This window comes from Centroberyx gerrardi, chromosome 17 (genome assembly GCF_048128805.1).
Source record: "Centroberyx gerrardi isolate f3 chromosome 17, fCenGer3.hap1.cur.20231027, whole genome shotgun sequence".
NCBI classification, from domain to species: Eukaryota; Metazoa; Chordata; class Actinopteri; order Beryciformes; family Berycidae; genus Centroberyx; species Centroberyx gerrardi.
The window spans coordinates 18,032,899-18,093,846 of record NC_136013.1 but is presented as its reverse complement, the minus strand read 5'-3'; the positions used below and the strand labels follow the sequence as shown (position 1 = coordinate 18,093,846).

The following is a 60,948-nucleotide window of genomic DNA, read 5'->3' as shown; positions in this document are numbered from 1 at the left end:
TGTGAGAGAGGGGGCTATGGTGACATAAAGAGAGCAGTGTGGCAGGAGACACACAGAGGGTCCTGTGTGCTGAGCTTGTTGCTGGGGACCGAGGGCCTGAGGGGAAGATGAAGCTAAGTCCTATGGTCGCATACGGAAAAAAAAAATACATTTCACATATACTCATATACTTCATAATATGCTTAGAGATATGTTTCCAAATAAAAAATGTACTTGTCCATGTAGATGATATTTGTTGAAAATATATAGCAATTTGGAATGTACTTGCACATGGGAAGAAAATGTATTTCCAACAAATGTCATCTACATGTACAAACGTATTTTATGGCCATTTTTTAAAAAACATATCTCTAAACATATTCTGAATTATGTGAAATGATTTTTTTTCAGCATGGAGAACCATGTGATGTGCAAACTTGAGTCCCAACCCAAGCTAGGAAGTCGTTGGATGGGCACACCGGAGGGCTTTTAGGGGGCATTCTGCGGGTTTGAAGGGTCCGTGGGTCTGGCGTTGAGGTACTCCAGAACGAAGACCTGCAGGATCTTGTTGAGGTTCTGAATGGTGGAGCGATCCAGGTTCTGCTCGTTGTCGTCGAACGTGTGCCACACGGACGGGAAGGGGGTGGGGATGAGGTGGAGGATACGCACACCTGACGGGGAGGCAGAGGGAGAGGATGATGCAACACTACACGCAGCATGGTCAGGTAATTATGTTTGCAGTAGTTGTGTTAGTTTGTTTATTTACCTCTGTTAAGGAATGGCACGTGGTCGTCCTGCACGTGGCCAACAGGTAGATTGGGCCAGAAATACTCAATTTCGTTAGGATGATCCACAAGCTGCTCCATGGCGTGCAGACGACGCTCTGAGGGAATAAGAAGGAGGAAAAAGAGCAAAAAAGGCGCTCAATCAATAAGCCATGAAAGTGCATGAGTCACAGTCTATTAGCAGCTGATGAAAAATGTTGGCAAGAAAAATTATCGACTCTCAAATCTCTGCAGTGCAATCATAACAGCATAAACTGTGTTTTCTCTATTACTTCTCCCTTCTGCAAAGAAGTATGAGATACAATGTGACGAATGTGATTTTGTTAATTTGATCACCAGCACACATGAATGGCACATGGGCCTCCAGTGATAACGAACGCCTATAGTGTGATGAATGTCTCAGAAATGTGCGGTTGATGTATTGATGTTCATGGCATACTTTAATCCAGGTAAGCAGACTCACATAGTACCCACAATGGTAGTAAAACAAACTTTTAGCCAGTCAAGCCACAAAAATGAGCAAAGGAAGTGTGTGCGATCATTCACCAATGTTCTGTAGCCTGGAGAGCCAGCGGGACGTGCTGGGGAACTGGTTGCCGAAGCGAGGCCCAGGGGCCCCGATCAGGTCCAACAGCACAAACAGATCCTGGAGGAGAGAGAGAGAGAGAGAGAGAGAGAGAGGAAGGAAGGATGGGAGGAGACGTGCAGGAGAAAGCGAGTGAGAGAGAGATCTCAATGTGGTCTCATGAGAAAGTAGCTGTGTACATCCTGGAGATAACGCCCTGACAAGAAGCCCACTCCCATGGAGCTTTGAGGTGTGAGGATGACATCATGCGTTCCATGGTGCAAACACGCTGACTGGATTACTCCATGTGCACGCTATCTCTGCGAGACACTGACACCAAACACGCCTGTCTGCCAGTACATGCATGCACGTACATACATACACACACACACACACACACACTAGGTTCTTCAAGACACTCCCTGTGCTTTATCTCTCTCTGTCCTGATAGGAATGTCTCTGTTTCTTGAAAAACCCCTTGCACTATCTCTCCATAGCTAGGATACAGAAAAATATACCTCCATTTTACGTGACATTGTGTTATTGTAGACTGTATAATGAATGATATCGACCCACTCAAGCCTCCCAAATGATGAAATAGGTGGGTTCGCGATTTGAGACGTCCAAACATAAGACATATGGGGTGCAATGCAAAATTCCCAGGATTCAAGAACTGCACCTCCCCTCTCTAAGGTAAAGGTGTGTGCATGGGCTCTGTGTGTGGGTGGGGATGTATAAAGGAGATATAGATATAGGGATAGATAAAGGGATCATCCTAATGTAGGGTGGTTGGGACAGAGAAGTCTGAGTGGGACTGTGACGTACGATGCCGTGCAGCTGGTTGGTGTCTGTGGCCCCGGCCGGGTGCGGGGTCCTCTCCATCTTCTGGGCCAGGTGGCGAGAGCCGTACAGGGAGTCTGTAGAGGTCCACTGGAAAAGAGCCTCCTCGCCATCAAAGAAGAGCAACTGCAGGGTCAGGTCGGGACTGGAGCTCTGGGGGGGGGGGGGGGGGAGTCAGATGGAAAGACAGACATGACACATCCTGTATACATTCAAACACAGCACACGTTTGCATTCTTGGTGTTTGGCTGCCCTCTAGTGCCCTCTAGTGGTTTTTGCATTACATTGACATGAAACTGTTCTGTTTTTTTTGTTGGCTGAATTTCTGTGACATATTCTACGTCCGTTCATTCTCTTGCTTTCATTCTCTTGCCAGGCAAAATGCTGCTTAAAAGGCAAGGTACTTCCTCCTATGCAATTTGTCAGGTATTGACTATGCGTCCTCCTCTATTGCAGCTAATGTATTTGTATTCTGTGTGTTTCCCAGTCCCGGAGTGACCTTTGTGATAGACCGCTGAGTCTGATAAACATGTCCTGTGGCTGATCTCTCCCTGTCACAGGCCCTGTCACTGTCCACCCAGCCGCATCACACAGGGGCCTGAGCTCAGCAGTGGAACAGGGAAAGGGCAGAGGAGCAAGCTTCATGAATGCTAAGTGCGCTCCTTCATGCAATCAGCATCATTTGTGTAAGCAAAAATGACACATTATGTGGTGTAAAAATTTGTGTAAATTTCCTATGAAACAAAACCAGTAATTGCAGCTTTTGTGCTCAAAACGTTGTCTGTCCATTAACGTTGTGTTGAAGCAAGTGTGTGAGCTCTTTCCTTTTTACTATGAGATTTCCTTTGCCCAGCACCTACAAAGTGATGTACGTATTTTTCTTCTAATTAACAAAACCAATAACCCCTTATTAACTAATGCAATTAGACACTATGTTTTGTTAGTATGTGACTTAAAACTACAATATGCAACTTTTCGCCCTGGAAGTAGGAAGTTTATTGTTAGTCCCGCCCTCCTCCCCCTCACTTGGTCAAGTTCCCGCCCCAACATTGTCACTCATCTTGATGACGGCTTCTAGCCTGAGGCTTAATCAGCCAGCATATTGCAGAAGTAGACGACAAACGCAGGCAATCTGCACTTCAAAAAAAATGCTGATGTTCACCCATGATTTTGAATGGGTCTTATCTGCTGCAGGTTTGACTTCGCTGTTCTTTTGTTTCTTACTGCTTTGCACCATTGTTGTTGTTGCTATGACTTCCTTGGACTATAGCGGCTAGCCTCACCTCAGCAGCCACAACCCAGCTGACCACTGGCCACACCCATACAACACGCTACCACAGCAAATGGTATATACCCAAAAATGCCCTGAACATCATGAAAAAGACAATTTGAGGCAAACGGGGGGATTTAGGCATGAACACACAGGGTCACAGACAGACACAGACTGATAATGTGTAATATATCCTATTTATTTATGTTATTTTAAATGTTGCATGTAGCTTTAAACCCTTTACCTTCTGAGTTTTCAGCTCGTCATCCAGGGCCCGTGCCAGCTCCAACATCATGGCACAGGGAACAGCGGAGTCGGTGGCGCCTTGGAACTCCCTCCCGTGCCACTGAGGCGGGTAGTACTTGGAGTCGTAGTGGCAGGCCAGGACCAGGCGACGCTTGGCTGAGGGGTCGAGGGTGGCCACCAGGTTGGTGAAGGTCATGGGGCCGTAGGGCGTGTGTGACTCAAACCTGTCCTCCGTCACTTCCCAGCCTGCGCCCAGGGAGCCCAGGGTGGTTTTGATATGCTGCGGGCAAGATGAACACACACACACACACACACACAAGCAGCATACATGCACGCATCCACATAGGCAGTAGTAGAAATTAGTAGAAATTACACACACAAAGGGACAACACACACAAAGGGACAACTTAAATGTATCAAAGGGTGAATATTTAGCCTGCCAGATGTCTAGAGAGGTAAACTAGTTTCAGCAACTCTATTCGCTTATATACTATATACTGCATATACATGTATATATATATGTATATATATATATATATATATATATATATATATATATATATATATATACATATATTCACGTAAGACCCAAGACCAAAATAATAATATTGCACATATATCACCATTTCAACGAGCCTTCTACTGGTTTTCTGATGAATCTCTGTGCCTAAGTTTATGCATTTATTCATTAGTCACATGCAATATCTAGGAAACTACTAGTCCGATTTTGATTAAACGGGTGAGTGGTTTGCCTTTAAGATTAACCATGCACAAAATTATGCTGATTGGCCTAAGGGGCAAAATGTGGCTCTGTAGCAATTAACTAGGCTTCTTATGAAGACCTGTTAGTTCCTCCCACTTAAGACTTGTCTCCAACATAAAGGTCATTTGAATTGCTGTCAGAACTTGTTATGGATCGTGGGGTGCTGCATCATTCATGGGGGACATAATGTTTACTTTAGGCGTGTTTCTTGACTTGAAAGACATGGACTAGCCTTGATATGAATGGTGTTGTCCTACAGCACTAACCTCCTGTACAGCCTGGCTGCCTGCAGAGCCTGGGTACCTGGTGACCAGCAGCGGCCTCAGGTCCCTCTGCCACATCTGATCCAGGTCAGTGTGTGTCAGCGCACTGCGGATCTCGCCCGGGTTCAGTGTGACAGCTCTGTGTTGGAGCTGGACAGGACCAAAAGAAACAGACAAGATAAAACAATACAAGAGGGATGAGAGACAGCATTAGGTTCAATTGATAGTCAAGTGTGTATCTTGTATAATCGGTTGTAGGAGATGGACACATTTGATTGAAGTTGAGCCGTTGCAAGCATTTCATTATTAGTCTAATTATAGGATTAGGGTTGAGAGGGATAATTCATTCAACTTTCAAACTATGACAACAAACACCCACACTGTGATCTACATCATTGCACTGTTTCAAACAGTGAATGGAACATGGAATATTGGAGTAAAACACTGTTTACTACTCTTTTTAATCAGCGTCTACCATGGTACAATTACAGACCAGCAACTTTCCAAATAGAGAAGCGGAACTCTTTGTATGATGCATTCAAATTGAGCAACAATGTGGACGAGGCACAGCAGATGATGGGTATGAACCACTGGCTTTGTGGTGAGAAACTGAATGTTTCACAACAGTCATTTCATTCCCTCATATTACTGGAAACCGTAGACCAACCTACAACTAGAACAAAATCGCTTTGTTTTAGGTTTGATATGGACTTCTTGAGAGAAATTCACCACAACTAGGATTATTTGCAATTAACTACTGTATTGTCACCAATGCCTTACCGTCTAAAAAAGCCATACAGTATACTAACCTATTGACATAGTAACACAGTGATAACAATTGGAATCAAGATCCATGGTGCCGCAATAATGCTGTGTCATAAATTTCCACAGAAAACTAATCTTTACATGGAAGATAAAGAGGAACACACAAAGTGACGCAACATGAACTAGTTTCATCTGGTTTTTCACTGTAAAGAAATCAAACGTTGTGCATGAGATGAGCTGAGAACAGTTTGATGAGCCTGATCTTAAACAGAGCCTCCAGTTGAAGTGCACTCCGAGTCTCCGACACCTCTTCAGAGAGAGACATTCATTCGACACAAGAGGCAATCCAACAGGCCGGTGTGAATAGGCAGTGATTGAATGGCTTCAGATAAACCAGAAGGCTGCTTTGGTAAGGCAGTGATCTAGTGAATAGGGCGTTGGCAGGCAGCTCAGAAATGTGAAGGGTGCTTGTGATCATGCTCCCTCCCTCTGTTTGAGACTGATTCCCACAGACATGATAGTATTGAGCGAGGCGGAGTTGGGTCGCCCCGCTGTAAGCAACACAATACCAATTTTGACTCAGGTTCTCAAGCTTACGTCATTTTCAAGCTGTAACGATCAGTTTGATGATCAAGGGGGCAAAAAAACATATTGATCCTCTTCATTCGGTCTCAAAGTTCACCTGCAGTCGAACACAGAGAGGCTCAGTTGTCCTGGTAACAACCTGAGCGGAGAGCGAGGGCAGAGAAAGAGCTAATGGTGAATGTCAGAGCACAAGCAACAAAGCCTGTGTATACCTGTTGTATCCGGCTCTCTTCTCTCCACAGACCGCTGCTGTGGGTCTGTATGTAATCACACTCTCGCTCTTAATTGGCCGTGTGGTGGAAATGGGAAATACATCTGGGTTATTAAATCCATGTCTGGGATCTGTGGGGCTTCAGACTGAGCGGTCAGCATTGGAATGAACAGTGGGCATTTTCTTCTTCCTCTTATTATGTTTCCCCACTATTGCTTAGGTTATAGATAGGAGCAAATTTCTTAACTCTGTTCAATTCACGACTGCATTCTCTTACAAAACAACCAGTTGACAGTATGCGCTGCACTCATATGTCCACCAGCCCTGTAATTACATGGCGGGATACAGTACACAAGGTATAATTATGTGGTGCAACTGAGTCAAGATTGTCCTCCTGGGAGATGGGGCTCACTGAGCTGAGAGAGGGTTAAATGGGGGTCCACTTAAGATCTATAAATATCAAGATCTGCAATTGGAGGATCAATGGTGATGACTGTGCTGCCATAGCAACTAGGCGAACAGGAGTGGGGATGAAGAACGTGGATAAGGGACATGGATGGCCAAGCACACCTAGAATTACACAACAGTGCAGAGAAACAGCGCAGAGGATTGTGGGAATAAAATTAACAGTAAAGGGAATTGGGAGCTCATAGTGTTCCATTCAGTCTGATGCGTAATAGTGAATATTCTCCAAAAATAAAATATTAAAATAAAAAATACCGTTCAGTATAATTACTTTTTCCTAGAAATCAAACATTTCTGTCATCTTAACAGCAAAGAATGAAACTACTCACGATGAAAATTGTAAAAAAAAAAAAAAAAAAAAAAAAAAAAGAAGAAGAAGAAGAAGAAAACAAACTGCAAACTGAACTGATAACAATCAAATGTCTCGCAAAAGTATAATAGCATGGGAATAAAAATACTAAATCGGTGATAAGTTTACAACGGCTTCAATCGTGGTAACGGCTTTATGAAAGTGTCTAAAAAAAAAAGAAAAGATGACAGCTTGGCAACTAACACAGTGTGACACAATGTGAACGGATCCTCCTCATTTACCTTTTCCTGTGTCCAGGGAACTCCGTTGGCACAGTGGATAAACGCCACCCAGATGCCCACGGTGTAAAAGAAACGCATTATGAAGGGACCGTGGCGACGCTCAGCCATCGCTGTAGTTGTTGCTCTCCACATTCCTCTCCCTCTCTCTCCCTCTCTTTCTCCTCTGTGAAGGCTTTACGGATCATGTGAAAAGCAGGAGGGAGGACCCGGGGCTCTCTGATCCACAGCGCGTCACTGCTGGGTGCGCTGCTTCCAGTCCCAAGGGCCCTTGGGTGTCTGTGGGATAATGACACAGTGGCCTCGTAGTCCTTTGTTGTTTGCACATTTTCACCGAAAAATCAATGACCTACACACACCCTGCATTTGACAACACAGACCCTAAACTCCGGAGTAGTGGACCCATTAGGTCTGCTAAGTATTTGGCAACTTTCAAACAGAAGCTTCATATCAACCCTAAAGCAAATTCACTATAACATTCCTATTATAATTCATTCATGTGTTTCTGTGACACTCAATAACGCGTTAATAGTGACTTTACCATAATTTAGGGTAGGCTTTCTATAAGGCTATTTTGTGATATCACTATAGTAATCATTATAATATTTGTAGCTATTATATCATACTAGTTCTTTTGCACACGAGAAATAATGAGATAAGATTAAACTACAAGAAAACCATGTAATGTCATATGTAATTTAATAACCCAGGGTTAATTGGCAAATTTTAGGTAACGCAGCCTTGACGACAACACAAATGTGTTATTTACCCAATACAGATATAGCCTACTGTATTGTATGGTGAGGAGATTTCTCTCATTTTGAACAAATAGATCTATAACAGCGAACAGCGAGTCATTGCACAACCAAAGCGAAATAACTATAGTAGGCTATTCCTATAATGTTCCAATAGTGACCTATAGAGTATCTGCGATACTCAATGGTGAGTTTATAGTGATCGTATCGTACTTAGTGGTATTTTTTTAAATTATTTTTTAAATTTTAAATCTCCTCGGTTGTTGCCATAATATTCCTACAATATTCCTATAGGGACTTAAAAAAGTGTGTCCGTGGTACTCCGTCGTGAGTTTATAGTGACCTAATATGTACTCTATGATATTTTTTTAATGTCCAATGGTATCACTATAATTCCTACAGGGACTTACAGTTTTGCTGTGGTATTTTTTTGGTATCCTTTTAAAAACTGTTCTAGGAGCAGCTCTTTTTCGTAACGGTGAAACCTTCAGCAGCACTTGAACGTCACTTACGCACACCGAACCACGTGATCTGATTCCGCATGCCCAACCCGGAAGTGTGCACCGTGCTACAGCATGTCAACATATTACAGCTACACAGTTACATTATAACGTAGTCGTGTGATCTGTTTTTTGCAATATTTTTGTACCTGCATGTGTTTTCTTTGAGCTTGCTAGCAGCGATGGCAGAAGAGGCTTCCTGCTTGAAGGCACGGCTCCTGGAGAAAGAGAAGGAGATTGTTGCTCTGAAGAATAAATTGTCCCAACTGGAAAAGGTACGAAGTTCTTACTGTGTGCTAGACTGTAGGTTGATAACTACAGCTAAATTAAATCACTGGCGCAAATATGTATTAAAGAAAAGCACTGAAATTAGCTTTATAACCTCTTTGCCTCGTTTTTCATATAGCAGCAGGCTAACGTTAGGGTTTTAGTCCATGCAGGCTGTAGTATCTTTCAACAGCCAACATAGCAAACCTTAGTTATTCTGTCAAGGAACAAAACAGCAAATTTGACAGCAGTAGTCTAAGCTCAAAATCAAGGTAACCTGCTAGCTTGCTGGCTAGCTAGCTAGATACTTTATTGTCCTCCCAAGAGAAGATTTTTATTTGTTTTCACACCCTGCATGTGGAAACATTCAAGAGCAGCTTTACAGGAATGGAAAACAATAAAGAACAGCCACACCAGACATTAACAAAAATGTTAAAGAGGCTGGCGTGCTCTGTGTGTGTACTGTGACAGACAATGAAAGTGGAAAAGACAGCCAGTGAGTGGCAGTGAGTGTTTTGGGTTATTTTTCATTTTACCTACCAGACATAAACAGTTCATAGCACACAACAGACATATTGACGCTAAAGATACACAAAGACAGTTTGCAAAAGGACAACAAGATATTATTCCAGACAGTTTGTTGTGGGTTTCGATGGCAGTAAACAAAAAGCTCCTGCTGAAACTTGGTTCTAATATTCTCCGTAATATTTCCTCCCTCGCATGATATCAGAGCCAAACGTCAGTGTTGGAGCTACACGACAAGGTGACGGCCCTCGCCCCTCTGAAAGGCAAAACGGCCCTCAGCAACGAGGACATCATGCGCTACAGCAGACAGCTCCTTCTGCCAGAGCTGGGTGTGCAAGGTAAGGGTGAGAGTCGGGTCAGTCTGATGTCCTTGTTGCATTCTGTCTTGATCAAGTGAAATGTATGGATGGGCGAATAGAGTGAATCTTGATTGTCGGCAGGTCAGCTGAACCTTTCCAAGATGTCGGTGCTGGTTGTGGGCTGTGGAGGACTGGGCTGCCCCCTGGCACAGTATCTGGCTGCAGCAGGAATTGGTAAGTAATCTGGTAGATTAGATTAGTGCCTAACCTGAATCAGATCAGTAATAGGTTCAGAAACCATCTCCTATTGTCCTCATGATGTAATGAGTAATTAGGCAGTTTCCGAAATGAACGTTTTGGCTCACTTGCCAGTGGCTAGTAAACTAGATAGGTTTACCTGCCAAGAATACTTTTTACCAACCACAATAATTAATATACATTTTTCATACAAATATATCACCCTACACATTTTCAATGCTGTTTGTGTAGAATTAGATACTGTGTGAAACATTCAATAAAAAGACTTGAGCAGATTCAGAGTTTTAATTTAAAACGTGCTCACTCTCTTCTACAATGGATCTTTTTTTTGTCTTCCTCTTAATTTTTTGTCTTTTTGGTGGCCTCAGACCTGCTTTGTGTCACCACATGGGAATAAAGTTACGTTTCAACTAACGTTAGGCTAGTTAACCATCCAGTGGGGAAACGGGAGGAAAGGTTTATAGAAGTTTAGACGCTACCACTTTGTGTAGAGCAGCGTAACAGGGAGCCACTCAACAGCCTGTTTGATACAGAGCCATTGTTTTGCTTTGATTTGATTGGCTCACAGTCAGAGAGAGTGTGCAGTGGTCAGCAGGGACAAAGTGTGAGAACAGCCAAAAACTAAAGACTGTATAACTGAGGCATTCAAATTGTATCGTCTCTGCCAGTGTGGTGGATGAGCCTTTTTCATTCAGAGACAAATTTTACCAGCACTTAGAGGGTGTTGAATTCGACCCTGTGTATAGGGTTAGGCTTCAACATTTACTGTAAACTTTGACTCTTTGATCTTTGTGTTTCCGCAGGGCGGCTGGGGCTGCTGGACTATGACGAGGTGGAGCTCAGTAACCTGCACAGACAGGTGCTGCATGGAGAGGAGAGCCAGGGCCAGGCCAAGGCCCTTTCTGCTGCCAGTGCAGTCAGGAGGTACTGACCTGGGACCTGCACACACCGCATGTAACATTATCCTACATCACATTACACCATGTGTCTTGTCATGGGCTGATGGCCCAAAGCACCTTTACACCAATATCATGTAGTGGAACAAAGATGTTCTTTATACCGAGGTGCTTTTGGGATATCTATTCCTGCTCAGTTGTACTAAAACAGGAGATACCATTTTGAAATAGAAGACATACTATTTTGATATTACTTCTGAATGTTCAGTGAGCATGATAATTGGTGCATTTTTACGCTTTTTGTGACCCTTTGGTTGCTGTGTAATGTAAGCTGGCGCTTTCCTGTCTCACCACAGGTTATATTTGGTTGTGTATTTCACCCCAGTCTGCAAATATTGTGTAAACATGTTATTTTAGAGACGGCTGTTTTTGGTGCCTTTCTCGCTCACAGTAGGCCCACTGTGGTTAGCACACACATTGTATAGCCATAGCCACATGAGGGCGTCATTTCTCTGACTAGCAATGACCTACACAGTATAACTTGTGTCTTGATGCTGTGTCAGGCAAACAGTACCGTCCTCTTCCTTGTTTTCCTGAATGGAAACATTAGTGACAATTCAACTGCACGCTTAATACTAGGGTTTGACTGATATGGGTTTTTGAAGACTGATACCAATACAGATATGTTCGTATTAAAGCTGCTTATAGGTGATATTTTGTGCCAATATTTCATATCTATAAATTTGTCCACTTTCATACTAAAACATTACAAGGATTCAGTATTTCCCAATTTATTTATTTTTAATTCTTTTTTTTAAAGCATTTGTTTATTGGGGTTTTTGATGAAAATTTAATCAAGGATACAATGTAAAAGTTAACATACAATGTAGACAATTCCCAATTTATTCTTATTAGGATGGAAAGCTTCTGAAACGACATGCAGACCATCATGTGACACTAAAACTCCATTGAAACCCAGACTAATGAAATGAATGGTAGGGTTAATTTATACATTAATTACATTTAATAAAAGGCCAGTATCAGCCCGATATATCTGCAAATCCATATATCGGTCTAACCCTACTTAACATAGCCTTGAATTCTTAATTAACTCAAAGAGAATTTGGCCTTTAGACAGAAAGAACGTGACTGCTCATAGTTGTATGTATGAACTGTGTTTTTGAAGGTGACTTTGTGTCCTCAGGTTGAACTCGACAGTAGAGTGTATTCCCTACCACCTCCAGCTCTCCTCAGAGAACGCCCTGCAACTCATCCAACAGTATCCTGCTGCAAAGCCTTTAGCCTACATCTGTTGCTGACCTGCCACTGGCTAACTCTCTCATGCTTTCACCTATCGTACTTGAGCTTACGCTTACATTTTACATGAAGAACATTTTGGAAATTAACCAGAGAAATGTATGCTTTAACTTAGAAATGACCTATTATATTGATGACCTCTGTCTATGCTGACTCCTTGACCTCATGGACCTCATATATGACATTGTGGCTGATTGCTCGGACAACGTTCCCACCCGTTACCTGGTGAATGACACCTGTGTGCTCAGTGGCAAGCCCCTCGTGTCAGCGAGCGCTCTGAGAATGGAGGGACAGGTACGGAAGAAAGGCCTTTTTCTAGCTACTGCGCTGCATTTGTAATGTCATTTCTCCAGCATTAAAGCCCTCTCGCTTTGTGTGTGTGTGTGTGTGTGTGTGTGCAGCTGACAGTATATAACTACAGCGGAGGCCCCTGCTACAGATGTCTTTACCCAGTACCCCCGCCCCCGGAGACAGTGACCAACTGTTCTGACGGAGGGGTGTTAGGAGTGGGTGAGGCGTCTACTCCTTGTCCCTTTTACTTTCCCCAAAGCTATTAACTCTGTAAGAGCACGGTCTGTTTAAATGATAGTTGTTAGTCAAATTTTCCACTTCTCGTTTAGTTCCAGGGATAATGGGCTGCTTCCAAGCGTTGGAGGTCCTGAAGATTGCCTCTGGACAAGGCTGTATCCTTTGGTTTTCCATTCCTGACTCCCACATCACACACACTCCCCTGGCCATTATGTCGCGCTGTATCAGAGTTTTCTGCTTAGTCATCCAGATGAATGAATGAAGGACCTGCTTGAATGAACTGTGCCGAAGGAGATTTCATTGTAGCAAGGGAAGGAAGGGGTGTTTTCTGCCTGATCTGATAAAACAAAGCAAAAAAACCTTTTGCTTTGACTGAGCAATATTTTCGTCTCCAATCTCTGGAGTCTGTGCTGTCTATTCATCAGTCTTACTTATGAGACTGCTCTGTCAAAAAGCAGTCGTGTTTACAAAATCCTTATTGTGCTGATATTGAGACGCACATCAGACAATAGACCTGCCCCGTCCTGTCTCGTATTGTGCGAACCTGGCTAACACCTGGCCCCCTGTGCGTCAGCCAGGGAAGTGTCGCACTGTTTTCCGACCAAACCGAACGTCTGAATGTTGCCATGGGCTGTACACACGGCCGGGAGACGCGCCAGCCGATGCTCTGAATCATGATGCTTCTCATAAAAGAGCCTTTTCCTTGACGGGGGCCGCGCCAGCTTCCTGCGGCCAGCAGCTGGTGATGTTTGACGCTCAAGATGCCAGGTTCAGGTCCATCAGGCTGCGGCCCAAGCAGGCTAGCTGCGCGGCGTGTGGAGAAAACCCCACGATAACCCAGCTGGGGGACTATGAGGCTCTCTGTGGGTCTGCAGCCACGGATAAGGTCAGTTTCAAGGGAAGAGACACCTTATATTACAGAGTTTTTATATGATAACGCAATACGATATTATTGTTGACTTATTTCGAGGCTGAAAGGCCGCTTATCCGTGACCCCCCAAAAACCTCTATACGATCTTATGTCATGCACCTTTGCACAGCGATATTTGACTGAAATGTTCCTCATATCTAACTGGATTTGGCTATTTAAACTGACAATTGGAAAGTACATATAATTACCCCCTAATCGTAGGAAAATTCTATTATTGCCTCCAACCTTATGTTCTGTGTGTTCCAGTGCCGCAGACTCAACCTCCTCTCCAGAGATCAGAGGATCACAGTGCAGGTAGTGTATATCATCCAGAACGATTGGCCATAGCGTGACTCCCTGTATTTACTGATGTTTATTGTATGATTACTCACAATTTTCTCCGCGTTCATACGCATTCATAAACTCTGATTGCATCTCAGTGCTGACCCAGCCCTAAATGGGAAATGACTTAAAATGTGCCTGTAGATTTTCTATGGGAAAGAATAACATGTTCTATTTGGCACCGAAAGCAATGGCGGTGGATTGGTTTTGTTTATATTTCTGCAGAATTGGAGCTTTCAAACCCGCTGAGTCATTAAGTAGAGAGATGGGGATCATGATTGATTGGGCTGTAATGGAGATTGTGCAAGGGGCTCCGGTTAGAAACAGTTTTGTTTCCTGCGATTTAAGGAAAAGCAGTCTAAATTTTCAGATTACCCCACCCATGCAACTCCAAGAAACACTCATTTCAACATTTGCTGAAACATTTGCCATGAGTCATTTTGGTTTCCCCTGCTTGACTTAAGAGATACACATCACATTTTTTGTCCAGCAGATAAAGCCATACATCTCTCCAGCTATAAAGTTGATGTGTCTGTGCATTAAAGACTGTCCCATTGTAATTCCAGGATTATAAATCCATACTGGTCAATGCAATTTCCCATCTCTTGTTGGACGTGCGCCCTCTTGTGGAGGTGGATATATGCCACTTACCCTCCTCTGTCAGTATCCTTGTGATTGTGGAAACACACACTCAATCTTACATTATCATGATCTCATTAATAATTGTATTACTTTTAGTTCCTGTATGTCCTTTTTTAAGATATCCTCCAGTCCTCTGTGGTTCCTTTCCTTATATTGTTGCTAGACATTCCTCTCTCAAGTCTAGAGGAGAGGAAGAGTGAACATATCCGATTACTCCAGGAGAGAATCTGCCAATTGAAACAGCAGATGGCAGGTGACTGCCGGCTTCCAGGTAACATGTCAAAACACCTCTCCATGTAGGTCAGCACATGTAGGGGGAAACAAATAGGCATATAGAACCACTGGTGCATATTCACAGGCCACAGTGTAGCCTCATACTGCTAAGCTATTGGCTTATTTTGGACAGCCAATGACGGGATGTAATGGGGTTGCTAGGTGACCCTTTTCCAAAACAAGTATGGTCAACCTGAGCAGCTGGCCCGCTTTAAAGAAATGATTATTCAAGACTTTATTTTTGCGGTGTTCTGTATATTGACTCTGTTGAGGTTTCTTTATCAATGAGCTTTATTTAGCTTTCAGTAGTTTGAGCTTAGTCTTAGCTAAGAGTCTTGGCTTTCTATCATATAGTCAGTTCTTATATAGTCAACTCTGTTCCGGCTGTATAATTATAAAATTATACATATTGCTACTCTGTTTATAACATTCCAACTCATGTGTGCAGCTTTTTTTTTCTCCTCTTGAATGTTTGAAACAGTCAGAACCCAGTGCAATACTCTCTACATCTGTATACGTTTCTGTTTATTCTTTTCATTACTGACTTCCATAGCTTCCAGCAATCCATGTGCATACTGTGTAGAAAAGATAACTATTCCTAAACTTATATTTCACATTTTTTATATACTATTTCTACTTCTAAAAGAGCCCTTTTTCCTAAATTATTACTTAAATTATTACTTTTATGTGTTAAATTTTACATACTTTATGCTCGGGCCGTTAACATGAAAGTATGTTACATCTGTGAAAAGGAATTTAAGAATGACTGCATTGCAGTTTGGTAATTTTCATCTCAACACATTTGGTCTTCCATACACGTTTGTATGGAATGAGACACCTGTATGAGATCCGGTGCCGTCTTCAAACTCATCTCTCTCAGCATTTTCCTCCAATGTCTTCCCTTTTCCCTCCAGTCTATGTGATCTGTAAGCTGGGTAACGACTCTCAGAAGGCGGTGCGGGCTCTGGAGAAGATGAGCGGATCAGAAGTGGACGATATCGCTGTGAAAGACATCTGCGGAGGCCTCATGGCCTGGGCCCAGAACATAGACCCCTCCTTTCCACAGTATTAATGCACTCAGATGTTTCTTCTTTGTTTTATTGTTAATAAATTCAGTTCTGTCTTACATCATTCTTTTTGTGATCCTTATCTGTGCTTGATTTTTCCTTTCTAGTATGAATACTGAACATTGTGCTCCCAGGTGCGTTGTTAACTGACTATTCCAGTTTGGTGTAGGTGTCATTTTGGAGTAATTTCCGGCTGCAAAAACCCACATGCTGTACATAACACAACACTTTTTCAGCTAAGAGTTACTAAAAGTGTTGAATAGTTTACTGTATATCAATTCATAAAGAAGAAACGGCTGGCAACACTTAACATAGATAAGCATCCTTGCAAAATCAAATCCTTGTCTCCATTTTTTCTGTTATAAATTTTTGTTATTAGGCCAAATCTTTATAAGCTGAATAAGTTGCAGAGTAGCTGCTAAAGGGACATTTTTTTTCTCATATAATAAATTCAACCTGGGGTCCTCAAACTTTTCCATATCAAGGATCCTTCAGCAGAGACACTGTGGGCCACAGACCCCCATTTGATGAAGGTTTTGTCTGAGGGACCTCAGTCTGAGAGGGTTTAGTCTTCTGTTTCTACTGTAGGTGGAGAAGTAAGAGTGGAGACTGAAAGCTCTTACTAGAAAAGTTTTTTTTTTTTAACTTTCATTTCTAGTGCTAACTTCTCAGTGAATTAAGAAACAGTGAAATCAATCTATTCCTCATTTTGCTGGGGACCCCCTGGAACCCCTACAAGGACCCCTGGGGGGCTGCTGGACCTCAGTTTGGGAACCCCTGGCTTACAAACCAATCGAGGCCGTGTGGAAGAAAGCTTTTTTGGCATGCGTAAGTTCAAATAACGGAAAAGAAAGGGACATGCGCATTGGCTCGAGCTCCATCGGAGGCGCCATTGCTTCACAGGGAGTGTAGTTCAAATATTCCTGCCCACACATGGAAACTCGGTTATGCGGAGATAATAAAAAAACTCCAAGCCCCAGGGACGGTCGCTGCTCTTTTTCTCGCCAAGCAGGGGGAGTAGTCACAGCTGGAGGGATAATAAGATGCGCATGAATTTACTATCTGGAATAAAAGATAAGAGAAAATGTCATTAAGCGGACGGCTCGGTGCATAACTCTCAGCGCGCGTGTAGGTAAAGCTAATCTCGGTGTTTGTTACAGCTAAGCTACAGCGTCGCGCTCTTGTGTGCGACTTCCACAAAGTGGTGAATAATAAACTTCAGGCTCCGCTTTCTTCAGTTGATGGAGTTACAAACTTTCTGCAGTCCACTCACAATGGAAAGAAAAGCGCCGTTTGCCGAGTGTGAAGGTAAAGTACAATTTCAGAGATATTAAAGCGGCGTTTTGGGGGGGCAGAGCGGGCTTTTACGTGGAGGGATATTTCAACTGCAAAGAAAAAAAAGTCTTGTGTGAATGTGCAAATTCAGGGCTTGTATAACTTGTTTTGCTGGCATTCGGGGACTCGGGTTGTGTTCTGCCAGCGAGCCAATCGAAAGTGGGAGGGGTCCAGATGTTCAGAAGCCTTGGTTCCAGATGTTGCTGGAGTTTGAATTCTTGTAAACACAGAAAACATATACTGTATAAACTTTTAAATCTCTTCATGTTTTTTTTTAGAGGGGGTTGCACACAAGCATACCGGTCTTTGGGTCTATTTATGTTGTTAAGTTCATCTTAACACTGCAAAAGTCGATTGCAAAGTTAAAACAAATGTCAGCAATCATTTCAATCAGAGGTTTAATGTGTTCTTAATGTTTATATAAACGTATCGACTCATTCATAGTCTCTAAGCTGTAAAAACAGTAGAATGTGATAGGCCTGTAATTTGCATCAATTCCTTTCTGCTGTGTTCAGATAGGTGGATACTTTTTTTTGTGCTTTTATCGCTACAAAAATAGCACTCAGTGTGTGTGTGTGTGTGTGTGTGTGTGTGTGTGTGTGTGCTTGGTGACAGGCTTCCTGTGGTCAGAGTGGATTACTGACTTCAGTAAGGAGAAGGAACACCACTCCAGGATATGAAGTTTGCAGCGGTGACTTACTGCAGAAGTCTGGGATTCGTTCAGAGACCTTTTCTCCACTCACTCTGTCCATCTGGTGAAGCCGCCGGTGTGTGAGCTCAGGTGGGCCGGCCAGGCTTTTGCCTGAGCGTTCAGTCATACCTTCAGCAGTATGAGAAAAGAAAAGTCACGTTGATCAAAGAACATACAGGGACTGGTGATACTTTGCACGACCGCCTTGCGCTTCACGCATCTTGGAATGAGGACCAAAGAGTTCCCCCGCCAAGAGTCTACCCACGGAGATCCAGCGGTGCTTTTCCCCACCAGGCATCACTGAACCCTCCTGTATTTCAGCATTTCACGTTACGCTTTGTCCCCGCCATTGGAAGAAACCCAATGTCTGCCTCCTCTCCCCCGTCCTTACCTCGAGCCTACCTCCACTCTCTCCATCCGCACCACCCGTCCTCGCTGCCCACCCCCTCCCCGTCGCCCAGCCCGCCCGGGCCGCTCTACACCCGGCTGTCCAACGGCAGCCACAGCGCCCCCAGCCCCACCAACTCCCGCGGCTCGTTCCATGGGGTGTCCTTCCTGCTGCAGATCGGCCTGACCAGGGAGACGGTGAACCTGGAGGCCAGTGACCTGTCGCTGTCCGCCGTCAAGGACTTGGTGTGCTCCATAGTCGACCAGAAGGTAAGGAGTTCAGCAGAAACAGGCACAAAAGCTGCATTCAAGCTCCCCTTCATACTATTCACACTCTGCTCTCACTTACAGCATTGCAGTTGGTAGGAATTAGGTCAAATATGGAACATCTCCCCACCAAATACTTTTCTATTTACTAGGGCTGGGCGATATATTGTATAATATTGATATCGTGATATGAGACTAGATATCGTCTGGGATTTTGGTTTTGTAATATTGTCAAAAAACTTCAATGTTATCTTAAAGGCTGCGGTTCAGTAAAGTGACATCATTTTCTGAACTTATTAGCCTGTTCTGGCTGAGTAAAATGAATAATGATTGGCTGTACCTGCTCATCATATCCACATTACTTATTACTGATTACACACTCTTGTGTGTAAATATCTTAAGAAAGCATGAATACTCATCCCCAAAATATCATCACATTATCAATATCGAGGTATTCAGTCTAAAATATTGTGATATCAATATCGCCCAGTCCTAGTAGGTACTCTGCTTCAGTTGGCCTAAAGTGACAAAAACTGAACGGTTCTCCAAAACACATGTACACCCACTATAATTAGCTTGTTTTCAACATTAGGCAGTGGTAGTGAAGGCAGCAGAGTGGCTGAAAGGATGCTCCAACATGTGTTTTGCCATCTTCATGTGCCATATTCTTCTGTTTAGGTTCAAAGCAGACATCTGGGTCTCGTGCCCCGAAATGAGTCAAACACCACAGAAGCATGCACACAACTGCACCGACGCTACTCCGGTTACAGTACACAAGTCTGGTAGCGCTAGTTATTTGCATTGTGGTATACTGTTGCTGGACGCACATAATGCAAGTGCACACATACACGCTCGCATGCATACACACACATGCACAGAGCTGCTCGGTGGTTTTGCTCTGCCCGTAGTCATCCCTGATGTAATCTTCGACCTTGCTTATTTTCCATGACAATGGCAGTCTGTTGTAATGACACTGGAGCACGGCCCGAGCATAAGAAGAGGCTTTGAACTCAAGTATAGGCTGCATCAATCAACAGCGTCTGCCATCTAGCATTTGGTGGAGAGAGGCAATCTGAAGTGCAAACCGATGGAGCCAGCTTCAATTTGCTTGTTCTTGTCTGTTTGTGCTGAAAATGGTAGGGAAGTCTTCTTGACCATGTTTCATGTCTGCCAGTTTGTATGTGTGTGTGTGTGTGTGTGTGTGTGTATGCCTGTAACGTGTTGGCCTAAACTAAGGGTGAGGTTGACACATTTTAGCTGTGAATTTTGCGTGTGATAAACATCATAACACTCCATATAAAAAGCATTGTAATACAAGCTACAACAACACATATATTAAGCATTTCATATGAAGTGCTTTGTCTGTCACAGCAGTATAAACCTGTACAACACACATGTTGTTACTGCATTATTTTATGCTGCAGCTCTTACACAAACTGCTTTCAGTGACATATTGTATCACAAAATTTGCACAACACAATAATACAATAAGAAACACTTGTATTAAGTATTGGAAGTTGATTAGATCTATTAGGATTTAGCTTCTGAAATATACAGTATTCATAAGCATATGTCAATCCTGTAAAACTCTTACTCTGTCATCTTGTGATCGTCCTCTCTTTGTGCACATGGATATCTAGTTCACGGTCGTGTGGGATTAATGGTTTGTGAGGCCTCTGAATTAATCACTCATCGTTGCTTTTTTCACCTTTTGTCAATAATGATGATTACTCCGTTTGTGTCTGTAATTATCAGCGATTGAACGAAAAGGAGGGTGATTAAACAAAGCACTTTTCATCATCCACTAGGATCTGAGATTTAGGTAGGTCGGAGCTATATTTGGCTTTGAGGTGGTCATGTTTTTAATCGAGATGAGGAAGAATGAACGATGGACAGATGATGGACAAACCTGTGTTGAACGGCCGGTGAGAGACCGTGAAGGGGCCATCCTAAGTGTGTCCTTTGGTTCCATGTTGTCCAAGTTGACATTCCAGAGGAGCAGGGTAATGTTGTTCTTTACGAGGTCTGCTGATTCTCACTAGCTAGTTATGAACAGTTCTGGTCCGCAGAGCAGAAAATCTCATCACTGCTCATATTTACATGGATCCTGTGTAACATGTTGGCATGGTTGCAAGAATCTGTGACAGGAAAAGGGCGGGAAATATGACGCTTTGAAAAAAATACCTAAAGAAAATCAGTGCGGTGCGTTCATGGTGTGTTGGGGCTGGTAATCTGCCAAGATGAGATCACGATAACCCATTTGTTTTTATATTATTATCTGTATATCACTTCATAAGACTGACAGGTATGTATACAGTGCATTCTCATAAAGATACAATGTAATCTAATAGCAAACAATGTAATTTATTGTCAACAGTCATGGGAACTTTTTCAAAGGCTGGAACATGAACAATAAACATCTGTATATACTGTACATCCTATTCATCATAATCATCATGACAGATTCACACAATGCATATCCAACCCCTGTATCGACATTATAGTGCATTTCTTCTTTTATTTCATCACTGCCAATTTCAGGCTATGTGGTGCGCTGCCTGAACTGTCTTATGAAATCCAGCCATATGGCTTTGATATCAATGGAAAATATGACTGTGGGCCTTCTGCACAATCCAGTCCATCCCTGCCTCAGTTCTTATTCTCAAATATGCATGACAACGGTAAGCTTTTTACAAAGTCTGCTCATCCTGGCCAACTTTTCCAGCTGAGGATCTCTGACCCTCGCTTGGCCGTTGACAGTCGTTCTAGGATCTCTCCAGTCAGCAGAACCCCAGGCTTCTGTGTCAGCAGAGACAAGACAGGAAAAAGCTTTATATGTGGTAATATCTGCATGGAGATGGAGTCTGGATGGAACTGTATTCCCCTCTCCGTGCTGTTTCCCCCGCTGAGGGATAGTCTGCTTCACTAAGTGACTCACCACTCACTCAGCCATGCAACAAACACGGATGCTTATCTGACTTTAGCCTGTCCACTCGGTGTACTGTTTTCTGCTGTCAGCTGGTGTGAACTTTCAGTGTGGGATTTAGTTGTGTGTGTATGCGTATACTGTATGTATATCTATAATATGTACATGTGTACATGTATGTATGTTTTTTCAAGAACAGATACAACCATGATGTCTTATTACCAGCCTATTGTGTTGTATTACATTGGCTGAGCTATCCATCCATCCATCTTCATGCTGCTTATCCAGGTCAGGATCGCTGTGCCAGCAGCAGGGCAAGCAGAGCAGCCCAGACGTCCTTTTTCCCAACAACTTTCCGCCAGCTCTTCCTGGGGAATTCCAAGGCGCTCTTAGGCATGCTGGGAGATGTAGTCCCTCCAGTGAGTCCTGGGTCTGCCCTGGAGTTTCATAGAACATCTACATAGCTAAACCACCTCAACTGAGCTCCTCACTCTATTGCGGAGAGTGAGCCCAGCCACTCTGCAGAGAAACCTCATTTCGTCTGCCTGTATCTGCAGTCTCATTCTTTCAGTCCCTACCCAAAGCTTGTGACCATACTGATAGGTGAGGGTCAGAAAGAAGACTGAAGAAGATTGGTTAGCTTGATTGGTTCAACCTTTTTCAACGGTTTTTGGTAGGCAGCAAAATCATGACAAACTAGATCATGTCCAATTTTCAATGAGCCTTTCTATTTAAGATGCTTGTTAGTCCCAGATAAATTATTATACAAGCCTTGGAAACAAGCCTTTATGCTATAGCAGATGTACTCTGGCCGCGGTTGGACAGCTGTGAAATTTCCAGATGCTTGCATGCGGTCTCTTATACTGTGTATAATTTCTCATGGCTTCAAGGTTGACATTTCATCTCTTGGCTGAACCCCTTAGTTTTGAATCAGTCTTATTGTTTGACGTGGGGTCATGCAGCCTGTTATAATAGCTGTGTATTGTATAGATTTTGTACGGCTCATTCCTCTTCCTGCTAACGACTCAACCACATGACTTGGCTGGCATCCACAGCATAGAATCACTTTCTGTCCTGTGTACTGATCTGAAGTTGGTTTTGATAGTAGTGGTTTGGACCACTTTCACAAACTTTAGTGGTTAAGGTCAAACATAGGCCAGGGCAACCTGATCCCAGATCAGATCCTGATAGCTTCAATCTCAGTCTCTCAGAGCAGCCATTGTGGTTACTGCTCTAGCAGTCTAGTGAATGCTTTAAAATGTGACCATTTTAGAGTGTCACCACTTGGCACAAGGGTATCAAGCCTTGGCCAGGCTCCTTGGAGACTATGAGAAAGGATGAGGGGAGCCAGCCAGTAGGAGGCGGAGACCCACCCAGTAGGGTACCAACCAGCCCAGATCTAACCCAGCGATGGCCCACTGATGGCCCCTTCCGTGGCTGCCTGCCACTGGTGTAACTCCAACCCGGGAAGGCCCAGTGTCTCTGGCCGGGCCCTGGCTGCTCTGTCTGGTTTTCGGGCCTGATGAATGGCGCGAGATAAACAGCCATAGCTTCCACTTGTTGAGCGTTTCCTGTTTGGTGTCGCCCAAGTCCTCTCGTGCAGCCAGCGAGGGAGCAGTGGCAGGACAAAAGTTCACGACTCCCTGAGAATGACTCCCAGCTAGCCAGCCGGTCGGCCCGCACGGCCAGCCAGCTAGAGAACATTCCTCCTCACCCAGGCATTTTTGGAGGATGATGTGATGTTGCTTGGGATGGGTGGGGATAGACTGCTATGAAATTGAAATATTTGACACTAAACACTTGTTTTGGTAATACTGAACAGCTGCCAAACTGTGAAGGATGCTGTAATGGCAATGGCATGATTGACATAGTTTAATTTTCAATCTTTATGGCACAACTCAGCATGTGTTTAATATCCTATAAAGGTGCAGTTGAATTGCTGGTGGAGATGCTTTGTGGTGAAGATTGGAAACTATTGTGATGTTAAAATGTGTTTGATGTAAAATGGAGGGTTTACAGTGTAGCTTGGCCTCCGAGTTAAAAGTCCTTTCTCGCTGTCAAGAGGGGATGATAAAGCTCACTAGGAGGAAGGAAATTTTAAGTCCTTTTGGCATAGGCAATGGAAAAAAACATAAAACTTTTGCCTCAAAAGTTGGTTTTATGAATACTTTCATTTTAGCCCCTTGTCCCTAGGATATTATTGCATTTTCACTACAGCTGGAAATGCTGGAGTGAGAAAGGCGGCTGCCTCAGCCACAGGTTTCCCTACTGGTTTTGTTAGTGCAGTAACTCCCAGTCTCTAGTTGAGGGCTGTACAGCTGCCTCTGTAATTAGCCAGACAAAGGCCTTTTTGAGACAGAAACACTCCACAGGCTAAGTTGGACAACATGAAACAGCAGAGTATTATGAAAACAGAAGGATTTGGATTGTTCTAAACCTCTGAGTAATATCAAGAGCATGATGCAACGTAACGCTTGGCATAGAAAACAGGATAGACTCAACATTCCTTTATCAAGATAAATTAGATTGATTTGCAACAGCGGTTAGGGATTATTCAGGTTTTGCATTTTTATGCTTTCATGACAGTGTTATGAAATATGTTTGTCTGCCTTTGGGTGCTACGTAACAAAGCTTAGTGCTTCAAAATTTTGACCAGATGATTTAGCGTCGCTGTCTCAATATAGTAATATGGGATTAATATATGATATTCATCTCACCGGCCCCCTCACCTAAACCCAACATGCTGAGTTCTCTCATAGACATAGACCTGGTCTGAGAAAAAGGTAATGTACTAAGGAAAGGAAAAGAAAGAACAAGAAAGAGATGGAAGGAGAAGAAAATGAGAAGAGAAAAATTGCAAGAAAGAAGCGCGCAAATGGAAAATGGAGAGTACAGTTCCCATCGAGCAAAACTAACTGAAACACACAGGAAATAAATCACCACCATCTCCCTCCCTCCCCTACCTCCCTCCCTTGGACAGCATAAGCCCACATCTGCATGTTCCTATGGAGCTGGCAGCCATATTTCACCCCAGAGGACGTCCCGGCAGCACAGGGCCCTATGTGTGATATACATGGGGCCAGACATTTCCTGGAAAGCACATTCAGCTCCTTCTCAGGAAAAAAAGCAGGTCACCCGTGAGTCAAAACAGTCAGTGTTGGTTGTAGTTATGAACAGACACTACTGTTATGGTCGTGGGCTACATTTTCCAACTTATATGGTTTTCGGTGTTCATTTGCAGGCATCCTGTTGTATTGCAAAGCCATGAAGCTGACTAAATGAATATTACAACTGGGATTGTTGAAAAACCAAAAGCTTTCCATGTACATCTCAAAAGCCTACTTGCACAAGGAATCTATCAATTTGCCCAGTCTTGGAGTAATTTGTGGAAAGGGAGAGAGAGAGAAAGAGAAAAAAAAAATCTCTGAAGTTAAGTGAGCTAAGTAATTTCTACCATCTGCAGTCCACATTTCTGAAGCCTCATTCTCCTTTAAATGTGGAGTGGCAAGGCAGAACACAAGGCCCGGCCACAAGAGTCGGAGAATGACAGAGTGGAGAAGAGTGGTCCTCTCCAGGGAAAGGGGGGCAGAGGAGGCCGGGACAGCCCTGCTGGCAGGCCATGCATCGGCGGGGCACGGCGTGGGTTGTGGCTGATGCCCTGCCGTTCGGTCGCTGCCAAAACCATCTATGGAATGCCACTTCTGCCGCCGAGTGTGGCTTCGCTTTGTATTTGCTGCATCTCTAGGTTTTCCAAATGCCCTTCACCATCCTTTGGCTCTGGCCAGTGGCTGGAGATAATCTAGCATCACTCCAATCTCTTGTTATTGCTGGCTGAATGGGTTTTGATTGTGATTATATTGAAGAGGTAGGCAGCAGTAACGTTGAACCACTTAATACTCGGGGATCCTGATGACTTGTCTGTGTCCCGGTAAAGCCAGTCACGTGTAGCGATTTAGGAGTCATCCCTGAGTGATTTCAGTAACTTCCATTCATAAATTTGTAACCGTGGCATAACGTGTTCTTCTGAAAGAGGACGTCTCATTTCCTTTATTAATTTACTCATTAACAGCTTGACTTGCTCCTCTCCCGTGGCAGGAGTTCCACCTCGACTGCACACACTGACCACCTCAGCACACTTAAAGGACTTCAACCATGACAAATGCTGAAGGGGGGCTGTTTAAACTTGGCCCAGTGACAAGGACCCTGTCCTCTTCAAGATATTAACCCTTGTTTACTTAACTTATGGTTAATCACTTATGTCTCTTTACAGTTTGAACTGAATAACATAAAGACCATACAAACAAGATTAGAATGAACAGATGTTATAAGCCCGAATAACAATAGCAGATCTGTTAGCATGCTAAAAAATGGTTTGATTTCCCCCCATTATGCTAATAGCAACAGGCTTCCACAATGAAGACCATATGGAGCCTACTGTAGCTTTCTTCAAATGTCAGCCACACAGTCATAGCTGTGGAGCATTATTGATCCCTGCGGTAGGAGCAGGTTGCAAAATGTCTCATTCAGTGGTGTTTTCACAGCACTGTTTGCTTTTCCTGTCTTTCGGCTTGGTGAGTGATCTGTCAAACTGATAGCAAGGTGGCAGAGGAAGTGCAAGAACGTGTTGATATGAGTGGAGAAGAAACCCAGTGCTAATTGTGGAGGGGAAAGGTCTTGTGAAATGCTTGTATACTGCTGTATGATGAGCAACATTTGGCCAAATGTAAAGCACCACAGTCTAAATGAAAAGAGACATAGCTGTATCACAACTCCACTCTTGTTTGATTGTGTTTGGCCATTTTCAATCACAAGGGAAGCAGCCAGCCAGTCAGCATGACTCTTTTTGTCACCGCGTCTGTTTCTTCAGCCATACATGCTGTTAAGTTAGTTCCCCTCAGAGCCTCTCCCTGTTTCCACATTCTCTCTGCCCCTGCTCTCCAATCTGCTGCGGTCGGCGGAGCAGCACAGCCTGTTCAGTCTGTGTGCCTGCGTTCAAATGGCTTTTCTGTCCACTGCACTTGCTATTATTCCTGTCTGTGTGTTTAAATGGTCAGAGAAATTGCCTTTTGGTGACTCTGTGTTGAGAAATGCGACGGCTTGTCAGAGTGTTGGAAGTTGGCTGGATTGATAGTATTGCAGCTTGAATTGTATTTCAGACTAGTTTACTTTAGTTTACTTTAGTTTAGTGAAATAGTGCAGATGAGGCAAGCAAACCTGAACTGGGCCTAAGTCCTCACCTCATCTCATCTCACCTTTAACAAACATCTTATGTGTGAATGTGTTTGTGTGAAACTGCTGATTCAGCAACAGAACTGCTGAACCAATAAACCATTATCATTGATCATAAAGAAGGAAAAAAAAAAAAACAAGCAACTGATCCCTGCCCCCTTTTTAAAATGTATGTAACTCAGAACCCATTGCAATCCTTAATGTTTCTATTGAGCAACAGCAGCACGTTGCTGTGCCAAACCATTACCTTGCACCTTATGACCCCCTGCTTTACTAGAACAGAGAAAGTGCAGTCACCATCCATCTCCCCCTCGCATAAATCCCCCCCGGTTTCACCTGTTTATTTGCCCCGGGTGGAGGTGTACCTGGCAGCCGTCCCCTGGTACTCCAGGCCAGCGAGGGGAGATGGAGTGTGTACTGCAATATATCTTTGAGGCGGAGGCGCTGGCGGAGGATCGCAGCGGGGCGATAACTCATCGGCAGTGTGCGGGGGCCTGGCCAAGCATGTCTTAGATCACACTGCTCTCTTCCTGAGAGGCCTTAGATCCTGTGACTCAGCCTTCCTCTTCTCCTCCTGCCTGGCCTCTGGACACAGTTATGCATGCAACACACACACACACACACACACAGAGAGGAGACAGTAGTTTGTCATGTGTGTAAAGAATGGAGCCATTAGGCAGAAAGCCTCCTGGCTCTCAGAGGGGACACAGTGGCTAGTAACCAAACAGTGACCTCATCACCATTATCTCCACCATGCTGAGGGCGGCACTTCAGCGCTTTTGTACTTCAGGCCAAATGACCACAGAAGGGTATTGGCTCTCTGTGTTCAAATAATCAAAAGCCTGATGAAATAATTGTGGGATTTGCTTTGGAGAGATTCACAGTAAAGCTCTGTAAAGCCAGGAGGAGAGTCTGGGTCAGTTTTTGGCTGAAAAGTATCAACTGTTGTGGTTGATGTAAATTGGGTAAGCGGTATAGCTTCGTTAGAGTCTCCCGATGGTTGAAACAGGCCCAGACCGACAGGTGTAGAGTCTCCTACTACGACAAGCGCAGTCTGTGGTCTGGACTGGGGCCTAGACCTATAAGCTCAGTGGTTAGCGCTGTGATTCCACCTTGTCTGCACCAGGCATCTTAATGTGGACACACACACGCACATATAAAGTACGCACATGCATGCATACACGCACATACACATATAGTAACCATGCCCATATAGTAACCGTACACACACATACAATGCAAGCGCACACACACACACACAGCTCTCAACATAAGAAGGGAACCACACCAGCAGCGAATTAGTTGCATATGAACACTTGGCACTTTTTCAAGCCCCTGCTTTTCTCATCTTACTCCGTCGGCTAAACGCCTCGGCCAGGCTGCAGTGTTCACACTTCTCTGGAACATGCTGGAAAATGACGAGGGGGAGAAGCGGAGTAGCGGCCTGAGATGTTGGTCAAACAATAAGTCACTCTGTCATTATACTGACCCTTGTCCACACAAAGCGGAGGAATGCGCAAGATCTGTGTTCCAAATACTGCCAGAGGCTGGATAAATGGGGGAAAGTTACGGCCGAGTAGCGGTGAAGCTTTTCTGCCTGTGCGGTGTGCGTTACAGTTTTGAAAATACATTGCTACAGTGTTGTGCACATAGACATAGGTTATAGCGCCACATGTACAATTTTATTCCATGCTTGGCTGAAACGCGGAGCCTTGACAAGCATCAGATATCATTCTGACTGTATTTATTTCCTCTTCCATTGTTTTGAACAATATGCCGTTGTGTTCCAAGATGATACAGTAAAAACTTATGAATGAACCATGAACCATATTCTGCCGCGTGGAAGGAAATGTGTTAGTCAGCCTCATCTGAGTGAGAAAGTCACAGCTTTTCTTGCCGCTCTCCCACCACATGAGTTTCCTTTCCACCAGTGGCCCTCTCCCTCTGCATGGGGTTGGTTCAGTTTGTCACCCATAGTGGAGTTTTTGTCTCTCTTTTGCAGTGGAAAAGAAGCTGACTTGGCCTTCGAGAGGAAGACACAGCGTGCACACGTGTGTGCGTGTCGTGGAGAGTGATAGGATGAGTTTGCTTGATCCTGCAAGTGTACAAGAAGCTTGTTTGAATGTGAACCATATGAGGGACTAGGACTTTGTCGGTCGGTTACGCTGAATCTCCCCCTCTCTTTCTGCCTCCAGCTGTAGTGTGTTTTTCTTGGCTTGCGCCTGCAAACGGAGGAGCAAATAGTTTTATGTAATGCACCGTCAAAATGAAGCATGCTCCTCGGCCTTTGTTTCCACCCACTGGCTGCAGGGCGGAAGGGAAGGCACATGCTCTGCAGCCGCTTGACTCATCGCAGGCCATGGACAGTGGATCTACATTATGACAGTCTGTGCAGAAATGTGTAGGATGAGCTGCTAAATATATGATAGTATGACAGATGCTGTCACTCCTGCACCACACAACTCTCTGGCATGGAAGGATTTTAAACATTTTACCTGTTGTTAGTGTGTTAATGTCTCCTTCAACTTCCAGCTTCCATAATTGGAAATTATAATCATGATATGTGTTGCCTTCAAATGCTCTTGGTTGGAAATACTGACAAATTGGTCATTGTAACCAAACTATGTTTTGTAGCTCTTGCACTTTTTAACTCAAACAGCGCAGTGATGTGACTGAAGCTTAATTCGCTTATTGTTCATCTGATCAATTTGCTCCTTTAGTGTGTGCACAGACAAACAGGTACAAGTAACACTCACAACACGCCTCCTAAAGGTCACAACTTTGCAACTCAGGTACTAAAGCAAATTCTGACTTGCATGTTTTACAGTAAGTACCACTGTGAGAGGTTGTTCATGTGTGCTGAACTCATAATTCCAATAATTCTGGCAGCACTTGAAGACACTATATGATATAATGTATTTTCTGCTCTCTACCGATACCACTCAACTCATTTCAGTTTGTACCATTCTCTCTCATGAATACAATAATGTTATTGACAAAATGGGTTGTGATATTTTTGCATAAGACAGAGTGAGAGAGAGTATAGATGTGAAGAATGTATGTTTATATGTGGGATACTGAGTTCGTTTTATACCTCCAGTACAGTGAGGACATCTGCACCATCAAAACGAGTTATTTAGAAATCATGCAACTAAATTATATGGAAACTGTTAACGGAGGACCAAAAACACTTTATGTTGAACAAGACCGTGGAAAACCAGAGTGTTTCCAGTATGCTCTCTTTTGATGCATTACTCCAAGTGACAAAGAATTATTTGGCTGTCGTTAATGCCAGGATCTGGTAATTGTATAATTTTCTATGCATGTGTTTCTTGTGCTATGTTGTGTGGAAAACTTCTGCTTGGTATTACATTAATAATATGTAATGAAAACAAACACAATTCCACTGTTGACTTTATTAAATTAACACAGTTTTCCACACCGTGTTTGATGTGACTTGAACAAACTAATTACACAGCTTTCCCCCAAGGTTCGTGTGAGCACATAATTGGATTTTCCAAAGCATTCGTTTGACTAGGAATTGAAGTACATTTTCCTCTGTTGTGGGCATTAACATGCACCTCAAAGTCAAACAATGGTTTCCCCATTGTTTTGACATCAAAAACAGTTTTCCTATTTGTTAAACATTCACTACGGCTCACTGGAACTTATGGTTTCATGACTTACTGTGGAGCAACATCGCACGATGAGTCAGCAGATGTTGTTTATTAAAGCTATTGTACATCATAACTCATCAAGTTGCGCTTGGAGTTATTTACCAAGTTTGAACATATATGTCTTTTGGTCCATGTCTCTAAACATTGCATCAGACAATAGTACTGGCAATAATAATAATAAAAATAATGTTGACAATCTATATGACTGTTAGGTCTCCTGATATGGTGTCCTAAAGGACTTAACCTAATTAGAAACGAGGAGAGATCAACATCTTGTGTCTCCTGGTATTTGGTCTAAAGAGCAGTGTGTTCTGTCTCTTGGCACTTACAAATAATTGCAGGCATATCAGTCAATGGTTTCATTTATCTGGTAGATGAAAGCACTGTGTCTCACGCTGGTCTTATGATGGGCTTTATCTTGCCACCTCCAGCTAAATGAATAAGGGCCTTCCACCTCCTGCCTGTGGCTTCACAAGCACCCAGTACCTTGATGCAAATATATCCAGGTGTTGTCCTCTGCACAGAGGTTAGATTACACTTTTTACACTTTTACACTCTGCTGTTGCAATGCTGTTGCTTATTTATAGTATGAGTATATTGCATTGTTTAAAGTCTCCACCCCCTTGATGTAGACATGTTTTTTTAACCTTTATTCATCCAGGGAAAGTCGAGTGAGCATGCATTCTCTTTTCCAGCAACGCCCTGCTTCACATTCATACAGTTACACACAATCACACCTGGGAGCTGCCCAGTACAACCACAGTCTTCTGCTGCTGGTCACTGGAGCAGTTGGGGGTTAAGTGCCTTGCTGAAGTGCATCTCAAAAGTAGTTGTTGAGGGAGAGTGTTGCTCATTCACTTTGAACTGACGTCATTCTGGTTACAAGTCCGTAAGTCAACACTTACCAGTTCTTTTCCAAAAAGGGAGATAGTGCAGCAGGTTTCTGTGATGTAGCTGACACTTTGCCAGACAATTATCTATATGCAAAGAAAAAGAAGAAAGATCAAAATCTTCCTTTCTACCGACACCACAGCTGGCTGTTTATATGAGCGGTCTTGCTTGCTAAGCTACAGGTATGCACCGCTGATTGCACATGCAGACTGATGTCGAGCAGGACATTTTACTGTAGCTGTCCGCCAGACCCGAGCTGGCCTACTGCCAGACTAATAAAGGTGTGAGGCAGCCTGGGGTCAGGCAGCATACCTTTCCTTACTGTAATCACATGGCCATCTGTCAGTCCCTGCTCGCCCCTCTGAACACTGCTTCCCTGTTACCACACACCTCTACCACACATCCCACAAGCACAAATGCACACACACACGCACATGCTTACCAATGCATGAGCGCACGTGCGCACACACACACACACACACACACACAAATACTTACCCACATAATCATGTGCACACTATTCTCTCTTGACAAGAAGTTTCATTGTGCTCTGTGATTGAGCGCCCGCACACATTGGTTTTGTGTTATGTTACGGTGATAGCAACAGAATGCAGCAGAATACAAAATCAGCCAAGATGTTTTTTTTTTTTTTCCAGGGATAATGTCATATTCCTCCTTAGATGCAAATGGAAGAGTTATGACTCTATCAATTCCCTAATTCATCATTTTGTGTCTTAGATTTCCTATTCAGTTGATAGTAACAATTGTGCAAGACAAAGCATCTTTATGTCTCCGGGCCAAATGGCACACTTGGTTATTCAAACCAGACCATTTTTTCCAAGTCTGTTTTGAGGTAATTTGTTTTTGGCTCCCAATGAAATAGGGCCATATTTCAGATCTGTCCCGCTCCCCTGGCCCCCCGCTCCCCCCGCTCCCCCCTCCATCTCCCCTCTTTCCTCTTCTCTCCTGCCTCTCGCTCTCTTTCCTTATAACAGGATTTAGCATATCAATGGCGGATTAGTCCGTTTAACAAAAGCTTACTACCGCAAAGCCCCTTTCCACTCGTCTTTCCAGCCTGACTTGCGGACCTCACACACAGCTCCGCCGTGCCGGGGTCTTTGGTGTGTGTGTGTGGTCGCGGCTGCTTAGCTGAATGAATTTGAGCGGCTCGGCCCCTGCGTTTGAAGATGACAAAAGACATGCTTAGTCACTACGGGCTTCGGAGATGTATGCAGTAGCATGTGTGGGTGACGATGGTGTGTGGAGGGAGTGTATCTATATGGGAGAGCGGTGTGTGTGTGTGTGTGTGGGGGGGGAGACTATTTGTGCAAATGCGGTGATTTTTGCTTGATGCATGTATGTGACCTGGCGCTAGCCATTTATGCGATTATTTGTATCATCTTAATGTCCTAAACCTACCAGTCTATTGTTCCTGTACTTCTGGCTTCCTCTTGCTTTAATGAGGCATGGAAAAAAGTAGTGGCCTCTGCCCTCCCAACCTGTTACATGCTGGCCTGCATGATGCTCCTGCACTGGAATGGGACCCATTCTGTACAGTGGAAATTGTTTTAGGGGCTACCAATAGGACGTGACTGCAGCTGGCTAGATCTGGGCATTGACCAGGATTTGTGTGTGCACGTCTGTGTCTGTGTCCGTGTGTGTGAGTGTGTGTGATTATGTGAATTTGTGCGTGTCCACCCACGGGTCTGAGAGCAGGCGTGTCAGGCGGGTGGAGGAAAACCTCGCGGTGACACTGCAGCCGACTCAGGAAGGATGCCCCCCTGCCTGCGGTGGTGATGGTTCGAGCCATATAGCATTAATCACTTCAAAGGGTGACAGGGTTTAGGATGTGTGTATGTCTGAGGGAGGGAGGGGAGTTGGAAATGTTCCATCATACAGGCACGTGCCTTGTGTTCACTTCAGAGCTACAGCAACACATAGATTTTCCTCACTAGCTGTCTCCCTGTAACTTTATTCAGTTTGCTGATCGATTCTCAAGTGTGTGTATTCAATAGTTTTATTTGGTGAGAAATAGCATACAGCAGGGGTTAAATTGCCACATGGATGATGTTAGGGTCTTGTGGGAGTTGTCATAAGATAAGGATGGATAAGGCTGTCCCTATATGGGGAGCTGTCATCACCCTAACACACCCCCTTTTGGCACAAACACACACAAACACGCCACAGGCCCTTAGCACTTGTGAAGGTCTCTATCTCTAGTCTCCATCACTCCTTGCTCCTCAGTCTTATCAACTCATCAGTACCATGGTGGCTAGGAGGGACCCCTAACAGTGGTGGCATTGTGTCTGTGTGTGTGATTATGTGTGTGTGTGTGCGCGCGCGTGTGTGTCTCCATTTCCATTTTCAATACTTGACATTCCACATCACTGTATCACCAAGTCAGATTCCTCCACATTCCTGCACTAGGAGAGTAAAATTCTGATTCAATATCGATGGTACCAGTACTTTTCCACTGGTTTTACACATGAAGCTATCACGGGTCCAGTGCTATTTGTTTGTATAGGCTATTTACAGTAATAATCGGCAACATTTTCACATAATTGAATCGCTGATTGATGTGACACAACAGTGATTCAACCTATAGCCAGTTTATGAAAGCTTTTACATTTGTTTTTTTAAACACCCGGTGTCTGGTAGCTCTTTCCCAGGAAAAATCTTCTGGTGCACATGAAATGATATGTTTGCGGCAGCAGCAACACTGGGTTGTTCGGAATAAATAGAAGATGAACTGGGTAGCTAGTAGGGATGAGACGATATATGGAGATTCAATATATCGCAATACAAAAATGTGACAATACGTATCGTGGGGCAGAAAAATGAATCGCAATATTAGCTACATTTTATTCTGCTGTAGTAATCACAAATGAGACGGCTTGCCCATCACAATTTCACAAGCTCTCCATCCAGATTATATTTTTTGCACTTTGTAATGACATTTTTAAATTGTAATTTACATTCTAGCAAGCCAGCGCCATCGCTAGAAAGATTTGTGGCTCAGAAATGAACATAATTCTGCACAGTCATACTTTGTTGTCATTGAACTTTTATTTATTACATCGTATCGTGGTCGTTTTCGAATCGTGAACCCCATATTTTGTATCAAATGGTATCATGAGATAAGCATATCGTCCCATCCCTAGTTGCTAGCATGAGCAGCGATAGCCACCATGGCTGAACAGACAGAAAAGTGTCACCTTTTCTGTGCAGAATTATGTCTTGCCTTTGCATAGTTCATCCTCCTGCCTTTGTTCTGTTAGCTGAGAAGACACGAGGTGTTGAGTCAGGTGATAGACCCATGTTTCCCCGCAGCCCTCCTGTTTGTGTGCGTGCAGGGGGTGTGTGTGGGGGTGGGGTGTGTCTGTCTGTCTCTCTCTGTATCTGTATGTCTTGGCAGTCGAGAGGCTCCAGGTGTCTTATGTGTCCTGTGCCCAGACGCGGTGCCAAGCCCCGGCGCTCCCGGGCCACGGCGGCATTGTTCTGCGCGGCCCATTGTGCGTGACCCAGGTTCAGGGGGAAACAGCTGGTGGATCCTCCGCACCAGTCTGCTTGGCACTGATGCTGGGGCTCATGCCGCAGTCTAAAACTCATAGCGTCCCGTGCCCCGCGCTTTGATGCCTGCCACGCAGCACAACATCCATCTTTCTGTTTGCCCTTCGCTCAAGCTTTCACAAGCGGTGTTGTGCGGCGGAGGAGACGAGAACAGGCTTTCCCTTGGCTGCTCGTCTCGCTCTCTGGGAAACAGGCTTCTTCCGTGAGCTTAGGAAGATGTGAGGGGAGAGGAGAGGTGAGTGCCAAACAGATATTTGGTGTGTTTGTACTACCTAGGGGGTTTAAATGGCCTGGCGTGACCTTTCCCCGGCATGACCTGTCCTTTTGAAAGTGGAAAGAAAAGCTGGCTTGTGATTGCAGGGCAGCAGAGCCATGGCACTGCAGCACATCCCCAGCCATCGATTTTAAAGTATGTATGTCCATATATGTACGCGTATGTGTGCGTGCATACATATATTTTTTTCTTGCGCAACCCTTCCCTTCTGACACGAACACTGGCTTCCAAGAGGCCATGAGCAGCCCTCAGTACAGGAAGTGACTCAGTATTGACTGGCGCTCCGCTTCCTGTGCGCTGATTCTCCTCTAACTCCTCTCAGGATGTTTACCTCCCCTCCTTCTCCTCCTCCTGCTCCTCCTCCCAGCCCCCCCCCCCCCCCCCCCCCCACCCTCTCTCGCTCCCCCACCCTCCTCTGCCTCCCCTCCTTTGGGCCACGTGACCTCACCTCGGCCCCCCGGCCTGTCCTGGCCTGGTTTGGCCCGGTTTGACCCTGCATTAGTGCTGACATCACCAGCTACTGGACGGTGATGTTGAAATGACTGCAGAAGGCTTCATGTCCAAATTCCAGTGTGTTTTTGCTCCGCACCTCCACACTCAGTTGGGGGCCTTCATCATGTAGAATCTAGATGATTTTCCTCTGTGTACATTGCTAAAAACTTGAATCCTCAGCTGTATATGACCAATAATATTTGGAATAGTTTATCATAATGAATTTCTTGTTTAATTTCTGGTTTTGGATCAAGATAATACTGTATTATTGAAAACAACCTGCAATACAACTTTAGTCTTTGTCTATTTTTTCTTAATCACTGACCTAGTTTTTGGCTCTCTGACTCAATGAAACCAATTGTGGTCCGCTAATTTTGATTGCGTCAGGGGAAACAGGTATCAGTCTCCATTGAAGGGCCCTTTTAGTGGTATTTCCTCTACTTTATTCTGTGGATTCCTCTGAGGGGAGGTGAAGAGGTCTGAATGTGAGCTCTTTTCCTGAGCCACTGGGTTCAGAATACTCCATTCTCCATACCGATGGTGACGTAAACCGCTGGAAATGGCTGTTAATGAGGATATGATTGTATATGTGTGTGTGTGTGTGTGTGTGTGGGAGGTGTACTGCAGGGTGGGTTGGTGCTGTAAGAGTCTGTCTTTGTCGTTGAAACATCGGGGTGAATGCAGATCAAACAGATGTGTCCATCTCTCTTTATCTTTCTCATTCTCTGTCTCTCGCTCTGTCTGTCTCATATATCGTTTCTGTGTCAGATCTGGACTCACCGCAGCGCAGTGCTTGTCTAGACATTATTTTGTATCTTAGTATTTGCTTCTCATCATTTACCATGCTCAGAACTTTATTTTTTTTGTGTCCTCCCCTCTCTGCAGTTCCCAGAGTGTGGCTTCTTTGGCATGTACGACAAGATCCTGCTGTTCCGCCACGACTTGAATGATGAGAACATCCTGCAGAGGCTGACCTCGGCAGAAGACATCCATGAAGGAGACCTCATCGAGGTGGTGCTCTCTGGTACGTAGGCTACAGTCAGCTATGGATTGAGGCAGAGCATCTCATTGTGTTGATTGTGAAATGTTTATAGTGGCAAAGTTTGAACACCTTTTTTGCTCCGGGATCTCAAAGTTAAAGGACATTAGTTAAAACATGAAAAAAAGTTTTGATGTTCCTGTTACTTCACATTTTTGTGAAGAAAAAAACAGCATTCAACAGACCTTTACGAACACAGAACTGTAGTTCTTGGCAAGTACAATAGTATGGAATGAACAAGAGGTTTTAATCATCCAGTCACTGAGATTGTGCCTCCCAATGTGAATGTCTTAGATAGAAACCATTTTGGGCTTTCGTTTTGTGTCTCTGTTTTTTTATATTTAAAAAAGATATCAAAACAATTAATTGATGTGATCTCAGTTGGTAGAGATTTAGGGAGGCATTTACTAAATGTTTGTGGTGGCAATAATGCAGTTGTGTGCGTAAAAAGTGCCTGTTCTGATCTACTAACCAGTGCGCAAGTATTTTGCGCGTGGAAATGAGGCACCTGGCAGGAGACTTTTAGTACGTTTGACCCAATTAATATGTATTTTGAGGAGTGGCAATAGTAGGGTGCAAAAACAGAGGAGGAGGTTATTGAAATGGATCACTCCCATCGATTCACTAAACCAAAATGTGCATGATTACATATGCCATTTAACGCCCAGAGGAAGCAGGACCTGACTTCCCACCCTGAGAAGAGAGGAAGACAAATAAGAGAGAGGGTGTCCCATTTGAGAATTACTCTCTTTCAAATGTCAGAGAGCGACATTAAAAGAAATTATAGATTGAGAAGTCATATTTAATATTATCATTAATAATAATAATGACATTGACTAAACTTGTGTCAACAGTACATCATACAGTGGGGAACCACAATCTGCTCTCTGTTAAAATGGCTTGCTGTACATGTTCCATCTGGTAGACGTCCGCCTCCGGTATTCTAATTGGAAAATTGCAACTCGATTTGCATATTGTGGTCTTAATAAATCAGGCGTTAAACTGGAGAAAGGTGCACTTGTTACATTTTTGGCCAATTCAAATAGTAATCTTATGCAAACACGACTTTCCCGTTGTTTTCACTCTCGACTCATTCACTTGCTTTTTTATTGATTCTTTATTGTTTCCAACACCACAGGCAAAGTTTCCGTCAGCTTGTTCACCTTTGTAGCGATGACACAGGTGCCTGGTTTCCTGTGCCATTTCCTGCATTCAATGATTCAGCTTCCTGCGCAGCGCTGAGACCAACACATGACTTAGAATATCTGTTCTGGTCTAATCTGTTCTTCTGCTCCATCTGTCTCCACTGGGAAGCACCTGACACCACCTGCGCTGAATATCTCCCTCTCCCTCTGGGGGCGAGAGTATTGTTTGGAGGGATTTAGGAGGGGGATGATTATATAGGTTCAGGATCTGAGGGTGCTTCAGGCATCGGGGCTGAGGAATGTAGACTAAAGACTGGAGAACTTCCTTCTTTTTGTTTCTCACTGTCTGTGTTTGTCTTGTGCTCTCATTTGTGTCTGTCAGTCTTTGTTGCTCTCTCCCTTTCTCTCCCTGTTTTCTCTCTCTCTAATCCCCCCTACCCTAACAAATCCGTCAACAGGTGTAAGCCCCGCCAGCACACATGGAGATATAGCATGCAATAGCCTGAGTTATACCTGAAAAAACTGTCAGAGAAGAGTAGGATCTTGGACTTGTGCAGCACTATCGCTAGTCCTTATCTAACCCTCGCAGACTTGGCTTCCCTCATGAGAGGGGCTTTGTGTGTCAGACATTTCAGCTACGTTTGAGACAACACAAGCTGAGAAATCCACTTTCCCAAGCCTTTCATTTGGTTCAGAGAAAATATGAACCTTTTCCGCCCCACAATTTGTCTCCTGTCATCTTCTGTCCATTTTTCCCTAACCAACCTGTTGTTGCGTTCTGCGGCTGTGGGAGAGAAACAGTCTGAGTATCTCCCTCGCTGCGAGAGGGAGGCAAGAGTGGCTTTTTCTTGGCTCTGGGCTCAAAGACGAGGGCTTGTTTTTCCTGCAGTAAGTGATTGTAGTGGACCCACGGAGTGTAAACACGCTCTGATGTGCGGGGCGGCCCTGGATACAGAGTGGACACTGCGCAGGCCATCTCGGCCCATGAGATTTGAGGTTTGGCCTGACCGACTGTCCCTTTGTTCTGTTTTTTGCTCCCTTTCCCACCCATTTTCACAAAGTCCTTGTTTGACACAACTCGCAGTGTGAAATTGATATTTTACAATGCCTTCTGTTTGCCATAGATATGGCAAACTTGTTTTTGTCAGATGGAAACTTGTGGCCTCCAAATGGAAACTTGGTGCCTCAAAGCAAACAGATAGCACATTCATTTGAGCCTCTCCGCTCGTGAGAAGTGCTGTGAAAAACAACGCGCTGAGTTGATGTTCGGCGTTGTTTGATGCTAATTAGCACGACAACCATTATATAAAGCTGCGACTGCTAAGAGGCAGCCAGTTGTTTTGCAGACGTGTGTGAAAAGGCTCATGAATGCCGCCTTTCATGTGTCTGTGCCAGGGAGCTATGCTCGCCCCCATGGCATGTGACTTGCTTGAGTTCTCTCTCCGCTTTGAAGTCGAACCCAAACTGCACCCTTCACCCAATAGCCATCATATTTCTCTGGAATGGAAAAATATGTGGCCCAAGTCTCCTCAGATGATCATTTCTTTTATTGGAAGTTGTGCATGAATATGAATTCCTCAGAAATTTGCACCACAGTGTCCCATGTGACATGACAAGGGTGGAAGATGTTTTTGGGATGCAAGGCATTCTAATCAGAGAATCCATCCATGTATTAGGCTATCTGTGATGATAAAAATATAACGCTGGGTGTGTTCATTTGACTGGCTGTGAATGCAGTTAAGTCGGTTTATCTAATGTGATAAATTCATGGATGTTATGTGGGAATTGATGCGTACCTTTGAAGATGCTTGTCGTATCAACCTGTATGATTGTCTTGTGTGCTTTCTCTTCAGTGAATATGCAATTATTATTGAGCTAACAACTTTGCTTCTGTGTGTTCAGCCTTTGGTAATGTATCAGTCTTTTGGCAAACTACAAGACCAGTTGGATTTGGTGTGACTGGCTCTCTATTGCCCGTGAGCCCTTCTGCGACATCTAAAGGCTTTTTTCTCCCTTTCATCAAATCTTCAATCGTTTTCTCTCGTAAATAATGTTGTTTTCTCTGTTTTCTCCGTGTCGAGCATGTGGGGACTCTCAGCGAAGAAAATCTTGTTTTGTTATTGGACAGATGTCATATTTGTTGTTCGAGTCTGCGTCTCGTCACAGCAACAGCAGCTGAGAATGCCCTTAGTTGTCCAAGAGAAAATGAGTTGAATCACCTCACAGGAAAGGAATAAACACACACACACAGACACACACACACACACACACACACACACACAGACTATGACATCACCAGCATCACCGCACAGGGCTTCCAGCTAAACCCGAGAGTAAAAGTTAACCATTCCCTTGTTGGTCAGCCTTCAAACTGCGACCACATAAATGATTGCACAGGGACGGTGAGAAACACACACTTGCTCTCAGGACTGGACTGGGTTGTTTCCCAGCTCCTCAGAGAAGAGGCGCTCTAATCACACCGATAGGTTTGGTAGCAATCACCTCCATCTCTTACTCATCCTCACATCTTTGATGAGTCACGAGCATGATGGACCAACTCTCCCTTCCAACAATGAGCTCAGTGTGTCTGCTTGACACAAAACAGCAGATGGAGGGAAAGACAGAGAGGAGAGAGAGACAGAGATGCACAGTTCTACAGGATTTAATTCATATTTTTCTATTTTCAAAGCTGATATATTACAGTCAAAATCATAGTGCCTTATGGGTAAACCCTATCTCTCTGATACGAGGGATGATGATATCGAAGTCTTTATCACTGTAGATGATGCCCTCTACTGAAACAGTAAGGCTATAGCACTCATGGAGGGGGAAATGTGTTTGTACTGGAGCACTTCCAGAGAGGGTCCTCCTCTCAGTTCATCTGATTATATCATATCATCATAAATATATCATTTCCCCACACAAGCACACATACAGTGAGATTGCAAATTGCTTACCATATCGATTTGATATATGACAAAACTGTATACAAAACCTCTTCATTTTTGCACAATTACCAAATATCTGTGCTAAATGGCTGCTCTGTTCTTGTCTTTTTGTCACGGTTTCATTTATCATCTGTTCTCGTCATTTTTCTCCCCCTTCTGATCCCTCAGTTTGCTTTGCCACGCTGTTTCCATATTTGCTTTGCTTTTGCCAACTTTTGGTTATATCAGTTGTGTGTTGTTTCTAGCTCTCGCCACGGTCGAAGACTTCCAGATCCGACCCCATGCCCTCTATGTCCACTCCTACAAGGCCCCCACCTTCTGTGACTACTGTGGGGAGATGCTATGGGGTCTTGTCCGGCAGGGGCTCAAATGTGAAGGTGAGAGCACACACACACACACGCACACACACACACACACACACACACACACACACACACACAAACACACAGTCATACACACAATCAAATGACCCCTGTTTCTCAAGGGATTAAATAGACTTTGGTAGATTTGTATCAGATCAGTTTTTGTAAATCCACTATTACTTGCCTGTAAGGACCTTTCACTGCATCCTTAACCCTCTTTGAGAGTCTGAGAGATCCAGCCTGTCTCTTATGCACGCACACACACACACACACACACACACACACACACACACACACACACACACCACATCCCCAACCTCAAGAATGTATCAGGGAGATATACAAGCGAACAAGAGAAAGATCTGGTCTGGGCACTGTGGCCAGTGAAATGCTTGACATTCAGATCCCAGTGGAATTATGGAACGTCGGCTCGCCTTTCATTTTTTGTCATCATTGGATCAGATTTGCTTTATGCTCTTTCATTTTTGTGTCATTAGGCAGCATTTGAAGTCCTCTCAGAGTATGAATTAGATTTAAGTAGTTGATTTATCCACCAGTGAAACATTCACAGTCATAAATTCTCCTGCCCCAAGGCTGCCAGTGGGGCCATCTTGTGGCTGCTTTGCAAAATAAGAATATGTGTTCATACCTGGTGCCATTACTCCTGTTTCACCCCAACAGCTTGATGTAGTTTGTAGCACTTTACCACCTTAGTCTTTGTGGCTGATGTTGTCCTGTATGTTTTCATGTTGTTAGGATGTGGGCTAAACTACCACAAGCGTTGCGCCTTTAAGATCCCCAATAACTGTACTGGTGTCAGGAAGAGGCGGTTGTCCAATGTCTCACTGCCTGGACCCTCCCTCTCTGTCCCCCGGCCAGTGCCAGCAGAGAATGCCGTGGTCGTCCTGGACGAGGTGAGTTCTGATTGGTGGAAATGGAACCATTCCTCAGATACATAGGCTTAGAGAGAAATGTACAAACCCAACACTATGCAAAGAACATTGTGAAAAGTTTGAAGTGTTATGAAGAATTTTAAGGTTTTTGAATAGCATTGTTGAGCAAAGTTATTCCCTCTCTGAATGAAGGTGGAAGATGTGATGATTTACTTCTTCATCCATATAATGATATAATGACCTGACTGGAGTGCTAGTTTTGACCTAATCTCCATGTTCAGATTGGAATCAAAGTGGATTGGACAATAATGTGAGGCAATCAATCTACACGCTGCTCACAAGCACCGGCTTATTGTTTCTAAAACCATCAATTTGACTTTTTTTCCCCACTGGTGAATCTCTTGGGCCCTGTTGTGAAATCCCACAGATGCAGAACATTGAATTGAGCTTGGTGGATAGTCTTACGAAACAGTTTTGCATAAGCCCGCTCTGGAATATTCCTCTTCTGTATCTCTGCCCTATGAAAGGTCGTCAGGAAATGTAATTAGGCTAATCAAATTAAAAGTCCACTGGAGTCCAAGTTTATATATCTAGTCACTTGTTGGCCGAGTGCCCTCTTCCAAGCTACCCACTTCTGTCAGGAGCTGCCAGACTGCTATCTTAATCCATATGAAATCGGAACTAACCACTCATATGTGGTAGGACATGACAAATCTAATAACTTTGTGTAGACCACTGGGATTGTGTAAACTATGTGAAGGCGTGCTAACTCAGTATGACAGAAATCTTATCCACTTTTCCACTGATTTCTCTCTCTTCTTCTACTGCCATATGATTATTCATTCTGTCTATCCCTATCACTCAAAATGCTCCCTCTGAGGCCCTCATTCCTCTAATTTTTCCTCTCCTTCTCTTTCCTCCATATGTTTCTTAATTCTTCAAAACCTCTCTCCTTCACTTTATCCTCCCCCTCCCTCATTCCCTCTTCCCCTCCTTCCACCCTTCCCTCTTCCCTCTATCCAACCCCTGCAGCAGCGCTCCCACCAGGACGCAGGGAAGCGGATCCTGTCCTGGAGCGGCAGGCCCATCTGGATGGAGAAGATGGTGCTGGGACGGGTCAAGGTGCCGCACACCTTTGCCATCCACACCTACACCCGTCCCACCATCTGCCAGTTCTGCAAGCGCCTGCTCAAGGGCCTCTTTCGCCAGGGCATGCAGTGTAAAGGTAGGACTCAGTATGAAGAGTTTGTTTCCAAAACACTGTTCATTTTGGAAAATATCAGCACCAATTACCATTATCATTATGCATTATTTCCAAATACAAGTTGAAGTCAGATGTCTGCCAAGGACTTAAGTTACTTACTGTCCTTTACCCAGTGACAAAATGTAATTGATCAGTAGGTGTCACTTTTTTTCAAATAGTGGATTTCTCATTTTGTCATGAAATCAAATTACAAGTCAAGTTGTTAATTTGTGGTTCTTGAAATTGTATGTATGCTTTAAATATACTAATTTATTTTATGTATTCATAGCCTTTTTTTACTGTCTTCTACCAGATTGCAGATTCAACTGTCATAAGCGATGTGCTTCAAAGGTACCAAGAGACTGTTTGGGGGAAGTGGTGTTCAATGGAGGTAAGTCCCAGGTTCCTTTGATTTCCTGCATTCATTTCATAGTGACAACAGTAGATGTCTAATATTTACAGCTATACTGTTTATGTGCATGTGTAGAACCGGCCAGCCCTGGCCCAGACTCAGACAGCACCATGGATACTATGGAGGTGGACAGTAGTGATATAGATGGTAGCAGAGGGCTGGACGACCCAGAGGAACCCTCCACCCCCGATGAGAAGATGTTCTACATGGACTCTCCCTTCTTGGACAGAGAGAAGGATGAAGAGCCCATCAAGACTATTAGGTATGAAGAGATGTTCAACTTGTTCATGTTGATCAAATTTGGTCATAATGGAATGATAATGTGGTTAGGGTTAATCTGCACAATTCTTGTTTTGGTGCCAAGTGCTCATTGCTGTGGTGTTTCTGCACTGCACTTCCCACAGATCACCTGTCACTCAAACAGTGTGTCCAGTACTGTGATGTTGGATTTTCTGTTGATGAAGTTTGAGTTTCTGTAGGTGGCGCTCTTTTCTTTGTCTGTTCAGCCATGGTGGCTATCACTGCTCATGCCAACTACCCAGTTCTTCTTCTGTGTATTCCAAACAAAACACTGTTGCTGCTGCCAGAAGCGTAAAACGCACCACTTCCTGTGCACCAGAGGATTCTTCCCGGGAAACACCTACCAGACACCGTGTGTTTAGAACAGCAAATGTAAAAGTTGAATAAATCAGTATTGTGTTATATCCATCGGCGATAGCGAATAGAAAAACAGAAATGTATTGATTTGAAAATGTACCAGATTATTACTTCACTAGAGTGAGCTCTAAGAGAGTTGGTGAATATTTAAGAGAAATGTTGATTAATAAAATGTGTGTGTGTGTGTGTGTTCAGCCCTTCCACAAGCAGCAACATCCCTCTGATGCGGGTGGTCCAGTCCATCAAACACACCAAGAGGCGGAGCTCCACTGTGGTGAAGGAGGGCTGGATGGTTCACTACAGCAGCAGGGACAACCTGGTAAGACTGATAACACCGCAGCCCAACACAGGACCCCCATCTGAAATGTGCTGTGGTTAGCTTACATGCTGGGGAAAAGTCCTTCTCTGAAGCTGTTCACATGTGTTGAGTTCAGCACAGTCGGTATTTTTCTGTACAAATGCCATTTTAGAGTAGAATAATAGCGGTATATAAAGTATGTTTTGCCATTTGGACTAACTCTGTGTTTGTTTCCCTTTTTTCGCAGCGGAAGAGACATTACTGGAGGCTGGACAGCAAGAGTCTGAGTCTGTTCCAGAATGACACTGGAGCCAAGTTCTATAAAGTAAGAATAAAGCTCAGTTATCATCTCTAAGAAAACATGTCCTGCACTCAAACACACACTATCATTCATTGAAAAGTCATTCACAATATCAGTAGATTCCCTCTTGAGTCCAGGGTGAATACTATCCATAACTTTCCTCATAAAATCCCCATAGCACTGAAAATGTACCTTCTTTTTACAGTTCAAAAATGCTGACACTGTTATGTCCTTTATGTTCTATAGTTTGAAGTCATTTTGGAGTGACCCATTTCTCACAGCCACATTCAAATATTGTCATAATTATGGGAGGCGTATGTAAATAAGGTCTGCCCAGAGTGACTAAGGCCGGGGGCTGTCGTGTTGCAACTGTAAACTACCCTGAGGTCACTTCAGCCCGCTGAAATTTCCCCTGTGGTTTTGCACGCTGCAGCCCGGTCTCTCCTCTGCACGAAGTGAAAGGACTGGTCTGCTAATGTCGCTATCTTTAGCCACGGTGTTGTCACCAGCAGATATGACGGGACATTCTAAGGGGTTTTGGAGTGAGAAAAGGGATCTCCAAATCTTTCCTCTATGAGATTGAAATATATTAAAGTGGATTTACAAAAAGCATCTTAGTTTAAGCTGATCTGCCTGAAAGCTACAGGATGAAATGCTAAATTTTTTTTGAGTTTTGAATTGAATCCTGAGTTGAGATCAGTCTTCCATAATCTTAGATTCATTTCAAACTATGAATTCGCATCATGATTGTGATGTATGAGTCGTGGCAGTGAGTGAAACATTGCAATTTGGGTGTATACAATCGGGCCGTGGAGAGTGTGTGACACTTCCCTCTCAGTGCCAGCGCCATAGTCAGTCATTACAGGGGCTTAATAGCACTGTGATTACACACTGGGGACCGAGGGAGGGAGCGACGGCCTACAAGGTAAAGACTTCCACATGTGTCTTTCCATGCGTGTGGGTGTGTTTGTGTGTGTGTAGGGTGTGGGGGGGTGTATTTATTTTATTGTTCGCGTTGCTTTGTGTATGCTGAGACTTTTGACACCTCCTTGGGTTGTGGTCAGAAATAAGAGAGTGGGATGGTGTCTCAGGGTGCAGCAGAATTTTTCAACGTGAGATCCAGCACGTATGTGTCAGGTGGGTTTGTAGGCAGCTGTACCTGTAGGTCTGACTTAAGTGCTTCTATCTCCATCTTACACTTCTGAAGTAAGACTGAGAGAGCAAAATTTCCTCACCTCTCCCCTCCCGATGTGTCGACACGCCCTGCATCCCCTCGCCGCCGGAGCCTTGGAGGGGAAACCTCAGCGGGGACTGACTCCTCAGGGTGTGTTTACTGGCAGCTTTATGTGGTACTTTATTATCAACTTGGCACTCAGCTGCGTTTAAGACATTCAGGAGACTAATTGAAGGCTAGCTGTAAATGCTTTCTTTTCGTGCTCCTTTCGTGCCTGCTGCATGAGAGTAGGGAGTCTGATTTTTGTCCATGATAGATGATGTGAGCTGATTTTCCAGGACATGTCGGGGACGAAAAGATTCTTTCCGGGATTTCTTCTCAGAGATCAGAGATTGTCTTCAAACAGAGAGTGGTTCTCCGTAGGCTTCGTCTGCATCCGGGAAACCTTCTATCTTGGGCGTTTCCCATTCATTTCTCTTCCGTTTCTGGCCCGCTGCTCATCAGCGTGTGGCTACTGTCCTCCCCTCTCCCCTTTTTTCTTCATACCTCCAATCTGATTAGTGGTGGTCGCGTGGTGGCTCGCTTGCCAGGCATGGCAGCCATTTTCTACATTTGGAAGCCATAACGGCTCCCCGTTTGAAGATGAGACCCCTGTACTTGTGGCTTTCTCTGAAGAACCTTTTATGGGGTATGGGGGCTTCTCTCTGTCTCTGCCAGATTGAGTCCTGTCACACTTAAGTGTGCACCCACACGAGCTCACACACACACACACACACTATCCTGTGGAACAGTAGTTGCCGTGTCTTTCGTCTCGGTGGCTAGCGGTAGCGCCAGCGGCTCGTGCTCAGATGGGGCCTCTGGCAGGTCCTGCCTTGTAATCAGGGAAACAGAGCGCTTCAGTCGCCACAGGGCCCGCTCACGTGACCCGGCCCCGCTAACCACAAGCACTTCATCTGATACTCTGTGGTGAGCCACGCGGAGGGGACAGCGTGCGCCTCTGCGAGCCCCCATTCGCTAGAACCTCTCAGTATTTTTTTATTTTTTCTACTCTCCTCCTTTCTTTGATTTGACAGTGAGTTAGGAGGGGAAGGGGGGACTTTTAAAGTGTGCTCCAACTGTCCTTTCTGTGTGTGTGCTTCTAAGAGAGAGAGAGGAGTGAGAGAGAAAGTTAGAGCTGGGACTGTACTGATGATTACACTGTTGGACCTGAGCGAGGAGACTTTGGATATTCTGGAGTGTGTGAGTATAGGTACCTGTGCCAGGGGTGTAGCCTGAGTCTGGGGTTAGTGCTGTTGTTGCAGAGAAATGCTGTCTTTCTGTCATGTTATTATGTAGCCGGGTTGTAACAATGAAGTATGGCAATTTCTTTTGTTTTGCATTGTTTCTTGTTTGTTGACATTGGTGTGTATTGCAATTGAAGAGTTTAATTTCAAAATGAGATGCCCACCAATTGAAAAAAGTGGGAGCTACTTTTAAGAAATGATCGATAGCACAGTATTGAAATAAATTATGCACATTTTTAAAGTCCTTGGTTGATAAAATAACACTTTTACAGACAGGTTTGTATTGTTGTAATTGTATTTTAGAAATATTGAATAATTAACTTTTTTTTTTTTGTTTTTGTTTTTTTAACCTTTTTTTTCTTCTAATATTATAGATACATAGCATTTTTTAAAACTAATATAGAAATATAGCATTTTGTAAATGAACTCTTCAATTGATTGATTTGGAGTTCTTTGATTGGCTGTGGTTTTTAATTTCTCTCTCGCTTTGTCTCTTGTTCCTCCCTCCACAGGAGATCCCTCTGTCCGAGATCCTGCAGGTAGAACAGTCCAGAGACTACAGTAACCTCGCGCAGGGCAGCAACCCACACTGCTTCGAAATCATCACGGCCACCATGGTCTACTATGTAGGGGAGAACAACGGCAGCCACTACCACAGCCCGGCCCTGGCCGCCTCAGGAGTGGGCATGGAGGTGGCCCAAGGCTGGGAGAAGGCCATCAGACAGGCCCTGATGCCCGTCACCCCCCAGCCCAGTGTGGCCAGCGGCGCCGGTCAAGGCAAGGACCACAGTGAGTACACCTAGTCTTTTGCTTCTGCTGTTTGGTGATGGGTTGACTCTCTTAAACATACTCTGTGTCAGTATGTTAGGTTGAGTGGAATAAGGTCTCTCTGTGGGTCTCTTGTGGTAAAAGCATCAATATGTTTCTGGGTGAAACTTGACAAAATTGAAATAGGAGTAACATGTTGCTCTTTTCCCCCCCAAAAAATCTCATTCAATTTCTCAATAGAATTTGAATGAGTTTCAAAGATGATGAAACTTACTCAGCACATGAAGGACCATGTAAACTCAAAACACAAAAATTGGTGTTGCAAGGCTTTCACGTAATGTTTCCCTTAAATTTGAAGTTTACATGGTGCTTTATGTGCTGAGTAAGTTTCATAGCCTTTGGGCCCATGAAAGTAATTTAAATTGCATTATAAAATTTATAAAATGACTGGATATCTGTCTAAGAAAAAGGCTGTTTTTCTTAATGCACAAAAGCTGTATGTTATTGTGTATAATATGCATCACTGAAGACTGTGGTCAGTTTGTGATTCTGTACGTTGGCTCAGATAACAGTGTGCGTTTCCCCTTTCAGTCATGACTTGTAACATTAGCGTCTCCAGGTCAGGTCAAGGGAGGTGAGGCAGGTGACAACAGTGACATATGAACTGAGATGAAACTGAGCTTGAGTGGTCGTGGTCAGGATACAGGTGTTATCGGTTTCCCCTCACATCGCCATCAAAAGAGATGAAATGTAGCTTGGTCCTTAACAGCCACCATACGCTCCTCCATGAAACCTCAACCAGAGATGAGGAAGATGGTGATGCTGATGATAATGATAATGATGTTGATGATGATGAGGGTGGTGACGGTGATGCCTCTCAGTGTAATTTCACTTACCTTTCACGTGTTGCGACACCTGAAGTGTGATGCAGATTAGACAGGATTATTTCCGAGCCCATGTGCCGGTCATTCAAGGCTCTTTGGTGATGAAATTCATTTGTAGATTAGAGATCCACATGAGGGTCGAGCTCATTAGCAGCAGAGGATTTGAAGCGTGGGCATGGGATGAGAGAACGAGGGAGAGTGTACTCAGTCAGAGTCACTCAAAGAGTAAATGTAGATAAACTTAGTGCATCTGAGGAAGATATGTGGTCTGCAACTAGCATAATGTAATGGATTTTACAAATGCATTCAAAATCAGTGCTTGTTTTCCAAGATGAAATGAAATACTTTGAAATGATCAAAACAGATTGCACTCTGTAGCTTTAATCTCTGTCTTTCCATTCATCGGCTAAGTACACAGAGTCAGGGAGATCTTGTGACTGAGTATTAGCCCGAGAGCCAGTCCATAATCCTAATTATGAAATGCAATGCATACTTGCCCTATTTAGTCACACATAACTTCCCAAATCAATTTTATACCCAATTTATTGTGTAATAAAATGCTTCATTATGTGGTGATGTGGCTTATTGCAAGCAGCTGTGATAAGCTTGAAGGTTGTGAAAAAATACAAGTATGTGAGCAATGTGCCTCTGCCTACGATTACTTCAGGATTCACTGGCTGCTTTATGCATTGGTAATGTGGCATTTACAGTTGTTGAATGTGGAAACATCATGTGTTTTTCCCTTCCAGAAGAGCTGTCCATCAGCATATCTGTGTCCAACTGCCAGATCCAGGAGAATGTGGTGAGTGGGGCTTCTTTTTTTTTTCTTTTCTTAAAGATGCTGTTGCACAACTTCCCAGCATAGCCTGTGCATGCATGTGTTCATATTTCATTAGGATAGCTGTTGTGGTAAAAGTCAGAAACTCTATCCCGCTGCTTCTTTACTAAAATCTCCATTGCATGTTTTTATATGGCACAATTAGGGAAGTTGCAGACACATTTTTGGTCAAAGGGATTTTCAGCTGGGTTCCACTTCTGCATTGAGTGAAAGTGAGCTATTTGGCAATACCAGAAAAACATTTTGAATAAGAGCAACATTTATCCTGGACTGTTGATGATCTAACAGTTACCCATAGGCAATGTCAGCATGGAAAAATAACCAGAATATTACCAGCAAGAGTAAAATATACTCAACTAACTGGTGCAAATTATGTGTGCGCAGGATATCGCCTCGGTGTACCAAATCTTCTCTGATGAGGTGCTGGGATCAGGCCAGTTTGGCATTGTGTATGGAGGTACGCCTCTTGTTTTGTTTCATATGGTACCACATACATTTGATATGACGCTCCTGTAAATGTTATTATTAATAATTAATTTTGAGATATCTCACAAGTTACTCATTACAACATGCCCCATAATATTTTAGGCAAACACAGAAAGAGTGGCAGAGATGTGGCCATCAAGGTGATTGACAAGATGAGATTTCCTACCAAGCAGGAGAGCCAGCTAAGGAATGAGGTGGCCATTTTACAGGTAATAAACACACTCCACCAGACAACATATTGACCATCTGAAAAAGTGACACCTACTCTTACAAAATGATTGATTGCACAACATTAAAACAAATTATAGCATGTTTTAAAAGATAGTGTGTAATCTTTGTTCCGTTGCTTTCTCACTGCTCCGGAGTTGGTTGAGACCTGATAGGATGTCTTTATCTGCTTTTCCTCAGAACCTGCATCACCCAGGTATCGTCAACTTGGAGTGTATGTTTGAGACGCCAGAGCGGGTGTTTGTTGTCATGGAGAAGCTCCACGGCGACATGCTGGAGATGATCCTGTCCAGCGAGAAGAGCAAACTGCCTGAACGAATCACCAAGTTCCTAGTCACACAGGTCTGGGCTGCTGAAACACTCTTCTCTTTGCTTCTCTCCATCTCTTTCTCTTTCCTTTTTTTACCTTCAAGTCTTTGAGAGTCAAATTTAGCCAGGACAACCAAAAGTGAGACACTTCACTCCTCTATACTTTTAAAACTTCATCATGGTGTGGTAAAAATCATTTTGTACAAATCAGCTCTGTTCTTTACTGAGCAGTATATGATTAATAAAACAAAGTTCAGTTCAGTTACTGAAAATTATTCTATGAATATTACATATATTTTATGAAAATGTACAGAAAAAAGTTCAATCTTTACACTATAGCTGTGATTTTAGTATCTCCCATAATCCTCTTAATATGTAAATGAGTTTTGACTACATCACACAACAGAAGAACTTGATTCTGGGTTGTCTATTAGTTTGCATGGACTGGTTCAATATAGTGATGTGTATAGTGATATATATATAGGATATTCCATACATACATAAAAGTACTGCTAATACAACAATATGGTTTATTAGAGAATACTGATAATGTCTGTAATATGCTATAAGCTGTTTGTCATGTTAGCTCAGTTTGCTCAGTTGCTAACGTTAGCAAGCCAAGTATCCTGACACTACTGTGTTCTCCATAGAAGAGATGAAAGTTGCTGATCAATTAGCGAGCTGAGCTCACATTGCAATAAATTGATAATTCATCCGGTCTATATGTCATCATCACAAATGCACCGTGGGACTGTTAGGAATCTGAACTTAATTTACGTCTTGCTTTACCTCTTGCTAGCTTTTTGTTTTGTTTGTTTTGTCCCTTTGTTTTCTAACATTGCCTCCCTCTCCCTGTCTCCTTCCCTCTGTTTTTTGGGGGGTGTTCGCCTACTGTGCGTAAGCCTCTGTCTCTGCCCCGGAGCCTGTTTATTCTTGTGGTGGGCTGATTGGGGGGAATTGTTTACGGGATCGGTCTGCATGGCATCACGGCCTCCTCCCTGCCCGTGGATTATAGCCTGCAGTGCGCTGGTGGCTTTGTGGCCTGATTAGAGGAGCAGCAGGCCCCTGGGCCTCGGTGGGTCCCGGGTCCCAAACAGGAGCAGGGCCATTAACAACGGCCCCATTAGCTGCGGCGGGCCTGGCTCTGATGTGGCCGGGAAGCCTTCTGTCAAAGCCAGGGTCAGGACAGGGAGCCAGGCGCACTGTGGTTTTGGTAGAGGGCCATAGCCAGACATGCGTGCAGCGCTAGCTTATGCCAGGCCTAGTGAATATAGATGGGATGATGAGATGAGATCATATGTCCTTATGGGAAGGTACTGGTCAAGATGGAAGTATTTAAGGGCATTAGTGTGCTTATACTACTGTTATTTTCCATATGGCTGCAACATAGATTATACTGCATAGATTATACAAACATTACTCTGTTTACACCATATGTTATATACATTATAACATTTAGACGATGGAGTTTAGAAGATTGTCAGTGGGGTTTTGAGCTAAATCTGGGCTTTTTGGACTTTTGCAACAGATCCTGGTGGCCTTGAGACATCTGCACTTCAAAAACATTGTTCACTGTGACTTGAAGCCGGAGAATGTACTACTGGCCTCCGCAGAGCCCTTTCCTCAGGTAAAAAGTTGTGTGTGTGTGTGTTCATGCATGTGTTGCGTGCGTATGTGTGTGTATGTGCTATGTCCATATGTGTGTATATATTGCTGCAATTCACACTGTGCATTGTAAATTTGTTCAGATTCTAAGTGTGTATGTCATTTCCCTTGTCACAGGTAAAGCTGTGTGACTTTGGCTTTGCCCGTATCATTGGTGAGAAGTCGTTCAGGCGGTCGGTCGTGGGCACGCCGGCCTACCTGGCCCCGGAGGTCCTGCGCAGTAAAGGCTACAACCGCTCCTTGGACATGTGGTCAGTGGGGGTCATCGTGTATGTCAGCTTGAGCGGGACCTTCCCTTTTAACGAGGACGAGGACATTAACGACCAGATCCAGAATGCTGCCTTCATGTACCCCCCTACGCCCTGGAAGGACATCTCCGCAGAGGGTAAGAGGATATAGAGCAGCGTACCCTGTTTCTTTGTTCCCTTTCTTGAGGTAAACAGCCAGGGATTTGCCAGTGCTTGATCTAATCTGCTGGGTGGATATATCCTTCACCGCTCTAAATGCTCGGCGGCTAGGTTGCACCAGTAGTTGTAGTAGTAGTGTCAAACTGATACTCAGACATGCTGTCTGAGAGCTGTCCTCCCCACCTACGCGTCTGGGCCTTCTGACCTTTCTTTTGACTTTTCTTTTTTTCTGTGGTTCAGGTGAATCACTACCAAATCTCCCAGGCAGCCAAAGCTGCTGCTCCCCCCACATACAGTGTGAAATTTTTTACTGTGAACAAACAACGGAGGCGTTGATGCTAATTTTTTAGCAAGCTAACTAGCGCTAAACCTTTACTCTGCTTATTGATATGCAACGGCAGTTTTCACCTTCTGCTGTGTGTCAACTGTGACATGGTGACATGCACTGCTTGAAGAGCCTCGGCTGTTTAAAAGTGACTTCCTGATGTTGCTGTCGGTATAAGATGATTTATTCTCAGAAGTTTATTCATGAAACATTGATTTCCCCCACAGCCACAGATCTGATCAACAACCTTCTCCAAGTAAAGATGAGGAAGAGGTACAGTGTGGATAAGTCTCTCAGTCATCCCTGGTTACAGGTGAAATATGTTTATATTTTCTCAATATTTTACCATTTCACCCCTTTAACAGAGTTATTCCCAGTCAATTTATGTCAGGACTCCTGGCTCTTACAAGTGGGGAAGTCGCTCTGAATTCATTCCGATGTTCATTCCTCCTTTCCTTAGGACTACCAGACGTGGCTGGACCTCAGGGAGTTTGAGACGCGGCGGGGCGAGCGCTACATCACCCACGAGAGCGACGACGCGCGCTGGGAGGAGTACGCCGACGAGCACAGCCTGGTCTACCCCAAACACTTCATCATGGCCCCCAACCTGGACGACATGGAAGAGGACCCCTAGTGGCCCAGGAGACTCACTACACGTGTATTTAGGACTAGGAATGTAGCAGGGACTTTTTGCGCGGACCATTGGGAGCGGTGGATTTCCCCCCCAAAACTGTTTGTTGTGGAAACAGAGAGAGAAGCCGGCCGGGTTGAGCGTCGCTCTGCACTGGCTTTAGAAGCGGGGGGAAATCAGACAGACTTCGTAGCTCGATGCACTGCCTCCAGGAGCGGGCAGGTGGAGATGTGTGCCACGCTGTTGGGAGAGAAGAATGTTCTTTCCTTCTTTTTGCGCCATATCAAAACATTCCATGGATTTGTCCAAGTTTGGTTCATTTCCAAGAACAATCGTACAAGCAAGAAAATACATTAGTTGAACTTAATAGTTTAGTTATTGTACATGCAATTTTGGGTAATTATGAGTAATAATATGCCTCTGCTCTGTATCTGAGAGAGCAGAGCAGAAAGAGAGAGCTTACCCCAGGAGTAAAGGGCACTTTTCACAAGGGATCTACAGTATGTCCATTGAGAATAAATAATGCATGGGTTTTGGACAAAACTGATGTACTTCTCATTTCAAGACTGTTTGTGAGGCTGTCCATGGCATGAAACTGGAACTATCATGTTTATGTGTATGTTTTTTAATGTATTTAGTAATTGTGGTAGAGTTTTGCACTATATTACCATTGAACATAGCAGTTTGATAACAGGATGAATAGAAACACTATTCGCTGCTACTGTACATCACATGGGCCCTTTAGAAAATGTGTAGAGAGCACAGATTTGTGCGGATGTCCAGTCTAAGTGCAGAGTCGAGTGTTGAGCTGATTAAACTCAACAACTATTAGCTGCTTTGTCATGATTTATTGTCCCAACATCCCAACAGGCATTTTCATCCAACATAGGTCTTCACTGGCCAAAATATTGTCTGTTAGTGTTTGCAACAATTAATGTGAAATGGCAGCTAATAGTGTGCAGGTTTTCTTAACATTTCCCTTGAGAAATTTACCAACAGACCATTACCAAATATATTGGCAAATGTAAAAAACCCAAACAAAAAAACATTCAACTCAGTGTTTCCAAGCTGGGGTTTCTTTTATTGACATTGTGAATTTCTTTAATGATAGAAGACCGTGACCCTGAGCTGTTGGTAATAGCAATGATGAGTGTTTCAACATGAGGCTAAAAACAGAAACGTGTACAGGTTTGAACATGGACTCTACGCTAGTATACTGAGCATCATGTTTCTGTTTACCCTTTTCTGTACTACTTTCACAGTATTTTTGAATGTGACTTTTCAAGCACTCCATTTCTGGAATATGTGTTTTGGTGCTCTGTAGTTGTCTTAAGTATCTATGTTGCATCTCCTGAGGCGGTCAAAGTCAGTTTTTAACAGAACAAAAACATTGGTGTCTATTTCCTTTGGAAGCCATTAGCTGCAGTGCATTATATTGTCTGGTCTATTTCAACAGCCCTTTTGGCTAGACATTAGACATAGTAGATAGTAGATAATGGGTATGAGGACCATTTGGTTCACGTGGGAGTAGTATAGTACTACAATCTGGTAGTTCTTTACTTGGCTCGAATGGTGTGTTTTGGGAGTATGGTTCTGTTCCCTGTTGTCCTTTTTCCTGTCTATGTTGCCGCTGGATTGGCAGGTGTCAGTGTTTTGTATATTTCAGTACATACCAATGGAATAAAAACCCAACTTCTTAACTGAGAAACAAAAAGACTTCCCAAAGCTCTGAATTTCTTTCTGTTCGTGCCTCTGTGCCTCATTTGTTTGACCCATCGATTTTTGATGTGTGTGCCCAAGCATACATGCATGAGTATATGTGTGTGTGTGTGTGTGTGTGTGTACGCGCAACCCTGGCTTGTAGGTTTGTGTATGTTGCATCATGGTGTGTGTGTGTGAGTGAGTGAGTGTGTGTGTATGTGTGTGTGTGTGGTGGTTACACATGTCAAATCCCATTCTCGGCAGCTGGATGTGATTGTTGCACCACACCGAGCAGTTTGCCGAGCTGCTCGTTCACCACAAGGAAGTAATGACATAGTTAAAGAGGGTGTGGGGGTTGGAGGAAGACTTTGAAATGAATCATGATAAATGCTATCATAGCATCCCATTAAGTATCAAACGTGAGTTCAGCTCAGCCATACCCCTAAAATGTCCTCTTACAGAACTGTAGTTTTCAATAGGCCTATTGTGTAAAGGTACAGTCAACCATAATCTATAGAGAATAGACAGCTGTCATTAATTTACCAAAATCTTTGAAGTGTGTTTTCCTTGATGCCTTTGCCAGTGTTCATTACATTGAGATACTGGCTGACCACTGTTAGCAATCATGGCTAGCCTTATTGCAGTGCTATCTTCTGATGAGGAGAAGCCTGAGATCTGCTCTATTTTCTCTTATGAAGTTGAGAAGGATATTCAAGGCTGCTGTCCGGTATCTGTTAGGCTGAATGATTTCAAGATGTGGACTTCCTCTGCAGGGCAAATGACCCCATTAACCCCAGTGGGGGAGAGAGAGAGAGAGCCATTCACCATTCATACACTGAACAGGTCTGTACAACAACACTGGCAGAGTTCATTGACTAAACTCTTACACATTCAGCTGTGGTGGTTATGGTAGGGAACACAGTGAACCCTAACTGCCCTCTATAATATGTCACTCAATTCAACTTCTGTCAGTGAAACTCTAAAGGATACATTGTGGAAAGACGTAGATCTACAGTAGTTCAGATGAAAAGAAATAAGACTACAAAAGGCTTGTGGAAATGTGTAAAGTGCAATGTCTCCCTCCTCTGGCTGGATAGAGAGTGTTGTACTGGGGCTTAGCAACTCATGCCATACTGCAATTTTGTGTGTGACTTTTTGAGTTCAGTAGCTTTATGCCATGCAGACTTTTGTTCCATTTAACATTCAAACAATACTCCACTTTGGTAGAACATACTTTTTTTTAATACTTTTTTATTGTAGTTTTTTTTAACAACTTTTCTTAATGCACAAAGCTGTGCCATTAGGGGTGCTCCCTAATGGCAAGCTTTAGGGAAAATTATTTTGATTACACTGAAAAAGAAAATATATAGGTTGCACAATATATGACACAAACAGTTTATGACAATGAGTGCTAGAATTGTGACTTTCTGTACTGGACTGCATTCTCAAAGTGGAAGCTACTAAGTGATTTAGGTGTGTGTGAGTGTGTGTGTGTGTGTGTGTGTGTGTGTGTGTGTGTGTGTGTGTGCTAAAAAGTAAAAATGATCAACTAAATGGTATCATAAAGTGAACTATTTCTTTAAGTTCCTTGAAGTTGAGCTACACATCAGTACTGAATCAGGCCTGAATACAGGATTCAAATGAAGGATTTGAGCATTTAGAGTTGTGATTGCTTGCATTTTGTTGTTTGATTTTGGCATTTGAGCACAGATTGTTGAGCACCAAACCAATTCTAAAAGGATTTGTCATATAGTGTCATGTAGCATGCACCATTATCATTGGTCTGTATCCACTGAGAAAGCAGTTCTCTGTGTTGCCAGAAGGTGTCACACTCTGTAGATTAATGCAGTGCAATGGTGATGGAACAGTTAAAGTCTTTCTGAGACAGAGTGTTTGGTGAAGCATTTGGTCGTCACGTGATGGATAAAGGTTCAACTTTTTTCCACACAGAGCTTCAGACATTGTTATGAACGGCTCAGACGCACTGTAGTCTACGAAATTCAAAAACCACCTGCTCAAATCCCTGGATATCAAAGTGCTTTGCATGTTATGAGTAATTTGCCAAAGAAATCTCCTGTGGAGTGAGCTGCACAACATATTGTTCTACATTTGAGAAGTTGATATTGAATTTACATGAATGAAGATCAGATGCGTGTCAGAAATAACATCCGTTGCAGGATCAGAGGCAGCGATCTGTCTTTGTAGCCCTGATCCTGGGGTCTGTGTGTATTTGTAGAGCAGCTTTGCTCAGTAGTCTCTCGGCAGGTCTCTCGTCACCTCAAGGGGAGGTCTGCGTGTCGCGCATCCTCACCCTCCCCCACCCCCCACCCCCCTTTCCTCCCCATACTCGATTCCTCCGCTCCTCCTCTCCACCTCCATGCTGGGTATCCATGGGCTCCAGACCAAACAAGCAAACAAACAGAACAACAGAAAAACCCATCACCCAGACAAGGTTGGTCTGGGCTTGGGGAGAGATGGGGAGAGATCTTGTTTGCTCTGCGGGCCAGTTCCATTTCACTGTGATGGCAGAGGAGGCCTCCCAGGACACGGCTACCCACACTTCTGTTTGACTTCCAGGGGGGATCAAGGTGGTCCTCCGCGTCGCCACACCGTCTTCCAGTCCAATATACAGTTGGCTGTAGCCACGGGCCTGTGGCCTTTACCTAAGCTGGCCCCGTACTCTTTGTTGTGGTCTTGGCCTTTATCTGTAGGTTGGTCAGAAATGACTTGTTGGTGTGGTATTCAGCCGCCAGGCAGGGGATGATGATGGTGACCCGTTATCCTTCCACACCATCAGACTTGTACGAACGCTCAGCCTTGTCAGTCATGGCCAGTAAATAAGTTCCATTCACATTTAAAATAGTCAGTCCATACTATTAAATAATGTTCTGTTATGTTTTATTCTCAATAAATACAAACTTGAATCTAGAATCTAAATGTATCACTCCTGATCTATTTCTAAAGATAAGTGTTCAATACTTAATGCAACAGAAAGCTACAACAGTTAGTATTTTACAGTTTGGACTTTGCAGCACTGTGCTCTATCCTCAAAGTGTCATTTCATTGTGCCAACTGCTATAGTTTGCCTGTAATTGACTACAGCCTATAGCCAGAATGTTCAATTTCTGCCTCCTTTGTCCTTGCTGGAGGACATGGGTCCCAAGAAACTCCCTATCTCCAATCTCTAATGCAATCTCACAGCACATGATTTATTTTCCCTATCTGTTTTTTCCACATTAAGGCCCAGGTGACAAGTGAATGCAACTGCAGAGGGCATTTATACCTTAGCCTATGTGTATTGGAGACAAAGGTGTCCGAAACATGGCAAGTGGTTGACAAGATCAACTTTCAATTCCCCTACGTGTTTACCTACCGTCCGCCTAATAGCCTGAATCATGGGACTTACATGTGTGCCCATTTTTCAGAGCAGGCACATCATTTCAAAGGTATGCTGGTGGAAAGTTGGGCAATTATGCTTTAAATGAGAATTGCTCAAGTCAGGGTTTTAGACTGTGTATTGCAGAAATAGGTCAAAGCTGTGTGTGTGGTGTCTGGTAGGGACATCAAGTCATTCTTTTGTAGTAAAGGCTGTGGAGAAAGGAAATGAAAGCTGGGACTGATTTCCTGGTCTGGGAAAATGCAGATGAGCTATATGGGTATGTTTGATTTGCTGACTCCAGCTGTGCCTGGAGAATTCCCCTGACCTATCCTATGGACTGGTTGCTGTGTGAGGCCACATGTACCCTCTTGCAAAGCAGGCAGGCGCAATACGCAACCCCCCTGAAAGGGCTGGCCATTGAACTCTCAGGCAAGTGGCAATATTTGCTCACCTGAAATACACACATCTTGCCAATTGGGGTCGGGGTGGGCCGGGGACCGGGGAAGGTCCCCCTTGATGCAGCTGTGGCCCAGAGAAAGAACAGACCAGGAAGTTTTGCGGCGGGGTTGGGTGGGGGCTCTCCTGGCGGGGGGCTGTTTAGCGGTGGCGGCCCCATTGTGTTTTAAGGGAGGCAGGGACCATATTTGTTCGAAGCTGCAGGAGGCTGATGAGGTGCTAATCTGTTGAGTGGCTGTGTCATTGGGCCTCTGTTCCCAATAGCCTGTTAGCTGTCAGGGCCTGTAAAAAAGGCACAATTTACGGGCCTGGCCCAGGACTCTGCCGGGGCGTCCACGGGTAAGCAAACACAGATTGGACACTTATGTTGTTGCTCTGGTGGGGCAGGCTTTACCACCGGGCTCCTGGGGTGACACGTAGGCAGCCCTCTTTCAGCCCTCTTCATGAGTTGTCGGCCCCCTCTATGGCCCTCTGTAAACACTACAAATTAGCCATCTGCATATGGATGGGCCCTCGGTCCATACAGGAAGGAGACAACCGCCTGGTAGAAGATACAGGGTCTCCTCTAGACCTGATATAAATCCTCCATTATCAGCTTTTAATTTCTGTCCCATGCGTATGAAACAAGGATAGTATTCAGGGATTTTAGATGTGCCAGAAATGTGTCTCTGCTCAAGAGAGTGCAAGATTCTGTTGCTGAGCTCGTTAAAGCTTGAGGATAATAAAAGTGCTTGGCTGGCTAGTGTGTGAGATGGGTTCGGGTCAGCAGTCAGAGGTGATCCCAAACTTGAATTTCCCCATCAGCCTGGAATACAGATAAGACGGCAGCAGATATGAAGCTGACTGACTGACTGACTGACTGATGGAAAAAGGAAATGGACCAAAAGCGTCTGGCAGATGTAGAAGTGAGATGTGTGTGTGTGTGTGTGTGTGTGTGTGTTTTCTCAAGAGGTCTCTTAAAGATGGATGCAGCCCAGTGGATTTAAGGATGTCGAGCATTGTGCTGACCAGGGAAAGATTTCTTATGTGGCAGATCACTGGAATATCAAAATGATGGTGTATTTCAGGAGTATATGTGTGTTTTGTAACATTATATCAATACTAAAGGAGAATAAAATGTCTGATCTAACTATTACAGCATGAGGGAAGTTAATTTATGGAAAAGATGTTGCCAAAAGGTTACGTCCAAGTCCCTTAAGTCAGTTATGATTAGGAAGACCATTACTGATACACAACTTTTTAATCACCAGGCCAAGTTTGCCCTCTTGTCAGTGCTGACGGGGATCTGACAGCATGGCGGCTGAGTGTGAATGGCAATAGCTCATCGTGGATTATGGAAGGGGCCTGATTGTAGTGATATTTAGACCCCGCGCTTCCCATGGGAGCCTGGCACTTTAATTAACATAGCACTACTGCCCCCCCCCCCCCTTGTTTTAATTGCCTTCAGTCTGTGATTAAATGTGTATTGACTCT

The 60,948-nt window shown here is 44.0% G+C and overlaps 3 protein-coding genes across 3 annotated transcripts; 2 read left to right on the top strand and 1 right to left on the bottom strand.

Moving 5' to 3' along the window:
• Nucleotides 1-284: 284 nt before the first annotated feature.
• qpct (glutaminyl-peptide cyclotransferase) lies at nucleotides 285-7,500 on the bottom strand. Its single transcript, XM_071905817.2, has 7 exons — nucleotides 7,329-7,500; nucleotides 4,715-4,861; nucleotides 3,684-3,965; nucleotides 2,155-2,322; nucleotides 1,311-1,410; nucleotides 746-862; nucleotides 285-650 (listed from the first exon to the last, which is right to left on the bottom strand). The coding sequence occupies exons 1-7, from the start codon at nucleotides 7,458-7,460 to the stop codon at nucleotides 469-471; spliced, it is 1,128 nt and encodes a 375-aa protein (XP_071761918.2). The 5' UTR covers nucleotides 7,461-7,500; the 3' UTR covers nucleotides 285-468.
• A 1,203-nt stretch (nucleotides 7,501-8,703) lies between these two features.
• On the top strand, nucleotides 8,704-15,963 carry mocs3 (molybdenum cofactor synthesis 3). The gene is made up of 13 exons (XM_071905820.2): nucleotides 8,704-8,855; nucleotides 9,578-9,710; nucleotides 9,813-9,905; nucleotides 10,733-10,853; nucleotides 12,030-12,104; nucleotides 12,319-12,436; nucleotides 12,544-12,652; nucleotides 12,763-12,825; nucleotides 13,393-13,556; nucleotides 13,848-13,895; nucleotides 14,489-14,585; nucleotides 14,728-14,835; nucleotides 15,752-15,963. Exons 1-13 carry the CDS (start codon nucleotides 8,763-8,765, stop codon nucleotides 15,907-15,909), a joined length of 1,380 nt encoding a protein of 459 aa, XP_071761921.2. The 5' UTR covers nucleotides 8,704-8,762; the 3' UTR covers nucleotides 15,910-15,963.
• Nucleotides 15,964-18,077: 2,114 nt separating this feature from the next.
• Nucleotides 18,078-55,655, top strand: prkd3 (protein kinase D3). Its single transcript, XM_071905815.2, has 18 exons — nucleotides 18,078-18,587; nucleotides 36,529-36,667; nucleotides 41,021-41,152; nucleotides 41,894-42,051; nucleotides 43,063-43,255; nucleotides 43,587-43,664; nucleotides 43,761-43,947; nucleotides 44,538-44,661; nucleotides 44,888-44,965; nucleotides 47,911-48,187; nucleotides 49,800-49,852; nucleotides 50,273-50,345; nucleotides 50,477-50,583; nucleotides 50,783-50,944; nucleotides 52,440-52,538; nucleotides 52,694-52,961; nucleotides 53,536-53,621; nucleotides 53,769-55,655. The coding sequence occupies exons 1-18, from the start codon at nucleotides 18,294-18,296 to the stop codon at nucleotides 53,940-53,942; spliced, it is 2,682 nt and encodes an 893-aa protein (XP_071761916.1). The 5' UTR covers nucleotides 18,078-18,293; the 3' UTR covers nucleotides 53,943-55,655.
• The last annotated feature ends 5,293 nt before the right edge of the window (nucleotides 55,656-60,948 follow it).

Excerpts from the sequence above, each read along its gene's own strand:
- mocs3 (XM_071905820.2), top strand. The coding sequence starts at position 8,763 with ATGGCAGAAGAGGCTTCCTGCTTGAAGGCACGGCTCCTGGAGAAAGAG. Across the intron at positions 12,653-12,762 it reads CGGAGGGGTGTTAGGAGTGG|TTCCAGGGATAATGGGCTGC; the intron begins GTGAGGCGTCTA and ends CTTCTCGTTTAG. Across the intron at positions 14,836-15,751 it reads AGGTGACTGCCGGCTTCCAG|TCTATGTGATCTGTAAGCTG; the intron begins GTAACATGTCAA and ends TTTTCCCTCCAG.
- qpct (XM_071905817.2), bottom strand. The coding sequence starts at position 7,460 with ATGTGGAGAGCAACAACTACAGCGATGGCTGAGCGTCGCCACGGTCCC. Across the intron at positions 2,323-3,683 it reads ACGAGCTGAAAACTCAGAAG|AGCTCCAGTCCCGACCTGAC; the intron begins GTAAAGGGTTTA and ends CCCCCCCCCCAG. Across the intron at positions 651-745 it reads CGTGCCATTCCTTAACAGAG|GTGTGCGTATCCTCCACCTC; the intron begins GTAAATAAACAA and ends CCTCCCCGTCAG.
- prkd3 (XM_071905815.2), top strand. The coding sequence starts at position 18,294 with ATGTCTGCCTCCTCTCCCCCGTCCTTACCTCGAGCCTACCTCCACTCT. Across the intron at positions 41,153-41,893 it reads GCAGGGGCTCAAATGTGAAG|GATGTGGGCTAAACTACCAC; the intron begins GTGAGAGCACAC and ends TCATGTTGTTAG. Across the intron at positions 50,584-50,782 it reads ATGAGGTGGCCATTTTACAG|AACCTGCATCACCCAGGTAT; the intron begins GTAATAAACACA and ends GCTTTTCCTCAG.